At 36.1% G+C, this 72,089-nt stretch overlaps 4 protein-coding genes across 4 annotated transcripts in view; 2 read left to right on the forward strand and 2 right to left on the reverse strand.

Moving 5' to 3' along the window:
• Positions 1-338: 338 nt before the first annotated feature.
• LOC133034095 (uncharacterized) lies at positions 339-3,347 on the forward strand. The gene is made up of 4 exons (XM_061109115.1): positions 339-593; positions 1,096-1,197; positions 1,286-1,457; positions 3,150-3,347. Exons 1-4 carry the CDS (start codon positions 430-432, stop codon positions 3,345-3,347), a joined length of 636 nt encoding a protein of 211 aa, XP_060965098.1. The 5' UTR covers positions 339-429.
• A 5,728-nt stretch (positions 3,348-9,075) lies between these two features.
• LOC115721020 (cysteine-rich receptor-like protein kinase 25) lies at positions 9,076-9,861 on the reverse strand. Its single transcript, XM_030650247.2, has one exon. It carries the CDS (start codon positions 9,859-9,861, stop codon positions 9,076-9,078), a length of 786 nt encoding a protein of 261 aa, XP_030506107.2.
• Positions 9,862-26,234: 16,373 nt separating this feature from the next.
• On the reverse strand, positions 26,235-51,539 carry LOC115721019 (cysteine-rich receptor-like protein kinase 44). The gene is given in 8 exon segments (XM_030650245.2): positions 26,235-27,288; positions 27,291-27,389; positions 27,783-27,933; positions 40,722-40,959; positions 41,061-41,271; positions 41,382-41,521; positions 50,234-50,374; positions 50,615-51,539. Coding segments are annotated over 8 exon segments (2,067 nt in total). The 5' UTR covers positions 51,438-51,539; the 3' UTR covers positions 26,235-27,024.
• Positions 51,540-71,105: 19,566 nt separating this feature from the next.
• LOC115721139 (outer envelope protein 39, chloroplastic) overlaps positions 71,106-72,089 on the forward strand; it is a 5,455-nt gene continuing 4,471 nt past the window's right edge. The window contains exons 1-4 of the mRNA XM_030650391.2: positions 71,106-71,501; positions 71,636-71,702; positions 71,805-71,843; positions 72,011-72,089. The exon at positions 72,011-72,089 is cut by the window's right edge and continues 66 nt beyond it. Of these exons, the coding sequence (XP_030506251.1) occupies positions 71,468-71,501; positions 71,636-71,702; positions 71,805-71,843; positions 72,011-72,089 (219 nt within the window). The 5' untranslated portion in view covers positions 71,106-71,467. The remainder of the gene's footprint in view (positions 71,502-71,635; positions 71,703-71,804; positions 71,844-72,010) is intronic.

Genomic DNA, 72,089 nt, shown 5'->3' on the forward strand with positions numbered 1-72,089 from the left:
CGTGTTTGGTAGAATGCAAAGAAAGAAAAGAGTTGAGGTCGATGTCGATAGTGGACATGTCGCTGAAATCAAAAGATTAAAAGCTGAAATTGAAAGGCTAAAAGCACAAAAAAATGCACAAACAGAAGAGCTTCAAGCCTTAGACAATGAATATAGAAATGAACAGCGACATGAAGACCAAGAACCGACCGACATCTATGAAGAACAAGAACAACCCTTGGCAAATGAAGACCAAGAACTGACCGACATCTATGAAGAACAAGAACAACCCTTGGAAAATGAAGACCAAGAACCGAGTGGCAACTATGAATACCAAGAACCAATGGACTATGAGGAAAAGAGAAGATAGTGGAACATCTTGATTCCACTAAATCTTATGAGAAATTCATTGCAGAGGTACTTGACAAGACTCATATTTCTCTTCAGGCCATGTTCTTGGAATATATGAGAGTAAAAGGTAAAAATGAGTTTGTGAGGGTTCCTGTCAACCCATCCTTATTCTACCGAGTTCACATCTACATAACTTCCGCAGATGTCATACAAGTGGCCACCCAAGATGAACTTACGGGTTCAGCTATGTTATTTGGACTAAGGTATCTCATTAACTTTGATTAATATATCATATAGTCATATATTATGTTAGTGGAGTTTGAATATCTTAGATATTCATCCGTAGTGAAGTAGGTTCTGGGTTTGATTGACTGTGTGGAGATATAAGGAAAAACTCTGCCCATTTGTTGTATTGCTATGCACTTAAAAAAAATTTCGGGAATGTTATGGAAATAAGGGAAACTCTGCCCATTTTTTTTAGGACTCTATTTGATTTTTTTTTCTTTTTTAAACAGATGCATTTGGGAAAATTTAAATCAAAGACAAAAAGAGTTATACAAGTTTTATGATGTCGAGCTTCTTAGTTATAACAATGAGCAGGACAAGGTGGTAGCCATCAATCAATTATCAATTTGGTTAAACACTATGACTCATGTAGGACAATATTATTTTATACCATGGAACATAGGGTAAGAATCACACATCTATTTCACTTTCCCTATAATATTTATTTTTATATTAATATAACATTGTTACTTTTTTCAGCAAGCATTGGATGTTGATTATAGCAATGACATCGGGAAGAGTTGTATTCTTAAACCCGCTTAAATCTAAAATCCCGTCAGACATTGCTCAGATGATAAAGGCGTAAGTTTAGAACTTTAAGTTATTCATTCTAATATAATCATCAATTAATAAATTCTAAATGCTTAACTTATAATTTTTTTAATAACAGTGCATATGCAAATATTAGTTCAAATGCTATTGTATTTGGCAAAAATGGACCGGAGATATGGACCTTTGCTTGTCCAAAGCAACCATACAATTACGAATGTGGTTCCTATGTACTAACTTACATTCGTGATATGCTTCAACATTCAAATCCTATTACAGCCATAAAAACAAAAGTAAGTATATACTCATGTTTACTATAAATACAAACATAAAAAAGTACTATATTCTTAGTTAGTTTTATTTTTTTTAATTTGACAATGCCATGTTTCTCTATCCCAATATTCTGAGGACGATCATCTCTTACCGCTTCGACAACAGTGGTTAAGTCAATTGCTTCCCTTGATATATAAAAATTAACTAGTAGTCTTTTATTGTATTTTTTTTAGACAATGTGTAGTATTTAATTTAGAGATTTATGCATAATATGTAAAGTGTTATTTAGAATTGAACTTACAAATTATTATTGTTGTTATTAAAAATGATATTAATCATTTATTTTTAATTAAGTTTTTTTTAAACATACTCTATATAATTATAAAAATAAAAATTATATTTATTATTATTGAAAAAAATAAATGAAATGACATGTAATAAAATTAAAAGAAAAAAATAAAAAACCTATACATTTCAAATTAAAGGTTACTTTTTATAAAAAAAAAAAAAAAAAAGGGATAAAATGAACCCTTTTATCCCAATTTTTTCATAAAAAGTGGGATAAAAGGGTACATTTTATCCCACTTTTTTGTACCCTTTTATCCCACTTTTCTCTAAAAACCTGGATAAAAAGTACCCCTTTTATCCCGGTTTTTTAAATACCTTTTATCCTACTGGTATACCTCCCGGATTTCATATTAGCGAAAACAGGGATAAAAAGCCTTAAAAACCGGGATAAAAGCCTTTCCTTGTAGTAGTGTGGGATTCATTAATTAGGAAAGAAATGGCTCATCAGCTCGAAGAGTTTGACGAACATAATTAAGGGGGTATAATCCCAATTCGTATAGCACTAGCTTTGAATAATAAAGCTTGATTGACTAAAATGTGAGCCACAATATTGGCTTCTCTAAAAAAAAAAAAACAAACCCAACACCTTCGAATGAAGCAACAGTGAACAAATTTGGTGTAGTAAATCATCAATGTCCCAACAACTATCATCCTTTTCTTGAATCAGCAGAAATGCCCTTAAACAATCTATTTCTACACTAAATTTTCTAGCACTGTGTTGGATCCCAACTAATAATACTTCTCGAATACCCATAAGTTCAACTTCCAACACCTGTTTTTCTTGCTGCATATATTTGGGTGGTGCAAATAGGAGATCTCCATGATCCCCTCTCGATCGCCACATAACTCATAGCAAGACACCCATCTTTGCAATGTAGATATGCATCGACATTGATTTTAAGACAACCTTCTGTTGGCCAGTTCAGTGAACATTTTCTCTAGTAGCAACCACTTTATTCTTCCCATTGGAATCTTCTGTAAAAGCTTATCACACAAATCTACCATGTCCCCAGCTCGCGGGCAGACACCCCCCATGGATCAACACTTGTTCTAATGTTCCATACATTTCAAGCCACAATAAGAAAGAAATCAAATGTAGTAGTAGGCCATACCTCTCTCATTTCTTCCATGAAGGTTATCACGTCTGTACTACGTTTATCTTTGAATTGATGTCATAGCCCACACTACTTCCAATCTATCACACTATAGCGACAACCCCATAACACATGAAAAGCATCAGTTTTCTTTCCTTTAGAGCACTGGGTAGCAGTAGGATTTATGGACAAATCTCGTTTGGACAAAGTATGATTCATAGGGAGCCATTTATGACATGTTTTCCAAACAAAATGCTTAATTTTTGAAAGAATTTTCCGCTCCAAAGCGAGGTCCACCATGCTTCCATTCTTAATGAATCTGACTATGTTGATTCTTCCCTTATAGCCACTGTCGTCTTATATTTGCTTTTCACCGTATACTCACTATTTTTGCTAAAGTGCCACGGTATTTATCTTCAAGAGTGGTGGAACAAAAGGCCCACAAATATCATTATTCGTAAGCTCTAATACATTTGCACATTTTTCTGACTTACTCTTTCTAACCTTGACAATCAACTTCCCTTTATACAATCAACACAGGTAATCAAATCATAGAAATCAAGATCCTAAAGTACACCATATTTCACCAATGTCTCCATTCTATCTCTAGAAGTATATCCTAAATGTTTAGCTAAAGCATGGAAGATTTCAAATCTAATCTTGCACGTTTAGAACCAACAACAACTTTAAGAGACGAAGAAGGACAAGAGGAAGAAGTAACAGGTACAACATCATGTAAATCAAGTTTATATAAGTTTCCACATAAAGCTCCATTTCCATCCAACTAAGAGTCACGATACAAAGTCAATTTTCTAGATCTAAAATAAAGACTATAACCTAGTCTATCAAAAATAGATATAGAAATCAAATTCCTCCTAATAGAGGATAAATAAGCAGTATCATGAAACTCCAAAAATGCATAGTATTCAATTTCAGTCTAACAATCCCAAAAACTTCAACTCTGACTTTAGTATCATCTCCCATGTATACATACTCCTCCAACCTACTCGGCCTTCTTCAACGTGTCACTGCCTGCAAGAAATTTGTAACATGAATTGTAGCTCCAGTATCCAACCACCAAGTGTTTGAGGACATCAATAATATTGGATTCTCAAGAAACCATCACAAGACAATTACCTTTCTTTTCTAAATGAGCTTTGTGCTTTCGACAATCAGCTTTCTTATGCCCGAAACATTGACAAAAGTTACATTTTTCTTTGAAAAACTCATTCTTGTGACCAGTTGAAGATGATCTTGCTTGTCCATTTCCCTTAGGATTGGTCACTAAAGTTGTTGGATGTGAACTCTCCCTGTGAGAATTGTTTGGATTTGTAACCATGGAGATACTTCTTATGCTCTTCCCTTTTTCATGTCCTTTTCTTCCTTGGCAAGAATAGCAGTCATCTCTTCAATGGTCTATTGCTCATTTTGAGCATTGTAGCTTGATCTAATCGAATCAAATTGAGAAGGAATGATTCCATCAAAAACCACACCATGTAATCTTCACCAAGATCCAATCCCATATCCTTAAGCTTTTGGTAAAATCCATGAGCTTGTCGATATGAGTTCTAATATCACTTGTATCAGCATAATTAGTGTGATGGAACAAAGTTAAGTACACATTTTTCTCATTTTTTGAGAACTTCTTGTGCTTTCCTTAATGGAAGCAAGAAAATCCTTTGCATTTTCATTCTGAGGAATACTATCATGAATGGATTCATCCATGTGATACCTCATAAGCATCAAACAACAATAATTTGGATGCTCCCAATCCTCACAGGACTTCTTGTCCTTTTCAGTGGCATCATCAGCGGGTTTAGGTGGTGCATCCATTCTCAAGGCCAAGTCCACTCTCATAAGAGTCAAATTTAGCATGAGAGTTTCATCCTACTGCTTGTGGTTAGTTCCATTTAGCGTCAACATGGTAGAAGTTCTTGGAACACTTAAAGTTGAATGAGAAAAAGAGCAATAACCATTCAATGCATGTTATAACAAATCATGCCATTTGTGCTCTTTTTTCATAAATGAATGATCAAAAAAATAACAAATGATCATCATGTATGCTAGAGTTCTTAGACAAAACAACAAAATAGAACTCATACACAGGTAAGAACAATCTATTAAATATTATAATCAAATACATTAATTTATTATCAAAAGGACAGATAAATTGTGATTCATAATATTTAATAAATTTTTTTCACCATATTAAGCATCTTTAGCGAGCAATTATTATCGATAGGATAACCAATTACTTATAAGGATCTTAATAAAATTTTGGAGAAAGATACAAAATTTAAATAAATTAATATTTAAATGTTTCTCAACACCAAATATTTTACATGCTTATTCTTACGGCAGGAAAGAAAATAGGCAATAATTGTTGTCAATAAATAATTAGATTTATGTATAAAAAATTGTATATAAATACAACTAAAAATAAAATTCATATGTTAATCTTGTGCATAATAGTACAAAAATGATAGAGTAGTAAAATTTGAGTGAAAAAATGGAAAAAAGGGTCCAAAGGGACCTATCACGCTCCCTTACGCGCGCATTGGCATTTTTTTTTTCAGGTCTAGAAAACGATATGTAATTTTTGTAAAATGACATGTTGTTTTACCAAAAACGACGAGACTGTCAGAGACGTGAATGACATGTCATTCGGGCGTACAATTCATCCCTCACCTTGATGTTGGGTTGTCTGCCCTAAATAAAACTCACTTCAATATAATCGGATTTACTAATTAATAAAAGATCAGAAATAATTTTATGTTGCATGGTTCACATGATTTATTTCATGATTATACTTAATGTATAAATTCTATTAAGTCTAGTACATATATATTTTTTCATAATTATATTGTGTCAGTACAATGAAATATAATCATAATTATATGTTCAAAAGTTTAATTTCTTGATTTGTTAGTTCACTAGATTTAAACTGACATGATAATCGGCGATAAGGTATATTTACACCTTAGATAAGTGTTATGTCCTTTCTAGGGCATTGACAAAGTTTACCAGTATCTGATGTATGGAGTATACATTAGATGGGACCGATATTTTTCTTGGATAAGATATCATAAACTTACTACTATATCTTTCTAAGTTAATATCACTGGTTGATCTTAAATCTATAGATCTTAATCCTGATATGGTTAGGTCCGACTTAGTTGTTCATGGAAGCTAACTAATGGTGGCGCAAGGCAGAATTAATAAGTTAGGGAATTTACTTGGTAAATTCTAGATCTACTTATTGGAAGCTCGGTTATATAGGCCCATGGTCCCCTAACTAGTTGAGTTAATACTACTTGCAGACTCAGTTAATTGATTTTAATTAATCAATAATAATTCTAAAATTAGACTATGTCTTATTTATAAATTTTCACTAAGCAAGTACTTAATTGTGAAGAAAAGAGGTTTTGGGGTCTATTTATTATTAAGAGACTTTGTATGGTCTGATTAATAAATAATATAAATAGCAATTTTATTAGATAATTAATTTATAATTATTAAATAAATAGTTTTGGCATTTATAAGATTGAAATTAGAAATATGGTATTATTGAAAGAAGAATGACTGGTTGAAATAAAGTGACAAAATTGTAACTAGAGAATGGTCCCTTTTAGTGGCCAGCCTTAAATGTGTTTTTTGCCCAATATTTTATTCTTTTTTTAATTCATATAGTTCAACCTTAAGCCCTAGTTGAAACACTATAAAAGGAACATAATGCTCTCATCTCATCCAACTATTGCCTTCAACTAAACTTAAACCTAGTTTTCATTCTCAGACAACTAGTAGATGAGAGAGTTCTTTATATAGTGATTTCGTCTCTTTCATTGTTCTTCATAGTCGACCCGTAGGTATAGAGTGTCATGCCCACACATAGCAAGTTAAGTACTCAATCATAGTGGGTAAGACGGTGGTAACCAAACCCAAAGGAGAGAAAGAGATCCAAGCTCATATCTAATATTACTCTGCGATAGAAAGGAACAAGGGTTAGAGATCTAAGCGGAAGGAGTCATTATATTTTGCTGCAATCAATGTACGGTTTTCTAAACTCTTATGTGTTTAATTTCATTGTTTTAGAGATATTCATATTTAGGATGTTAATTCAAGATACTTGTTAGTAAATCTAGATCCTGATAAAATATTCTCCACTTAAAAACTAGGCACGCGGATCAACGAACCGGGTTGACAGGACCCGAAATAAATTTTTAGTCCTCTATCAATTTTTAACATCCATTCCATTTATATTTTACAAAAAACATTACCCAAAAGCATAAATCCAAAAATGGGTTTCCTCCATTGATGAACACCTCTAAACTTGGTATTCTCCAATAGAAAATATAAAAAAGACCATCCAAAAATAGATATAAACTCATCTAAAACAATATATTTAATATTTATTCATTATGAACACATTAATCTGTAAAAAAATATACCAAACTTTCAAATTATTGTTTGGGTAAAAAAATTATTTTCATCAAAAAGTTAAGTCCTAAAATCAAATTTACTAGCTCTTAATAACAATTTTTAAAGTATATAACAAGATATGAGCATTAAACACAACATCATTAATTTATTATCATCAACAATGCTCATAAATATAACGAAGATCTAATATTTTATTTAGGGCATAAATGAGCAATAAAACATGCCTCCTAACGGATGTTGTTCATATGAGCCATTTGATACTTCTAATCTTTCAATGTGATGAGTGCCAAAAAAAAAAAAGTTCAATGGTGAATCTTGAAGAGAGGCCAATGTGGAGCAATTCCCTTATGTCAATTTCGTTGCTATTAGTTAAACCCTCTTATATCAAATATACATCACACCCCTTTAACCCTAATGAGTGAGACTTATATAGTTTAATTAATGATAGACTATAATTTAATGGCCAATTATAATTACAAAGGTGCTTTCATGTGCTTTTAATACAATCTAGTGTAAAATATCTCATTATGATTATGAGCAAATATTAGACGCATGGTTAATAATTATGCCTATAATTATATGAGTTCACAACAATAATTCTAACATTTACCCAATAGAACAACACATAAAACTCATCAATATTTATTTAACAAAACATAGATCTTGTGGGTTGGATGAGAAAGGAAGGTCATATATGGAAGGTACATTTTATAAATAAATAATTACCGATTGTTGGAGAATATTGTCCCACATGGATTAAATGTGAAAGTATTGAGGCATATATAAGAACATGGGCTACTCCACTCATTGCCAATTGGTTTTGAGATGGAACCCCGTGATTCTCAACATGGTATCAGAGCCATATCCCTAGCGGGCTTTCGATCCACACCTATCAAAGAGTTAGCCAGCCGCAAGCGAGCAAAATGGAACTCCCAGCCGCAAAACAAAAAAAATAAGCGAGCAAATGGAACTCCCAGCTACAAAAGGGGAGATATTGGAGAATATTGTCCCACATGGATTAAATGTGAAAGTATTGAGTCATATATAAGAACATGGGCTACTCCACTCATTGCCAATTGGTTTTGAGATGGAACCCCATGATTCTCAACATGGTATCAGAGCCATATCCCTAGCGGGCTTTCGATCCACACCTATCAAAGAGTTAGCCAGCCGCAAGCGAGCAAAATGGTACTTCCAGCCGTGAACAAGAATAAGCGAGCAAATGGAACTCCCAGCCGCAAAATAAAAAAATAAGCGAGCAAATGGCACTACTTATGATAAGGTGATTCAAGATTGGTGAGCAAAAATAGCCACCATCTTGAGGGGGGATATTGGAGAATATTGTCCCACATGGATTAAATGTGAAAGTATTGAGCCATATATAAGAACATGGGCTACTCCACTCATTGCCAATTGGTTTTGAGTTGGAACCCCATGATTCTCAACACCCATCAATAAACAGTCTCACTAAAAGGAAAAGGCAAAGTCTCAAAAAATTAGCACAATAACTTATGGGTTGACTGAGAAACTAGAGGTATAGATCGATATTCATGGCTGAACAAGACATTGTAAAATCCAATACTAAATTAAAAGATTATTTTGACGTTGACGAAAGATAAAAAAATGGAATAGCTTTCAAAAAAAATGAAGATAAAAAGTCTAATTGATCTGATCAAATAATCTTAAACAAACAAGTGGATATAAAGATGATTATGAGACCAAGAAACACAACAAATAGAACAAAAACATATCTAAATTATATATTGTGAGCATGAGCTGTAGAATTATAGAAGAGGTATTCCTCATATCTAAATTTACAACTGGGTCCAAGTAATTGTCCTCCTATTTTACCATCACAACAACCCGGAATATACCCAAATGCATCTTCCAAACAATAATCACAATCCTCCTTAGACAGGTCAGGTGTACACTCCACAAGTCCATATATGGTTCTAAATCTTGGAGCTGTAGCATTTGCTGCAGCAAATTTTCTAAGAGAACCACCATCACCACCACCACCAGCACTTCTTTTAAGATCATCTAATAATCTCCTAATAACTCTGAAATATTCCTCTACAATATCAGAAGGAACATTTTCAGTGTTGTGATAAACTACGTTTGGCCTAGTTTCCATTAGGCCAAACAAGGGGCGGTTAGCATAGCGCAGCATACAAAAGTCGTACCATAAGAGTGCCTCCTTTCGATTTGGGCAGCGCTTTGGGAGGACACTAGTAGAGTCGCGAAGACAGCTTCGGCAGATGCCCGGGGTTGTGTCGCCGCGGCATAGTGCGATTGCGTAAACTTGGTTGGGTGAGTTGCCGTAGGAGAGATTGTAAAAGCCGTAATTGTTGTTGTTTTGTGGGGTGGCAAGTGTTGAGAGTAGGTAATTGAGGTTGTTATGGTAGGTAGTATTGAGAGTGAAGTTACCTTTGTCATCAACACAAATTGTGCTCTGAGCTGTGGCTTGTTGAGTGAGGAGTATCGAGATTATTGAACAAAGGATGGGAAATGCTAGTAGTGATGTTGTAGTACTCGTCGCCATTGATTGGCGTTGTTGTGTTGATGGGATATAGCTAGATATGTGGTCTAGTTAATATTGTCATATTATAATAATGAAGTGTATATTTATACATATATGGGCTTAAACCACTATACATAATTGTAAAGTACAATTTTTTTCTGAAGAAAAAAACCTAAATAAATAAATAATGGGTTTTTATATTTTTTTTTTGTATAGTTTTTCTTTTTCCAAAAAAATTACTTTATAGAAAAATTGAAGAATAAGTTGAAAAATATAAGAAAATCAAGTAAGGGTAACTAAGTACCTTTATGGTAACCAGAGTGTAACTAGTTAATATGGGGGGTGACTTACGTTGTTTTCTATTTTTTTTAAAACTTTTTTCTAAAAAATTTGTATAAAATACTTTTTTGAGAAAAATTATAATTTTGTAAATTTATACTTTAAAAATTATAAAAATGAAAATTCTTTTTTTAAAACTAAAAAAACTTGTTTAGTCTAACTTTATTTAAGAAAATATATAAAGAAATTTAAAAACTATGATTTTTTTTTAGTTTTAAAATGAGTTTATTTATTTTTTAAAATTTAAAATCAATTAACGATTCTCATGTAGGCATGTCAAAAAGATCCATTTAGTTAGAGCACATTAGAGCTACGATCCGATGGATCATTTACTGATCTGAAACATTCAGATACTAATTAGATATCAAATCAGATCCGCTCCACCCTGCCTAATTTTTTCCAAATCGGATATGATCCGATCCGATTTCAATATACTAAGAAAAAACACTTAATGCAAGACTCGGATCCCAGACCTACACTATATCTGCGCGGGATCCAAACTCAGACTCGAGACTCGAGACCAGACCCAAGCCCGAGATTTGAGCCTGAACCAGGACCTTGACCTGAACCCAAGACAGGACCTAGACTCGAACCTAGGTTCCAGGACACAGACCCGAACTCGAGACTAGACCCAAACTCGGACACTCGGACCTAGACCCAAACCTAAACTCACGACCAGATTTGGGTCCCTAACTTGGGACCAGGACCCAGGACCGAACCCAAATTCCAAGACCCGAAACCGAACTTGGGACTCGACCCAAACCCGAACTCAGCCTTGGATCTAGACCCGAACTTGAACCTAAGACTCGGGACCCAAACCTGGACCAAGACTCGAGACTCAATCCGGACCCAAACCTTACTCGAGACTCAGACTTAGGACTCGGACCTAGACCTGGGAGTCAAATCGAGACCGAAGACACAAACCCGAACACAGTCCCGGGACCCGGACCAAAACCCGAAGCAAGGACCAGACCCGTACCCAGACTAGAACACGAGACTTGGGACCAGGACCCGGACCCCGAACCCAAGACCCAAGACTTGTATCGGACCCGGGACCCAAACCCGAGACCTGAACTTGGGACCAGACTCGAACCCAAAGCCAGAACCCGGACCAGACCCGGACCTAAACTCAAACCCTGACTCAGAAACAGGACCTAGGATCCAGACCTGGACTGTGACTCGAGACTTAAGACCCTAGCCCAGGACCTAGACCCAGACCCAAACTCGAGACTCAGACTTGAGACCTAAGACTCGAACCCAAGACTCGGGACCCAAACCCGAACCATGGACCCAAACCCAGACCCAGGACCCGTACTCAGGATTCGGGTCTCGGTTCTATTCTAGGACCCTCACCGAACCCAGGAACCGAGACCTAGACCTGGGACCCAAAATCGGGACACGGACTCGGACCCAGAACTCGTGACCTGGACCTAGACTCGGGACCCGGAATGAACCCTAGACCCGGATTCAAAACTGAGACACGAACTCAAACCTGGAATTTGGGACTCGAACTCAGACTCGAACCCAAACTCGGCACCCGAACCTTGACCTAGACTTGAGACCTGAGACCCGATTCTGGACTCGAGTAGTCGTGGGTCTCGGGTCTAGGGTCCTAGACTGGAACTAGGACCCGGATCCAGAATCTGGACCCAATCTATTTATACAAGTCAATATCAAACATAATATTGTATTAAATAATACTAATACAAAATTAAAATGGATATAAAATTATAAGTTTAGATATAAAATTAAAATTTTTTTAAAAAATCTGGTCGTATCAGATCCGATCCGAGTATCTGATCTAGCGGAACAGGGCGGAACAGATCCTTGCATGATCTGGATCAGATCAGATCATAGCCGGATCAAATTTGACCCAATTTATTTACGCTCCTACTGCCATGTGAGCACTCTATTAACTTTATTTTATTCTGATTTTTTTTTTATTTTGGATAAAATGGCTAAAAGTGCACAAGTATTATTGTGGGGAATATTTTTGTTAAGCAAAATATGTCAAGAACAAAAGTCTACAAATGCTATACTTGTGAGGTAAAATAATTTTTGTCCTTAAAAAATTATTAAGAGTACTAGTTATATTCAAAACTTACTATGAAGTAGTATATAGTTCTTGATATCATTTAATGTTACCTTTGTAAATTGTAGTGGTAAACAACTATTAGTAGTATTATACAACATATTTTAATTTAGAATTGGAAAACACTATTGCCTCTAATTATTATCGATCAATTGAGTTGGTCAAACAATCTAGAACAACCAGCACCTTAGCAATATTGTCAAATAATAATCGGACAAAGTTTTCGGCTAACCAATAATTGGACAAAGTCTTGCCTCTACTTTCTTTTATGGACTGCCGAGTGGTGTTTTTTCTTTCTTAGTGTTTGAAATATATGCAGATAAATGCACAAGTGGTCCTTCTACTAGTATTATCTTTATGTAGTGCCACGCTTTTCTTTTTAGTGTGATAAGATTTTTATGTCTTGAGTAGTATTATATATGGTCAATCACCTATTTTGTTATCTTAATTAATTTTGTATTTGAAAATATACATTAAAATATTTTTTTGTATGGTAATATTTGTTATAGTTGTAATTTTAAAAAAATTCTTAATAATTTATAGTATCGATAATAAATTTCTTAATATTATAATTTATTGTATTCAAATAAACTCAAACTTATTTTGAGTACTATAGACTATTCAGAATTTTGTAAAAATTTACCGGCATAATATAATTGCAAAAATTTACAGTGCCTAAAATTTAAACCTATTTTGGAGACGGTAAACTATTTAGAATACCACTATGAAAAAAATATTTTGACATGTGTTTGTTTTCGACCTCCAAAGTTGACTAAGAGTTTATAATTGCCACTCCTCTTATTTTCATTATACACAGTCAGTTTGCCTCTTATCATCTTGAGATCAACTTTTTATGAAGTTTTTTAGAGGATGCACTGATACACTTATTTATATTTTTACAGTCATGATAATATTTTACTTTATTTTTTTTATGATCGTGTATGTTGTAGTTATCTAAGACATCCTACAAAATTTTAAAAAATTCAAAAAAATTTACTATGTAGAATGTAGTGTTCAACTTCAAACAGTTTATTTCACATGTGTATAAAATAAAAAAGGCATGTGTGCAATAGATTATTTGAACCTTGTTTTTGATGTATTAAATTTTTCTAAATTTTTCACAATTTTTCTCATGTTTTAAATAACTACGTTGTACATTATCATATAAAAAAGTTAAGATTATATTAAAACTATCTAAATATTAAGAGCATAAATAAGTGCTAAAGATAAAAAAAAAAAAAAAAAAAAGAGTTATACACATTATATAAAAGGTGTGGGATTATAAACAAAACTTTTTCTTGCTGTTCTTTCTCTCTCCCCGACATCTCTTTCTTTCTTTTACTTTCTCTCTCATAAAAGCCACCATAACCACCATCACCCAAGCTTAGATCCACCACCCTCTAGGCTACCATTTTCGAAATGTGCTAGAGTTGCACGATCACCAACCCGCAAGGACCTCACACCCCAAGTTTGGTAGCAATTGAAGCTAAGACATGCTTGTACGAAAGCATTTTTTGGCGATTCTAGTGCTTGTTTGGGCTAACGCATTGTACATCCGTGATCTACTCATTAAGAGAGTCATTTTGATATATACTAAGCTTCTTTATGGCGATATTTTAGGTACACCAATTTCTACCACCACCAATCATCATTCTGCACTGCTTAGGTAAGATTTTAAAACTTTAAACTTCAAATATAGTCATTGTGGTATTTTTTAGACATAAGTCTAATAGTCATGACATGTGGCACTCTCGGATTGGACAGCTTCAAATGTTAGTTTTGTTAGTTGGTTTAGGAGGGAAAGTTCTCTTCATGCACCACACCTATATAAACTCTAAACCAAGACAATTCTAAGGGACACCAATTGAGACACAAAATCAGAGAGTGAGAGAGAATTGAGACTGAGTGATTGAGAGGATTAGGAGCTTGACTCCTTCTGTAATTGATCCTCTCTGTTGTGATCAAATCACTTGTAATCATTCCTGATTAATCAATAAAGAAGTATGCTGATTGTTTCCCGAGGATGTAGGTAGTATTGCATTACACTGATCTATGTTCGAACCTCGTAAAAGAAAGGTGCCATTTTATCTGTTTAAAGTCCTTTAATTGTTGTTTGCTTAAAGTTCTTACTGGTTTGAATTCTTTGCTGGTTTTTGGATTGCATTTTCGATTTCTGGTTTATGTTGATGTGTTCTTTGTTGTGTGTTCTTGAATAAGGTGAATTGTGGATTCACCACAAATGGTATCAGAGCAAGGTTAAGGAAAGAATTGACATTCAAGAATCGGTTCAAGACTCAAAGAACACAACCTGAAAATGTCATCAGCAAGATTCGAAGTTGACAAGTTCACAGGGACAAACGACTTCAGCTTATGGAGAATCAAGATGAAAGCTTTGCTTGTTCATCAGGGAATCTCAGAAGCTATCGAACCTAATCAACTTGAAGAACTAACAGATGTAAAGATCAAAAGAGACACAGAATCAAAAGCTCACAGTGCCATTTTACTAAGTCTTCGGAGATGAAGTCCGAGAGAAGTATCAGTATGAAACTACCGCTTCGGGTCTGATGTGGATTAAACTTGCTTCCATCTACTTGAAGAAATCCCTAGCCAACAAATTGTATCTAAAGAAAAAGCTCTATGCAATGAGAATGGATGAAAGCAAAGAATTAAGATGTCACCTTGATGAATTCAATAGAATAGTTCTTGATTTGAACAACATAGGTGTTAAGATCGAGGAAGAGGATCAAGCAATTATTCTGCTGAGTTCTCTACCTAAAACCTATGAGCACTTTGTAGACACTATTCTTTATGGAAAAGATACATTGACAATGTCAGAGGTAAAGGCTGCACTCAACTCAAAAGAAATTCAAAAGAAAACTGATGACAGGGGAGATTCGAATGGTGACAGTCTGTACATTGGAAGAGGAAGACCTGACAAGAGAGAATTCAAGAATAAGTTTAGAAGCAGCAGTCAATCCAAGAACAAATCCAAATTCAAGACTGGGAAATTCTGTTACTATTGCAAGAAAGAAGGACACTTTCGAGATGAATGTAGGGCATTGAAAGCAAAGAATTCTAGAGGTAAAAGTAAAGAGAGAGGTGAAACTAATGTTGCAGAGGATGGATACGAATCAGCAGATGTATTGGTAGTGTCTAGCAAGGAATCAGGCAGAGAATGGATATTAGATTCTGGGTGCTCATTTCACATGACACCTCACAGAAATCTGTTCTGTGAATTCAAGGAGATACAAGGTGGAAATGTACTCCTAGGAAACAACAAAGCATCGGTATCAAAGGAATTGATCTCGTGTTGTTTACCATGCATGATGGCATCAAGAGGACAAAAAAAATGTCAGGTATGTCCCTGAACTTAAGAGAAACTTACTGTCTATTGGAGAATTAGCTGCTAGTGGATGTTCTATTAAGATTGATGAGTCTTTAAGAGTAATAAAAGGCTCACTTGTAGTCATGAAAGGTGATATCAGAAATGGTATCTATGTTCTTAATGGGAAGGCAGTGTTGGGAACAGCAAATGCTGCTGTTAATGACAGTACTGGGGACAAAACTAGAATGTGGCATTTGAGATTAGGGCATGTGAGTGAAAGAGGTCTAATTGAACTAGACAAACAAGGTCTGTTAAGGGATAAGTTGAATGGGAAATTGGAGTTCTGTGAAGAGTGTGTATTAGGAAAGAGTTGCAGGGTTAAGTTCCCTACTGGCATACACATCACCAAGGAACCACTCAACTATGTGCATTCAGATCTGTGGGGGCCATCAAGAACACAATCCCTTGGAGGTGCCAATTACTTCATGAGCATTATTGATGATTTTAGTAGGAAGGTTTGGGTTTTCATGTTGAGAAACAAGAGCCAAGCTTTGGAAACTTTCAGCAATTGGAGAAAGCTCATGGAAAACCAAACAGGTAGAAAACTAAAGGTTTTGAGGACAGACAATGGATCGGAATATCGTCGTATGAATTCAAGGATTATTGTGCCAAAACTGGAATCAAGAGACACAAATCAGTGATTAAGACACCTCAACAGAATGGCTTGGCTAAGAGAATGAACAGAACCATTCTAGAGAGGGTTAGGTGTATGCTGAAGGGTGCAGGATTGCAGAAACATTTTTGGGGTGAGGCAGTGAAGACTGCATGCTATTTAATCAACAGATGTCCCTCTGTTGCATTGAATTTCAAAACACCTCAAGAGATATGGACTGGAAACAAACCAAATTATGATCACTTAAAGGTTTTTGGTTGTCTTGCCTATGCTCATGTTAGACAAGACAAACTTGAACCTAGGGCCTTGAAATGTTTATTCCTAGGCTATCCAGATGGTGTGAAAGGATACAAGCTCTGGTGTTTGGAAGATGGTTATAAGAAGTGCATTATTAGTAGAGATGTAGTGTTCAAGGAGAATGAAATGGCTATGAGACCTGGACAGAATTCAATTTTGAATAGAAGGGTACAAGTTCAGGTGGATCAAGATGAACCAAGTCAAAACTGTGATACACCTGAAGCACCACTGACAGAAACTGGGGAAGCTCGAGTTGAATCTGATGATGACAATGTAAATCAAGAAAATCTAAGTGATTACTAACTTGCAAGGGACAGAGAAAGAAGGGAAGCAAAAGCCCCAGATAGATTTGGTTATGCAGATTACTCTGCTTCAGAATGTACTGCTTTTGCCTTTGCTGCTGCAGAAGAGATTGAAAACTCTGAGCCTCTCAGTTACACTGAAGCTATTCAGGGTAAGGCTAGAGAAAAATGGTTAATGGCTGTTAATGAAGAAATGAACTCTTTGATCAAGAACAAGACATGGATAGTGGTGAAAAGACCTAAAGGACAGAGAATCATAGGCTGCAAGTGGATTTTCAGAGAAAAAGAAAGTGACAATGGAACTGGCAAGGTCAGATACAAGGCAAGGCTTGTAGCAAAGGGATTCAGTCAAAAAGAAGGTATAGATTACAATGATATCTTCTCCCCTGTTGTCAAACAAACATCAATAAGAATCATGATGGCTCTGGCTGCTAAATTCGATTATGAGGTGGATCAGATGGATGTCAAGACTGCATTTTTGCATGGTATGCTAGATGAAGAAATTTACATGGCCATTCCAGAAGGGTTAGAAGTTGAAAACTCAGAAGACAAAGTGTGTCTACTCAAGAAATCCCTATACGGCCTGAAGCAAGCTCCAAGACAATGGAACTTAAGATTTGATGAGTTCATGATTCGAATTGGTTTCAACAAAAGCAAATACGATCCCTGTGTTTACTACAATGATCAAGTTTATCTACTTCTCTATGTAGATGATATCTTGATCATAGGTAAACTAAGGAGTGAAGTTGACAAAATCAAGATGAAACTGAGTAGTGAATTCGATATGAAAGATCTAGGGAGGGCAAACAAGATGCGGGAATTGACATTATCGAAAGAGACCAAATAATATATCATGCTATCTCAGAAAAGTTATCTTCAAAAGGTTCTAGACAAGTTCAGCATGGACAAGGCTAAACAGGTAACATCTCCCATTGCTCCTCATTTCAAACTTACACAAGCTCAATCACCTAAAACTGAAGTAGACAAAAGGTTCATGGATAACATTCCATATGCATCATGTGTTGGGAGTCTTATGTACTCTATGGTATGCACAAGACCAGATTTGGCCTATGCAATGAGTGTTGTAAGTAGGTTCATTGCCAATCCTGGCACTGAACACTGGGCAGCAGTCAAATGGACTCTCAGATATGTCAAGGGAACCTTGGACATTGGTTTAAAATTTCACAAAGACAACATTTCTCCCTGTGATGTCACTGGCTATGTCGATTCAGACTATGCAGGAAGCATAGACACCAGAAGAAGCCTCACTGGTTATTGTTTTACAGTTCTAGGTGGATGTGTTTGTTGGAAATCTAATCTACAAAAGGTGGTTGCACTATCTACAACTGAAGCTGAGTATATGGCAGCCACAAAAGCAATAAAGGAAGCAGTTTGGTTGAAAGGATTTGCACAAGAAATGAAGATTAATGCTACTGATATCACTGTCTACTGTGATAATCAGAGTGCTCTTCATTTGATGAAGAATCCAATGTTCCATGAAAGAAGTAAACACATTGACATTAGACTCCACTACATCAGAGAAATTATTGCAAGTGGTGAAGTGCAAGTGAAGAAGGTTAAGACAGATGACAACCCTGCAGATGTGATGACCAAGTGTGTAACTTTAGCAAAGTTTAGACATTGTCTAAACTTGCTCAACATCACAACACTGCAGTGACTGACCTCCTCGGAGGTACCAGGAAACATTGAGCATACATACTTTCAGACTTATGACTAAAAAGGTGGATAATTGTGGTATTTTTTAGACATAAGTCTAATAGTCATGACATGTGGCACTCTCGGATTGGACAGCTTCAAATGTTAGTTTTGTTAGTTGGTTTAGGAGGGAAAGTTCTCTTCATGCACCACACCTATATAAACTCTAAACCAAGACAATTCTAAGGGACACCAATTGAGACACAAAATCAGAGAGTGAGAGAGAATTGAGACTGAGTGATTGAGAGGATTAGGAGCTTGACTCCTTCTGTAATTGATCCTCTCTGTTGTGATCAAATCACTTGTAATCATTCCTGATTAATCAATAAAGAAGTATGCTGATTGTTTCCCGAGGATGTAGGCATAGATTACACTGATCTATGTTCGAACCTCGTAAAAGAAAGGTGCCATTTTATCTGTTTAAAGTCCTTTAATTGTTGTTTGCTTAAAGTTCTTACTGGTTTGAATTCTTTGCTGGTTTTTGGATTGCATTTTCGATTTCTGGTTTATGTTGATGTGTTCTTTGTTGTGTGTTCTTGAATGAGGTGAATTGTGGATTCACCACAGTCATGTTATATGTCGTTGGACTCAGTTTGAAGAGTACATTACAATGATGATAATTATTTATTCAATTGAAGAGTGTAGGAAAAAGTAATTTTTGAGTGACTAAGCTATTTTTAGAATTTAAGAATCAAGGGCTTAGGAGCGTCTCTTTTGGAGAAAGTTTGACGATCCTAAAGAGGTATGGACTTATCTTGATTATTAGACTTAATTTTATATGAAACTATATTATGTGGAGGGTCTCGCTCATATGAATTAGCCTGAACAGTCGAATGAGATACAACGTCTATAAGAGTTATAGAATAAGTAGCACTTACTTTTAGTGCAAGTGGGAGATTATTGTTGGGATTTATGCCCTAAAACAAGCAATTAATGGATAATATATTAGAGAATATGATTTTTATGTAGAACCTCCTTTTGGTTTGAGGTTTCCAACACCTCAAGTAAGACAAGAAAAATATTACTATTCATCTAGGTTGCAATGCTTTTTCTAACCGGTTTTACAACCTAAAAGTACAGTGTTATGTCAAAAAATACATTCAAATTTTATTTTATTAATTTGCTTTTGAAATTATGTACGTATTTTGGGATAAATATGTAAGTATATTTTATTGTTGAGTTGTATTTAGTGTTAGTAATGTTGTATCTCTAAACATAGAGTTTGTATCGTAGAATTGTGCATAGACCTTTACACTATTCACGATTGTTAGTTATGAAGGATGAATGTTGTTGTAGAAAAAGAGATGGATCTGCTGGAGAAAATGAAAGATTAATTGTTAGTTATGAAGGATGAATGTTGTTGTAGAAAAAGAGATGGATCTGCTGGAGAAAATGAAAACTTGATAATGTGATTCTCTGTTGTGGTTCATTTGGACTAATGCTGTAAAAAAAAAAAAAACTATTTGTAGAATTTTTTTTTTGGTATGAAAAATTAAAAATAAAATTAATTGAGTACTACGCAGCACAAGCTAAATTTATACATTGCTAAATAATTACACTCTAAAGAATCAAACTCAAGTTAATTGACATATAGTACTAGATATAGATATTATAAATGTTATTATGAGAAAATTATAACTGATGGTGCAGAATTAAACCAACTAAACTTTAAACAATCAAAGAATTAGCAATGATAAGATTAACAAATCACAAATAATAATCAGACAAAAAAGGAATGAACAAAGTATGAAATTCAAAAACAATTAAAGCAGTAAAATGATAAAATCAACACCAAGATATATATATTAATTCAAGTCCTATAGATTGATGTGCTCTATAGCTCTACTCCAGCTTTGGAACACCACCAAATCTTCTTTATTGATTGAGCAAGAACAAGTACATTACAGTCGAGATTAATTCTCTGATGAGTTCTCTCAAAGTGTTTCAACTCTCACACTCTTACCCAATAATCTTCTTCATTTACATAAGATTCTTCATACAAAATCCAAACCCAATCTCTCTCTTTTTATAGTACCTTTCTCTCTCTACCTCTCAATTTCTCTCTCTCTCTCTCTCTCTCTCTCTCTCTCTCTCTCTCTCTCTCTCTCTCTCTCTCTCTCTCTCTCTCTCTCTCTCTCTCTCTCTCTCTCTCTCTCACACACACACACACACACACACACACACACACACACACACACACACACACACACACACACACACCAAAACTCAATTTGATCATTGTTTTGAAATGATAAGTGTTGGTGGTATTTATAGGCTTAGGATTAAGATCCTAAAGTCGGTGGCTGTAAGAAGGGAGGTTGTTAAGTTAGTTAGGGAATGAAAAACTTAACAAACTCTCCTTTGAGTGAGATCATTCTCCGAGGAAGGTTTGAAAAGACGAAAAATGGTGAAATGAGCCTTCAGTTTCAAATTTATACCCAACTAGTAATCGCCGTTCAAACAAAAGAAATTTGATATGACGGGTGGGAACATTACAAAATGAGAACAGTTAGGGCATTAAATGTTCAATGATGTGCATCGAAGTCCTGAATTTCCAAAACTCAAAACATGCAATTTTTTAAAAGGGTTTAGTACAATTATACCCCTATGATCATTTAAAAAGTTCTTTCTAAACTAAAAAACACTTCTTAGGGGGCAATTCTTATGCCTAAAATTCAGCTACGTATTAGAAGCTGACACGTGTCCTACATAAGGAATATGAATCAACTTAGGAAATATAATAATGAAATTATATCATTAAATGCAGTTTAAGTAACTCGTTTCAATTTAATACAAGTTTGATAGAAATGTTCAAACTTGCTGACTACTTAGTCTTACGCGAGACAAGAATAAAAACTATTAAACTAAAATTAACGAGATTTATATCCACCTCGGGATTGAGTAATAAAATGTATGAGACAACATTCAACCGCCTCGCATTATACACAACACAGTGATCATCTCACATTACTAATAAAAATAAAGGGATACAGCAATTTACCATTAGTGTCTGAAGTACTTGTTGTTCATCTACTCATAACTGGTGATTTACTGTAATATCCTAAGATTAAAGAAAACAGATTAGCGAACCCTAACTAAGTTAAATATTTATTATTATGGAATTATATCATTATATAATTTATTATATGTGAATTAATATGATGAATGGCATGTTAAGACCCCATTGGTGAGCCAGGGGCATTTTTGTAATTTTTACCCGGGAAGGGTAAAACTGTGAATTTTATATTATGGCATACTTATGGACTACATTATTATATAGTATACATGTTTTGTCTTTTTGCAGGTATTTTCTTACAAGTTGGCGCGATATAGTCACAATCGAGTATTTCGGGCCGAATTGGGTTCGGGACTGGAATACATCTTGCAAATCACCATTTAGAAAAGTATTTTTGACATCGAGTTATCTCACACCCCAACCTTTGAACAAAGCTAGAGTGAATACAACTCTTATGGTGACTGGTTTAAATACAGGGCTGAAGGTTTCAGTGAAGTCAAAGTCTGCTTGCTAGTGAAACCTTTTTGCAACTAATTGAGCTTTGTGCTTGAGAACACTACCATCAAGGTTTTCCTTTCTCTTGTAGACCCATTTGCAGCCTATGGCTTATCGTCCTTCAAGGAGTCTAACTAAAACCCAAGTTATGTTTCTAGAAAAAGCTAGAATCTCATCACTCATAGCATTATTCAAATGCTCTTATTGAAGTGCTTCCTTGAGTGATGTTGGTTGTCTTGAAGCCAAGAATGCTTTTGGTTTAAACACTCCTAACTTAGATTGTGTTGTCATCTGGTGCAATTGTTTTTTCCAGGAGCATTAAGACATCTAGCAATAAGAGGCAATGCAACAGGGGAAGAGCATGCTGGGAAAGGCCTGGGATCTGGTGTGACTGACACTCTCTGTGGTGGAGCAATGTTTGTAGTAGGTGGATTTGGTTGACCAGCTTCATCACATTGAGTTGGTGAATCATTTGGTGGAACAGTAGAGAAAGTGTTTCCATTGTTAGCAATAGCATTAACAATATCATCACCATTTGCTCCTGAGGTTTCACCTATATCAAAAGTTGAAGGCAAGTCTGGAAACCAACTGTTAGTAGCGAAATTGCAAGGATCAAAATTAGGTGCAAGGTTATCAGATAAATCATTTTGGTCAATTTGAACAATTGTAGCTGCAGCATTAGGGATATCAGCATTTGAGTTCATGTCTGGTTGAACTAAATCAGTCATTGTGTAAGGTTGTCTCAAGTGAGAACAAACAGGTATCAATGCTGAAATAGAAGATGGAATCTCTTTGGTTCACTTGTTAACATTGTGGTCAGACAACTGTTCATATGGGAAGGAAAATTCATCAAACACCACATCTCGAGAGATGTATAATCTACCTTTGGAATCTAAACACTTTTAACCTTTATGATTGAGACTGTAACCCATGAAAGTACATGGAGCAGACCTAAACTCTAGCTTGGGTTTGTTGTAAGGTCTGATATTTGGGTAGCATTTACAGCCAAATGTTCTAAAGGTTGTGTAATCTTGTTTTGTGTTGAATAAAATTTTCAAAGGTGATTTATTTTGCAACAAGCGAGTAAGAAGTTTGTTGTGGATATAAACAGCAGCCCTAAATGCCTCATCCCAAAATTTGAGAGGTAATGACACTTGAGCAAGGAGAGCTAGGCCATTTTCAACTATGTGCCTATATTTTCTTTCAGCCAAGCCATTTTGTTGGTGAGTTGTGGGACAAGGATGTCTATGGTGAATCCCATTGTCAGGTAAGAAGTTGGTAAAGGACCTATATTCACTCCTTCAATCTGTTTGCAAAGTTTTAATAGATTTCCGAAGTTGCAATTCAGCCTCAGCTTTGAAATGCTAAAAGGTTTTGAGAGCATCAGACTTATTGTTTAACAGATACAACCAAGTGAATCTTGAATAAACATCCACAAAGTGGATGCAATATTTGTATCCATTAAAGGATGATGTGTGTGATGGCCCCTATCAATCAGAAACTACCAATTTCAAACAGAGCTCAGATAGATGACCTAGCCTATTATGCCAAAAAGTGGAACTATTTTGAACATTTGTATTACATTTAAAACATTTTGACACACAGAGGTATTATTTAGAGTAGCAACATAAGTACACTTAGGCTTGGATTTATTGTTGGCACTCCTGCTGGTTTGAAGCTGGTTTTGCTGTGAGCATTTGTTGCTCATAATGGGGTCAGGGCTCGATTAAATAGTGCCAATTTATGATGGATCAAAAGTATATAGGCCATTCTTGTGCATCTCTATCAGCAAAGTAGTATGACTCACTTCCTCCTTAACATAACACAAATCAGCATGAAATTCAAAATAAACATTGTTATCTTTGGCAAATTTAGCAAATTGATAAGGTTTTTTTAATTTCAGGCACATGGAGTAAATTATTTAGGACAAGGGAGTGAGATGCATGCTGAGGAATAAAGAAAGATTGACCAATATGCTTTATTGACAAACATGTACCATCTCCCACATACATTTGATCCTGACCATCATAGTCATAGCAATTAGCAAGATTCTGAGCTTGAGGAGTGCAATGATTGGTATATTCTGAATTTAGATACTAATTAGCATCACTTGAGCTGCTATTATTAGCAAGATTAGCATGTGGTTGCTGTGATTGCTGAGATCCACCACTGTTGGTGCTTGTTCATGCTTGAGAGCCTGAGAAGGACTTATCAAAACAATAAAAGCAATCGTGTGTTGTGTGACCAAAATGTAAACACAATTGACATTGCACTTTCTTATTCATGTTCATCCCTGACCTACCACCTCGATTAGGGTAAAAGTTACCTCTACCACCAGAGTTTAGTCCAGGTGTGAAACCATAGTCATTTCCACGATTGAAGCTTCTATTGCCAAATTGATTGCCAAGCTGACCAGCTCCATGGTTGGATTGGAAATTTCCATGTCCAAACTGTTGTTGCTTAAATTTTCTCTAAGCAAGATTAGGTTCAATCATGGAATCTTGATCATCAGTGACCATATTAGCAGTCAGATCCACCTCCTTACCTAATTTCTCTATTCTGGATTTAGAAGCCAAAAGTAGAGCCTTGATTTCTCCTACAGAGTATTGCTCAACTCGAGTATTAGATGAGATCACAAAGGTGTCATACTCGCTTGGAAGACCCTTGGAGATTGCAGCAACATGATCACGGTTACTTAAGGTTTCTCCCACAGATGCAAGAAGATCGAAATTCTGCTTTACTTTTAGCAGGTAATCATTGAGGCTCGGAATTCCTTTCTTGAGATTCTGAAGCTTCGTGCAAAATTCTAGAATCTTAAAAGAAACTTGTAAGGTGATGATGTGCTTTTCCAAAGTTGTCCAGATCTATTGTGTAGAGTTGCATCCCACCATTCTTGTGAGAAGACTTTCTATCATAGATGACAGTAACCATGAGATAGAAGGTGATCTTGAACTTCCCAGTCGATGAAAGCTTAGTTCACTCTATTTTGAGTTTGATCTTCATCAGTCGAAAATTCAGCTAGTGGTGGTTCTTTGATGTACCTCACGAGTCGATTCCCTTTAATGGCAGGAAGGACTTACTGTTTCCACAATAAGAAGTTGTGAACACTGAGGCGAATCGAGATGCTCTGATTGAAATACATTGGTTCTTGAGAGAATTGAGCTCTGGTCTGAGTAGCTTGAGTGTTATTGAAGGTTGAACCATTGTTGGAGATTCTTGCAGTACCAATAGTAGCCATGTTAGCATTGAATGGAGGAAAATGCTCTAATACCATCTTGAAGTTACGAGCAATTGACAAAGAACAAAATAGGAAACAAGGAAGAAGAAGAAAGAGTTGAGAAAGAAACAGAGGGAAAGAAATGGAGAAGAAAGAAAGATCTCATTGAATGAAATTGAGTACACAGTATATATACATCATGAGAGCAATACCAACTAATTGACTAACAACAACAATAAACTAACCTCCAAATAAAAAAAAAAACAACAATAAACTAACCAACAACTGTTACAATAAACTAACTAACTAATTAACTGTTAGTTGCCTTAACAATGAGGTTCTTGTTAGAGTAGCTGACAAAGTTTGAGTCATCTTTGCCATGCTTCTTCTGGAAACCAAATCAGGAAAATAAAGAAATAGAGCAAAGAAGCAAAACTAAAAATATGAGAATAATAAAATATATTACAAATGTGACATATTTTAATCATAATCATAAAAATATAAATAATTGTAAAAGTCTATAGCCCAACTGCATTAAAAGATATCCTATAAAAGGGTAATGCCCTAAATTATGAAAAACTTACAAAAATACTGACTTTTGGACTAATCTTTATAAAAATATTGCCACACGGAAAAAATTACTTTTATAGTGTCTTGGCCAATTTTTTTCTTTTATACTGTAAATACCAAAAAAAGAAAAATGAGGCCTCCATCTTCCACAGCCACGGACAGAACCACCACCGGAACGCCATAACAATCAGAAAATAACCATTAATTCCAGTGAGATTGAGAAAAAAAAAAGTGAAATCGACATCAAATAAATAATTATGGCAAAACAACTGTAAAATAACATTAAAATAAATCAAACGAAAGAAAGGAAAACATGATTAAAAAAACTAAAAAATCTTCTGCATAGCCTCAATACCCAATGCAATAGCAGTTATATTTGCAAGCTCAATCTTAAAAAAATTAGAACAAAAAAACTACTAAAACAACACAAAAATAAATGTAAAATAATAAGCAGATATAACCACTTAGAAAAAAATAAAAGAACCACACACCTCAAATTTTTTTTTCTAATGAGCTCGTGTAATGTATTTTTAGGAGAACCAAATAATAAAAAATAATCACAAAATAACCATAGAGTAGGAAGAAGAAATGTATTTTATAGCCTCCATCTTCCACACTCACGGATAGAACCAACACAGTACCACGAGAACACCGAGAAAAAATCATTAATTCCAGCAAGATAGAGCAAAAACAGTGAAATCGACGTTAAAAAATAAATTATGGAATACAACCATAAAAAAATACTGAAACAAACAAAAAAAAAACTAAAAAATAAATACAGTATACTGCAATATAAAACTTATAAAAATACATAGTAAAAAGTAAAAAAATACCATCTTGCAGTATTTTTACAAAAAATAATAAAAGTCAGTATACCATGTAAATTTTCCTATACTTTGTGTAATTTCTTAAAAAAAATCACTTTAAAATACAATAAAGAAAAACAAAATAAGTAATATCTTTTATAAATATAAATAAATATAAGAAATATCAACACTTTAACAATTGATTTGTATTAACATCTGTGTACTAACCATACACTTACTAACATGAAAATAATAAAGAAATTGAACAACACATCACACCAATGATATTTTTCATAAGTAGAAATCTAAGCTTCTACCAACAACAATGTCATTAGATTATCGAGGGTAGAGTTCAGTAATTGAAATTTCATTAATGGATATATTATTAGGGTTAGGTTTTGATTGATCTGATGATGATTCAATTTCTCTTGAACTGAAGTCAAATGGAAACGACATTTCTGGTCCAACGATGTTGCCATTGGTATGTATAAAGAAAGCTGGCTCTAAGGGCACTGAGAGAGAAAGAGAGTCACTATTTAACATGAGAACAACAGCATTCATAGTTGGTCTATCTGTCATATTTTCTTGAACACACAATAATATCCTATGTGAATACATCTCATTATTTCATATCTTGATCCACCTCTCACTAATGGATCTACTATATTTGAAACATTTCCTTCTCTCCAATTTCTCCATGTCTGTATATATATATAGCAACAATAAACAAAAGTTAAATTAATTCTAAATTTGAAAAATAAAAATAATTAATGATAGTATGGGGGCTTTGCTTTCTTAAAAGCTCTTTTTGAAAAATCTACTAAAGCTCACTTATGTTAAAAATGTTTTTCGAGCAGTCCAAAAGTAACTTTTAAAAGTCCTTAACCGTTTTTATATAAGCATTGCTATTAGGTACTAGTGGTGCCTAGCATCTTCTCGATATGTCGCATATACTTTCTAAAAGCTATTATATTAAATTATATGGGACCTGATACTTAGTTGGACCAATAGCGATATTGACATGTAGGAAGGTGTTAGATACCACTGGTGCCCTTTAATATTTCTCTATATATATATAGAGAGAGAGTACTTACATAGCTTAAAAGATCTTCAGAATACTCTTCTTGGCTGAAATAATTATTTTTCTTCCCAGTAATTATTTCTAAAAGTAACACACCAAAACTAAATACATCAGATTTGATTGAAAACCGTCCATGCATAGCGTATTCTGGAGCCATGTATCCACTACATAATATACAGCATATAAATAAATAATTAGTATAAATATATATTACTTGTTACTTTAATTAGGTGAGAATATTGATATTTAGAAATTGGATATACAGTACACAAAATGATAATAAGCTAAAACTAGAAGGAAACTAATTTTAGAGAAGATAGGATAGTTGGTCAAAAAGGATAACATAAGCATTTTAAAGGTCTTGAACAAGAAAAATAACTTTGAAAGAGTTTTTTTGTTTTTGATTTTTAAAAATACACATACAAATATCAAAAAGATTGAAACTAGGCTTTCTTTGAAGAAAGAAAACAAAGAGAGAAACAGAGTATGTTTCACAAAACAGAGACTTAAAAAAATGCAGAGAAAAGTCTTACAGCTTTATTGATGAGAAGATGTATTTATACACATCAATTACAATCAGTTTAGTCAAATAAAATTACAACAAGAAAGCTAACAGAAATAACTACCCTAACTAACTCTATCCAACTGACATTTTAGTTAGTTGGTTATCATCCCCCCTCAAACGGAAAGGGGAAGATACCACTTTGAGTTTGGCTTTAAGGTAGTGAAAACGATCCTTGGGCAGAGATTTCGTGAGAATATCAGCTAATTGATCAACCGAAGCCACATATCTAACTGAAAGTTCATTGTTGATAATCTGATCACGAACAAAGTGTTGATCGATTTCAATGTGCTTACACCTAGCATGAAACACAGGGTTGGCGGCAAGGGCAACAGCCCCTTGATTATCAACCCAAATTATGGGAGTGGCAGCAGTGTGAATTTGTAGCTCAGTAAAGAGAGAGTGCAACCATTTTAATTCAGCCGCTGTATTAGCAAGAGCACGAAACTCAGACTCGGTTGAAGAACGTGTAACAACATGTTGCTTCTTTGCTGACCAAAAGAGCAAATTAGGTCCAAGGAAGACAGCATAACTACCTGTAGATCTACGGTCATCAGGGCAACTTGCCCAATCAGCATTTGAGTAAGCTTCAATGGACAAGTAAGTAGCTGGTGAAAGGAATAAACCATGAGAAATTGTTCCCTTTAAGTACCGAAGCAACCTTTTACAAGCCTCCCAGTGCACAGTTGTAGGAGCATGAATGAACTGTGATAATTTGTTGATAATAATGGCTACATCAGGTCTTATAAGTGTCAAATACTGGAGGGCACCCAAAGTACTTCTATAGAGAGTTTTATCCTCAAAAGGAAGACCCTCTGTTAGAGACAATTTATGTGTACTGCTTGTTGGACTGGTGCACGGTTTTATCCCATCCAAATGAACTTTTACCAACAAATCTGAGATGTACTTGCTTTGAGACAAGTACATACCTGTTGTGTTTCTATGAATTTCTACCGCAAGAAAGTAGTGAACCTCACCCATGTCTTTTAGAGAGAACCGATTATTGAGCTTGTCAATAAATTGCTGAATAAGAATGGAATCGGGTCCAGTTAGTAGAATATCTTCTACATATACTAGCAATATGATTTGAGTGTCTCCTGTCCCATAGATAAACAAAGATGTATCCGATTTAGATTCTTTGAAACCCCAACTAAACAAGGTCATTTTCAATTTGTCATTCCAAGCCCTTGGTGCTTGTTTGAACCCATATATAGCTTTGTTCAGTTTACACACATGAGTAGGAAATTGAGGGTCTTCAAAACCTTTAGGCTGAGTCATATACACGGTTTCACTCAATTTACCATGAAGAAAAGCATGAGACCAGCAACATCATCTCCAAAGTCAGGCACAGTTTGAGCAATAAAAACCTGAGGATCATAGTCGAGAGACTATTCTGTGAGATAAACTTGTGGATGAGCAGTAGAAGACTTAGGAGTGACCCAATTACGAGTGAACCTATAGTGACAAGTCACAGAAGTATGCCCGAACCGCATGCAAACTTGGCGCAATGGTCTGTTATTGTTGAGAGGCCTGGGACCATTTGTTCGATTGGGAAATCTTGGCATATTGTCAGATCCTTGCCCTCTTCCAGCACCATTATAAGGTCTATATGTGCCATTTCTTGTGCCCATTGCAAGATTGGCAGCCATTTTTGATGAAAGATCCAAAATAGTTGAGTGCCTCTCCAATCTTGATTCATGAGACATTAATAGAGCTTGGACTTCTTCGAGAGAGAGATTCTCACTTTGAGAAGTGATGTTGGACACAACCGAATCAAACTCGGCACCAAGCCCATTAAGCAGATGCACAATAAGATCAAAGTCATTAACAGGGTGCCCAGCTATGGCCAAAGAATCACAAATAGCTTTGATTTTATCAACATAATCGGAGACGGTAAGATTACCTTTCTGCATATTTGTGAGTTGGCCTTTGAGTTGAAGAAGTCTTGCCTTCGACTAACTTGAAAATTTCTGTTCTAAGGCATTCCAGACAGAATTTGAGGTTTGATAACAAGCAACCGTTGCCAAAATTCCCTCTGTCATCGACGAACGGAGCCATGACAACAAGAGTTAATCTTTACGCCGCCATTGCAAGAACTGAGGATTGGTGCTGCCATTGACAAGTTGCTCAGGAAGAGCCTTGTTGCTGAGAAGAAGTTCATCAAGATCATGGCCAATAACTGTTGGAATGACTTGCGATTTCCAAGATAGAAAATTTGTACGATCAAGTTTCAAGGTGACTGAAACTGTGAGAGAGTTTGAAAATGGGTTCCATGGTTGTGCCGTCGAGGAGGACTGAGCTGGCACAACAGTAGGATCGGAGCCTCTAGCCTGAGACGAGTGGTCACCGGAGGAAGCCATTGACGCTAGTCAAGGGCTCTGATACCATGAAGAAAGAAAATAAAGAGAGAAACAGAGTATGTTTCATAAAACAGAGACTTAGAAAAATGCAAAAAAGTCTTACAGCTTTATTGATGAGAAGATGTATTTATACACATCAACTACAATTAGTTTAGTCAACTAAAATTACAACAAGAAAGCTAACAGAAATAACTACCCTAACTAACTCTATCCAACTGACATTTCAGTTAGTTGGTTATCATTCTTATTTAAGAATATCTTTTGAACTTTACTTAAGACAAAAATATAGCAACATTTGGGGCTTTGGGCCCCACGCACCAGCTGCCTCACCCTTAAGTCGAGCATGTCATTGTGTTTGCTTTCAGGATGTCTTAGTCCTGATATACTCAACATTAACTTTATCAAGTGTAGTGACGCATTTGTGATTCTAGCATTAAGTGTGACGTGACATCAAATCCTTGATGATGCGGTTGTTCTCATGTGGCAACGTCATTGGGAGAATGATTGGATAGTTGTGATTTTTTTTTTCCTAACTTTTAGGAGATATGACAAATTCTGTCAAGCAGAATATTTCCTTGTATTCCGTGTGTGTAATAAAAGGCATAGTGAGCCCGAAGAGAGAGAGAGAGAGAGAGAGAGAGAGAGAGAGAGAGAGAGAGAGAGAGAGAGAGAGAGAGAGAGAGAGAGAGAGAGAGAGAGAGAGAGAGAGAGAGAGAGAGAGAGAATAGGTTGAGAGAACAAGTTGGCAAAGGTCTTACGCTGAGAGGCAAGACTAAAAAAGAGAGACAAATCTAAAGGAAGAGGTAACTTGATCCAAATCAAATGGGCCAAAGAATATGAGGTGTTACCAATTTCATGAAGAGGGACATATCAGAGGGCTATGTCTTCAAATAAAGAAAGAAAATAGTGGGGAAAAAAGGAGCAGGAAAATGCCATTGTTGATGATGGTTACGAGAGAAATAATAGTTATGAAAGTGTTGGTGAGCTTGTAGTTGCTATAGACTAAACAGACAAACATTAGATCTTGGGCTCAGGTTGTTCATTTCATATGACTCCCAATAAAGATTGGTTGGAGTGTAATACTAGTAAAGTCTTGCTAGGAAACATCAAACCATGAAGTGTTAAAGGCAATGGTACATACACATGATGGTTCAGAAATAGTTTTGACAAATATAAGGTTCATTCTTGGACTAAAGAGAAATCTCATTTCACTAGGCATGCTTAATCACCATGGATACTCTTACAGAGGTGGTGATGGTAGTCTTAAGTGACCAAAGGTTCTTTGGTGGTAATGAATGGAGTTAAAAGCAATGGTCTTTATAAAATGCATGCTAGTATTGTTATTAGAATGGCTACAATTGTTGCTGAAATAGGTTGACAAAGGCTCAGTTATGGCATAAGATAATAGGCCATGTTAGTGATGCTTCCGAGAGCTTCAGAGACAAAAAAATGTTGTGTGGTGACAAGTTTGAGAAGCTTAGTTTCTATGAACACTGTGTTTTGGGCAAAGCTACTAAGGTGAATTTGAGTAACTCGAATTACATAACTAGGGATACTCTTAGTTATGTACACTCAGTTATTTGGGAGCCTTCTAGAAAATAAACACTTGGTAGAGGTAGATACTTTATCTCCATTATAGATGATTGTTGAAGAAAGGTCTGGGTATATGTTTCAAAATCTAAGGATGAAGCATTCAAAAAGTTCAAGGATTGGAAGAGGATGGTTGGAGAATCAACAAGAAGGTGAGGAAGTTAAGAACTTAAAATGGTTTAGAATACTTGACCAATAGATTTAATGCATATAGTTGAAGGCATGGTGAGGAATAATTCTGTGAAAGGCACACCACAGCAAAATGGATTAGTAGAAAGAATGAATAGAACCCTACTTAAAAGGGTTGATGTATGATGTTAAATGCACACACATGCCAAAATTTTTAGGTAACTGTGATTATAATAATATACCTTATCAATAGGTGTGCCTCAACAACCATAAGATTTAAGACCCCAAAAGAGATCTGGAAAGGTACCCCTACAACTTATGAAAATTTAAAAGTTCTTGTCTATGTTGGTTATGCTCATAAGAGAGATGATAAGTTGGATCCTAGAGCACAATAGTGCATGTTTCTAGGATATTATGATGGGGAAAAGAGTTTCAAACTCTAGTATAAAGAAGGTCAGACATCAAGGTGATGTCACGTTTAGAGAAGAAGAGTTTTATCTGGAACTTGAAGTTGAAAGTATCTTAGATTTGAACAAGAGTAGAGGTGATCAAGATACTATAAATTCAAGAATTGAGGTAAAACTAGCTAGAAATTCTGAGAATTAAGATAATCACCTTTAGCCTCATATTGGTGAGCATGAAGAAGAAGAAGAAGTTGTTGAAGAACTTGAGAACATGACAAATTATCAACTCATAAGAGATTGGGCTAAGATCCAAAGATGCACCTTCTCGGTATGGTTATGCATATTTGATATCATTTGCACTTCTAATAGCTGGGTCTATAGTTAAAAATGAGCCTTCCTCATTTGAATCAGCTGTTAGATGCAAAGAACAATTGAAATAGAAATATTCCATGAAGGAAGAGATGGATTCATTTTGAAAACAATAACACCTAGCGGTGTATTGATAAACCATCTAAACATAAGCTAGTAAGTTGCAAGTGAATCTTAAAATTGAAGACTAACAATGCTAGATATGGAAAGTCTGGGTATAAGACTAGGCTAGTAGCTTGGGGATCTACTCAACAAGCTAGAATTGACTATAATGAATAATTTTTACTTCCATTAAACTTTTACTAGCACTTGTTACATAGTTCAATATGGAACATGAACAAATGGATGTGAAAACTGTATTTCTCCATGTAAAGTTGGAGGAAGCGATCTACATGGCTTAGCCTTAGGGATTTATATAGCCAGAAAACAAAGTATCTTTACTACGAAAATCTCTGTATGGACTAAAGCAGTCACCAAGATAGGTACATTACATTTGATGAAGTTATGATGAAGAAAAACTACTTGAGAAGTTGTTATGAAAAATGTGTGTATGTCGAATGGGTTAAGGAAAAGATTTGTATTTTTGCTATTATATGTAGATTATATGTTGCTAGCATCAACTAGTATGAAAAAAATTGAAAAGGTGAAAGAACTCTTGAACAAAGAGTTTGAGATGATGGATCTAGGAGCAGTAAAGAAGATTCTAGGTATGGATATAAAGAGAAATAGAAGTATTGTAGACATGTTTATTTCTAAAACTTATTATATTCTTAAGGTACTTAACAATTTTAAAAAAGATAATACAAAGGTTGTACAGACACCTTTGGCCTACTCATTTAAAATTATCATCTACTCTATCACCTGCAACCGAGAAATAAAAATTTGAGATAGCTAATGTTCCCTATGTTAGTGCTATTGGTAGCTTGATGTATGACATGGTTAGTACAAGATCTGATGTGACATATGAAGCCAAATTAGTTAGAGATATATGTCAAATCCTAGGGAAGGTTGTTGGGAAGCTATCAAGTGGATATTCAGGTATATCAAGGGCGCGTTATATTTTAATTTATACTGTAAGCAAAGGAAAATGTTAGAGATGGAAGAGAAGCTTCTGGGGTATGTAGATTCTGATTTTGAGTGACTTAGATAAGACAAGGTCACTAACAAGTTATCTTTATTCTTTATTTGGTTGTACCATCATATGAAAAGCAATACTGCAACCAGTAATTGCTTTGCCAACAAGTGAGGTTGAACTAATTGCAGCAATTGAGGTTTCCAAGCAGGTTTTGTGGCTTCAAGGCATAATGGGAGAACTTGGGATAAATCAAAAGAAAGTGAAAGTACTCGGTGATAATCAGAATTCTATACACCTAACTAAAAATTATATTTTTCATAAAAAAAAAATAATACATAACGATATTAAGTATTACTTCATTAGGGACATTGTTGCTCAAAAGAAGGTGATAATAGAGAAGGTCCATACTGATGAGAATGTTGCTAATATCTTTACAAAGACAATCACTTCAAGCAAGTTTTATCATTGCCTTGAATTGATCAAAGTTAAGGCTGCAAACTTCATATAGTGATGGAGTTGGCTTGGTTTCCAATTGTAATAAGGATGTTGCATCTTAATCTTCAAATCAAAGTAGAAATTTTTGGAGAAGTTTTTATTCTATCATTAAGTTACTTTGTGACATGGCAGCATTGTCCATGTTGCACTTGATATGGGAGCAAATCATTGATGATGTGCTTGTTCTCGTGTGGCATCATCATTGGAAGAATGGTTGGAAATATATGATTTTCTATTCCTAACATTTACGAAATAAGATGAATTTTATTGAATATTCCTTTGTATTTTGTGTGAGTAAGAAAAGGTGCAGTGAGCTTGAATAAAGAGAGTAAGCAAGAGAGAAAATACTAAAAGACTCCACTGTAGTGAGTTGTGAGTGGTGAGATGAAAAACTTTGTAATATAATAGGAGATTTTGAATATATTGAACATAGTTTTGTATGTGTGGATCAAATAATTGTATTTGTAATCTCAAACTAGAATATTGGATTTGATGGCCAAGCCAAGTAGGATGTAGGAGATGAATTATGTGGTGGATTTGACTCATTTTTCCCCTGCCACATCAGCAAATACCTATCCTAGTGGCAAGAAGGCAGTTAATTCGGTTGGAGCTTCACCAGTTGGGAAAAGCTACTGCAACCTATAAAAAGGCAGTCACACCTACTTGTTTTCTTAAGGCTTTCCTATTTTGTTTTGTACATAGATTCATATAGAAAATAGTTTCAATTTTGAGGGATTGGAGGGTTGTAAAAGTCTTTCTCATGTATTTTATTGAGTGGACTCAAGTGAGATTCAATTTGTAATGTGTTGTTTTCTGTACTAAATTCTTTCAATGTACCTATGATTTTCAAATCATTCTCCATGTACAATCAATGATCATTTAAGGAATAAAGTGGCTGTGAGTTCTTTGCTTCTTTTTCTTTCAAGTGTTCATTAAGTTCTTATGTTGTTTGTTCAATATTTCTCTTGTTCCATCTCTGTTTTTCTGGTTTATGTTTCTTGCCTTTGATGTTGTTGTTTGAGTTCAATCTTGCCACTGTTGTTAATCAACAGTGAGAGAGAAAGGTGAGTTTAGATTCACCACAAATGGTATCAGAGCAAGGTGTCAAGAAGAGGTTTCAAGATCCGCACTCAAACCTCCAAGATTGATCTTCAAACATCAAGAAACAGATTGAGTTAAATGGCTACTGCAAGATTTGAGGTGGACAAGTTTAATGGAACAAATGACTTCAATTTATGGAGGATTAAGATGAAAGCCTTCCTAGTGCATCAAGGAATTCATGAAGCTCTTGATGAAGAAGCTATGAATCTGATTGAAGATACGAAGAGGAAACTGGAAATCGAACTCAAGGCACACAGTGCAATCCTGCTGAGTCTTCGGGATGAGGTACTTCGAGAAGTATCTGATGAGGAGAAGGCACTAGGATTGTGGAATAAACTTTCTTCAATTTACATGAAGAAATCATTGGCAAACAAGTTGTATTTGAAGAAGATATTGTATACTCTTAAGATGGATGAAACGAGAGAGTTGAGGAGGCATCTGAATGACTTTAACAAGATTATCTTGGATCTTAATAATCTTGGTGTCAAAATAGATGATGAGGATCAAGTAATAATTCTTCTTAGTTCCCTTCCCAAAATGTATGAACATTTTGTTGATACCATCTTGTATGGTAAGGACACTCTCACCATGACTGAAGTGAAGGCAGCACTAAACTCAAAAGAAATTCAAAAGAAGGGTGATGAGGGAGGAGATAGCAATGGGGAGGGGCTGTTGATTGTCAAAGGAAAATTTTCAAAGAATCACAAGGGAAATAAGAGCCATCACAAGCCAAACCAGTTCAAAACTGGTGCAAAGGGCTCTGCAGGGGGATCAAATTCGAGGGGCAACACTGGAAAGCAATGCTTCTATTGCAAGAAAGAAGGATATTTTAGAGATGAATGCCTAGCCTTGAAAGCTTAACTAAAAAGGGACAGTCAACAATCAAGAACCAGAAATCATGGTGAAGCAGATCTTGCACATGGTTGTGAGACATGTGATGTTCTGGTTGCATCAAGTTCCGATTCAGGTGGAGAATGGGTGCTTGACTCAGGTTGTTCATTCCACATGACACCAAACAAAGAATTGCTCAGCTCTTTCTCAGAAGAACACAGTGGAACAATGCTCCTAGGGAATAACAAGGCATGTGCGATTCAAGGAATTGGCACTGTCAGAATTGAAAACCATGCTGGAAAGTTGCAGACTCTACAACAAGTCAGGTTTGTTCCTGAACTCAAAAGAAACCTGCTATCGATTGGGATGTTTTACAAGTCTGGCTACTCTGTCAAGATTGAAGGAGGGGTGATGAAAATTGGCCATGGAACACAAGATCTCATTACAGGTAAACTAAATAATGGTCTTTACTTTTTAGATGGTAAAACCATTACTGGAAGTTCAGCACCTGCTGTACACAATCCTGCAACAAGCCAAATCAGACTTTGGCATCTGAGACTTGGACATGTGAGCCAAAGAGGACTTGAAGAGTTAAACAAACAAGGGTTGTTCAAGGAGAAACTACAAGAAAGGTTAGAATTCTGTGATGAATATGAACTTGGGAAGGCCTGCAGGGTAAAATTCAACAAAGGAGAACACTCAACAACAGAAAAACTAGCCTATGTACACTCAGACCTTTGGGGACCATCAAGAATTCCAACCATGGGAGGAGCACACTATTTCATGAGCATCATAGATGACTTCAGTAGAAAAGTATGGGTTTACTTGCTGAAAAATAAGAATCATGCCTTGGATACTTTCATTGAGTGGAGAAAGCTTCTAGAGAACCAAACAAGTAACAAGCTTAAGGTACTTAGGACAGATAATGGCCTAGAGTACTGCTCAGGAGAATTCAAGATGTTTTGTGCTCAAGAAGGTATTTTCAAGCACAAAACAGTGGTGAACACACCACAATAGAATGGCACTGCAGAAAGGATGAATAGGACTCTGCTAGAGAGGGTGAGATGCATGCTTGTAGGAGCTGGTTTGGAGAGACCATTTTGGGGAGAAGCTCTCAAAACAGCATGCTATCTAATAAACAGGTGTCCATCAGTGCCAAATAATTTTAAGACACCTCAAGAGGTGTGGACAGGGAAGCCACCAAAGTTTGAACATTTGAGGGTGTTTGGTTGCACAACCTATGTGCATATCAAACAAGATAAGCTAAAGCCAAGGGCTCTAAGATGCATGTTTCTGGGATATCCAGAGGGGGTCAAGGGCTACAAGTTGTGGTGCCTTGAACCAGGACACAAGAAATGTTTAATTAGTAGAGATGTTGTGTTTAAGGAAGAAGAGATGGCCATGAAAGTCAAAGTTATCTCTGGAACTGTTCAAACTACCCTGCAGAATGAGAGACAGTTTGAGGTGGGCAAATCACCTGATAACTCTACTCAAGAAGAAGACTCAGTTGAAGATGAGAGTAATCAGAGTGATCTAAGCAGCTACCAACTAGCAAGAGACAGAGAAAGAAGAGAAAGCAAACCTCCTAACAGGTTTGGCTATGCTAACTTCATTGCCTATGCTCTAACTGTAGCAGAGGAAATGGATAGCTCAGAACCTACTAGCTATCATGAAGCAGTGAATGGAAAGGATGGCAAAGCTTGGTCAAAAGCTATAGATGAAGAGAAGGCCTCCCTAGTAAAGAACAAGACCTGGATAATGGTTAGAAAACCAGAAGGGTGCAAACTGGTAGGCTGCAAGTGGATTTTTCAGGCACAAAGAGGGAATTCCTGGTATTGAAGTCACTAGATTCAAAGCAAGGTTGGTGGCGAAGGGATTTACACAAAAGGAAGGTGTGGATTTCAATGAGATATTCTCACCAGTGGTCAAACAAGTCTCAATCAGAGCTATAATGGCTAAAGCTGCTAAGTTCAGTCTAGAAGTTGACCAAATGGATGTAAGAACTGCTTTCTTACATGGGGAGCTTGAGGAGCAAGTGTACATGGAGGTTCCAGAAGGATTTGACAAGGAATATGCAGATCAAGTCTGTTTGCTCAAGAAATCACTCTATGGGCTCAAGCAGGCTCCAAGGCAGTGGAATCTCAGATTTGACTCCTACATGATCAAGATAGGATTCATCAAAAGTAAGTATGATCCCTGTGTCTATTTCAATGGTCATATTTACTTGTTGTTATATGTTGATGATATTCTAATAGTTGGGAAAGAAAGATCAAAGTTGAATGATCTTAAGGTAAAATTGAATGAAGAATTTGAAATGAAAGACCTTGGAAAAGCCAAAAGAATTCTAGGAATTGATATACACAGACCTACACTTAACTGTATTACACTATCTCAAAGCAATTACTTGCAGAAGGTCCTAGATAAATTTGGCATGGAAAAGTGCAAGCTAGTTGCTACCCCCCTTGCACAACATTTCAAACTCTCATCATCTCAGTCTCCAACAAATGAAACTGAGAGAATCAAGATGAACAGAATCCCATATGCCAGATGTGTTGGGAGCTTAATGTACTCAATGGTGTGCACTAGACCTGATCTAGCACATGCCATGAGTGTTGTGAGCAGGTATATCTCTGACCCTGGAACAGAACACTGGGAAGCTTTAAAGTGGGTCATGAGGTATGTGAAGGGCACACTAAACACTGGTATTGTGTTCAAATGTGAACACCAATATGAAGAAGAGGTTACTGGTTATGTAGACTCAGACTTTGCTACAAATATAGACACAAGAAGAAGCTGCACAAGGTTTGTATTCACTGTGTTGGGAAGCTGTGTAAGTTGGAAATCGAATTTGCAGAAAGTTGTTGCATTGTCATCCACAGAGGCTGAATATATGGCTGCAACAGAAGCTGCTAAGGAGGCCATGTGGTTGAAAGGATTGACAAGTGAATTGGGATTAAACTCTAAAGATATTGTTGTCCATTGTGACAACCAAAGTACTTTGCGTATCATGAAAAATCCTATGTTTCATGAGAGATCAAAACACATTGACATAAAGCTACATTTTATCAGAGATGTAGTTATGTCAAAGCAGGTCCAAGTAAAGAAAATTTGCACTCATGATAACCCTGCTGGCATTTTTACAAAGAGTGTTACTAGGGATAAATTCATTCATTGCTTGAACCTATTGAACATACTAGATTGCAAGGATATGATCAATTCAGCCAGCTCTGTCCAAGCAGTGAACAAGTGAATCAAATCAGGTGGATTTGTGGTGGATTTGACTCATTTGTCCCCCGCCACATCAGCAAATACCTATCCTAGTGGCAAGAAGGCAGTTAATTCGGTTGGAGCTTCACCAGTTGGGAAAAGCTACTGCAACCTATAAAAAGGCAGCCACACCTACTTGTTTTCTTAAGGCTTTCCTATTTTGTTTTGTACATAGATTCATACAGAAAATAGTTTCAATCTTGAGGGATTGGAGGGTTGTAAAAGTCTTTCTCATGTATTTTATTGAGTGGACTCAAGTGAGATTCAATTTGTAATGTGTTTTTTTCTGTACTGAATTCTTTCAATGTACCTATGATTTTCGAATCATTCTCCATGTACAATCAATGATCATTTAAGGAATAAAGTGGCTGTGAGTTCTTTGCTTCTTTTTCTTTCAAGTGTTCATTAAGTTCTTATGTTGTTTGTTCAATATTTCTCTTGTTCTATCTCTGTTTTTCTGGTTTATGTTTCTTGCCTTTGATGTTGTTGTTTGAGTTCAATCTTGCCACTGTTGTTAGTCAACAGTGAGAGAAAAAGGTGAGTTTGGATTCACCAAAAATTATCTTTGAACATGGATAAAATTCTCTACGTGTTATGCTCTCAATTTCCTACAAGTTTTGCTGCATTATTTCTTTATGCAATTTACATGATCTGTTTTAGTTGGTTCTTAGCTGATTGTTCATCTAACAAATTAGATTTATATTAGTTGTTCATGAAAATTATAAATATGTACTTTTATTAAAAAAAAAATATATAGATATGTACTTACTATGTTCCCACAATTCGACTTGTATTGTCTTGAGTTTGATCAATAACAAAAGGTCTTGCCATTCCAAAATCTGAAATCTTAGGGTGCATTTCTTCATCTAACAAGATGTTACTAGCTTTGAGATCTCGATGAATAATTCTCAAACGAGAATCTTCATGTAGGTAAAGAAGTCCTCGAACCACTCCTTCTATTATCTTGTAACGCTTATCCCAATCTAAATTTGATCGCTTCCTTGGATCTGCATATATTCATATGTGCGTACAAGTATATATATAAGAAAATTTATCAATCTTTGATTTCTCTTTCAAAACAAAATCATAACATTAAATGCAACCATACCAAATATGAAGTGATCAAGACTTGTATTTTGGACAAACTCATATAGAAGAAGCTTCTCACTTCCTTCCATGCTAAAACCAAGAAGCCTAACAAGATTGCGATGATGTAACTTGGCAACTAGTATTACCTCATTCTTGAATTCGTGATCACCTTGGGCTGATCCCTTAGACAATCTTTTCACTGCTATATCTCGTCCATCAGGAAGCCTACCCTGAAGCACATCACAAAAAATAAACAATCATATAATGAATGAAATAGACTTGAAAATTTATTTCTAACAAAAGATAAATTATTTCATACTTGAAATGTATATATTTTTACCTTATAAACTGCACCAAATCCACCTTGTCCAAGCTTATTTTCCTCAGAGAAATTATCTGTAGCAAGTTGAATAGACTCAAAACTGAATTGCAAAGATTCTGCACTTTCAATTTCTTCCACGGGTTCATATGTGAAATGATCTGATTGAACAACAATACAATACAAGTCAGAAAAGTACATTTATTTAAAGTCTAAACTATCATTTGTGGCAATAAAATTGACTAACTCTTCAAAATTAAATAGATTTCCTAATGGGAAAAATTGTGATAAATAGAGTAATTTACAATATTTAAATCAAATTATATAACTTTTTTTTATCAAATTTTTATATATTATATGTGGTGTAGCTCATAGAAATTTGAACTGAAAACATTTTGTTACTAACCAATTTCAAGCCAACTAACTTAATTGTCGCTTTGTTGAGTTATTTCTTGATGTATATATTTTTGAAGCTAATCGAGTCCACGATCAAGTCAAAGTATATTGAAAAATATTATCCTATATGGATTAAATGTAAAAAAAATATCAATTCATATATAAGAACATAGGTTACTCTGCTCATTACCAATTAGTTTTCAGATAGAATCTCATCATTCTTGTCATGGTATCAGAGCTATATCTTTAGTGGACTTTCGATTCACACTTATCAAGATATTAAAGTCAGTTGCACGATATCCGCATAGTGCAAAGACACTTGAAATCCAAACAAAATAAGCGAATAAATGGCACAACTTGTGATAAAGCAATTCAAGATTGGTGAGCAAAAAATAGCCACCATCTTGAGGAAGGAATATTGGACAACATTACCCACATGAATTAAATTTAAAAATATTGAGTCATATATAAGAACATGGGCTAATTCTAGTCAAAGCATTTTTTTTGGGAGGGAGTGGGAATTGGTTCATAACCTGAGGTTGAGTGTTAGTTCGACATTGCTCGATGTACTACTGTGAGTTTAATTGATTGAATAAAGGAAAGAGATAGTGATTCTAACACTAGATGTAGGAACAAGAATGAATTAGTCCAGTATCTAAACCAGTATAAATAATTTGTTGTGTGTGTTTCTTTGTTTTGGTGCTTGTTCTCTAACTCTATATTTTGTGTTCATCAATTTTGTTTGATTAGTTGTGCTAAGTATGTTAATTTTATTTAATTATATAATTAATTTTTACATTTTTTAAGATATTATTTACAGAAAATGCGATCTTTTGAAGTTTTAATGTTTCTTTTATGCTATATTCTTGTTATTTTGTTGTTAATTTTTTGTTATTTGTATATTATTTTTATGTTGTTTTCTTATTACTTTCATGTAATTTTCTTGTTGTTTTTTGGGTTATTTTGATAGAACACCGTAGAAATATAATTATAGATATATATTTGAACGTAATAGTGTAATTTTTTTTTTATATATATTTTGAATCTAATACAATCTACACAATAGCTCAAATCCATAGTAGTGCGAATTGGATCAAAAATTTTGAATTAGATACTTTTCAAATATTAAATTATTTAATATTTATTAAAATATACTTTTCACATGACCAAAATCTATTAAATATTCTTTTTAAATTCTCCAACAATAAAATAAAACACCTTATTGTTGTTCTATATTCCTAACTACAAATTAAAATAAACAAACAATAAAATCCAAAAAAAAAAATGAAAAAAAAAATTGTATATAGAAAGAAAAATTTGGTTAGTTTTAGATTATATTATCTTTTTTTTTTTTTTTTTTTTTTTGATAAATCAGAAGTTGTATTGCACCAATCAATATTTACAACCTAACGGCACCCCCTCGGGCCCAAGTTGTTTCAATCTATACACAATCAATTCTATACACCTTACAAATCATGAAACCAATCTCTATCCTTATCTTGGATTATATTATCTTTATATGTAGTAAATATATACATTTATATATTAAAATTTGAAAATATATGTACTATGTATTGATTTTTTAAATTACTAATATTTTTTTTCTTTAAAATATCAATAATATATTTATTATTGTTTAAATATACATATGTGGATTAGATTCGATCAGTTACGGATGTATATGAATAAATATTTGATCTGCAACTTTACTAATTTGAATGGATTAGATGGTGTGGATTGGATTGGATAATTTGTGAATACCTATTTACAAAATAGAAGATTTGGCAGAAACATATATATATATATATATTTATATAAATATATAGACCTTGCTTGTTTGAGACAAAAATGATGGTAAAAGACACCATGTGACTCTACTAAGGATGCACATTCGGGTCGGTGCACTAGGTTTGGATTTTTTAGGTTCGAGTTTGGGGTGTAGGAAAATGCTTACCAATCCCGACTGTTTTAGGTACTGGGTTTGAGTTTTGGGTACCATTTGAGATAGTGTATTGGGTGTGGAACCCAAAAATATTTTTTAAATAAATAAATAAATCAAATCAAGGTTTAAATATTTTACACACATATATATATTGTACATAGAATATATTGTATGAGTATACATATGTAGTATATATATAATTTTATATATAACTTTAAAAAGAATAAGTTGTTGCAAGGACAAGGAGATAGATACACGAAGAAGAAGAATGAAAAAGTTACAATGGGAGGAGTACATGAAGAAGAAGAAATTGTAGGGAGAGGGGTAGATGAAGAATAAAAAGATGATGAAGAAGGAGGAGGAGGAGAGGGTACGAGTGGCAGCTAGTCTTGTGGTTTGGGCTTAGGTTATGTTAGTTATGTTATATGTATGTATTAAAAAACGTTATGTACTGGGTTGGTGTCACCAGATATTTGATATTTGAAAAATGGAAATTTGATACCCACCTAAATCTCATTTGGGTGGCACTCGAACCCTATTTTCTTAAATGTTCCGAGTATTGCATAGGTGTACTGAGTTCACGTTAGGATCGAATAGGTGTACCAAGTACGCCCAATTTTGAGCCCAAATGTTCATCCTTAGGACCTTTAAGAAATGAGCAAGCAACCATTTTCCCTTTTAAAAGTGAAGCAATGGATAAGAAAAAGGATGTTAAGACCGAAATTTCACAAGGTGTAATTTCAAAGTTATCCCAATTGGAGTAGTCCCAAACCAAGAAGACACCACTTTACGAGGGTTTGAAGAGTCCAATCATGTGTTTGGAATCATTTAAAGTATTTCTAGTGGAGTTCGATGAACACGAGTAATGTTGGAAAGAGTGGGTGATTAGTTAGAACTTGTTAGTGGATTTAGACAATGTTACATTTAGAATTACATCGGGTCATAAACATAAAAGTTGTAGATCTCGTTCTCAACTTTCCAAAATATCTTGAATTGTCCAATTCTAAGTCATATTGAGAACGTTATGGTCAAAATACTTACTGATGAATTATTTACAAACACAGACCAGATGGTGGCGCAAGACCTGTGCCACCAGCTTTGCAAGACATGTGGGAAGAGTCTTGAAGACCTACGGGAAGGTGTCTAAAGGAGTGAAAACATCAGTGCTTGGAGGATTGCAAACATGGGTGTTTTGGGGGTACTTTTAGGGGTGTAAATGAGTGTATGGGCCTATTTAAGATGGACAGAAAATGCCTCAAATAACAAGTGTTTGATCAAATGACTGCCCACCATGGTGGCCACACCTGGTGATGCAAGGTAGGTTGCAGCGAACCCATACGCCACTAGCCTAGGGCCACCATCCCTACACCACCAATGTGAGAGGAGAAAATTTTAGGGACGGCCTCCCGAGGATCTTAGACACTGTCTCTTCATTCTCTATTGAAATATCCTAACTTTTTATGGAATGTCAGAAATGACAAGTCCCAAAGGAAACGAAGATGAGAACATGCAATAGCTCCCTCACCTTGGTGACAATACCTAGTGGCGCAAGGCTGGTGGCAGTAGACCCTTGCGCCACCAGCCTAGGGCCACCATCCCTGCCCCACCAAGGTGAGGGGACCTCAAAGGATCTTGGTCATGGGTTAAGCATGTTAGACAACACACTCTTTCGTCCCTTCAACAAATCTTGATAATCTGTTCCAAGAAAATACATAAGGTCAAAAGGAACCAAAAGCCAAACCCTCGTTGCCACCAAATATTTGGTGGCAGCATACCCCTGCGCCACCAGGTGTTTGGTCACTCGGGGTGTCTTCATACCATCCTTTCATACTATTTTCATCAGTCTATTTTGATTAACAATAATCCAAGGGAGAACCAAGCGGTATCCTCATTCAAGAGAGTAAGCCTAAACACTTAGTCATTTGTGAGGAAGAATGGACCGACAAGAGTAGGACAAGAAAATGGGCATGGAAAAGGTACGGAGAACCTTTGCATTAGGACCACCAAGTCGGGACCATCTTTTTCATGCCCAACCACAACACCTAACAAGTCTTGGAGACAAGGGCTAAACAAGTAGTGGGATCACCACCCACTTGTAGCACCTAACATACCCGACCAATAGTACGCTACAAGCACTACCCTGTGGCCACCCCTCTGACCTCTGAGACCAACAAACGTAGTAGGTACTAAGTTATCCCCTTGGGAACCACATGTAATGAGTCATCAGAGCTCACCTATAAATACTCAACCCCTCATTCAAAGGGGTTGGAAATTTGGCGTAACCCTAGCTTGCAAGTTATCAATATAACACTCTTATTTTCGCCAGTGTTGTTCTGCAACTTATCTTAAGTTTCAACAAGTTTACTTATTTCTTTTATTTTCCATCATTCACACATATAGTTTACAGCTACTAACATCATTAATGAGTTCCTACCATCAATATTTTGGCGCCTTCTGTGGGAAAAACAAAGTCAAAAGCTACCTTTTTCCTAAGTAATTCATTGTCGTTCCAAGATGCCGAGGCGTTCGACGTCTCCAAGACATCAGGATCCACTTGGATAACAACCACTTGTTCGCTTCCAAGAGAGACCATCTACCTCCATCCACCAGGTATGAGCAAGGTGGAAACAACTAAAACATGAAGGATCAAACTATGAAAAATCAAGTACCTTTGACCACTGGAAAAAAAAAACCAAACCAATGCTCAAAAAATCCCTTGACACCACATGACATGGTGACATCATCTATGGCTAACCCCATCAAAGGAACTATCCAACCACCTAGATGACTGTCTTTGGTATGATGCCCGGTGCTACCTGCTCCACAAGACTTAAGCACCTCAAGGCATGACCCTAAAAAAGAGAAGTGGACGTACCTGTTGAGCCCAAGCTCCTGGACTTACTATTATGAAGAGGAGATAAATGAGCTCCACCGGAAGAACCAAAGGTTGGAGACTACAGTGGCCGTCATACAAAAGGTGTTGAGTGGTATACTCAAAGGTAAAACCTAAGCCTCGCTCTCCAAGTACAAAAGAAAATGACAAGAGAGGAGTGAATCAATCATGCATGCTAGTGGAGGGAACTCCATGCTCTATACTAATGATATCTCTTGAGATAGGATTAGATAATACATGTCACGAGATAGGTGCCCTATGGGTCAGCAGAGACAACCAAAGAGCTGACACTCGCGTAGAAGGTCACATTGAGGGGAACACCTCGTGACCTAAAGAAGAAACTTCACTCAAAAGGTTTCATTCTAGGGGACAACTTGTGTAACGGCCCCACTTTAAGCCTCTATTGGGCCTTCCCCCACGGACTAATGGCTCTTATATACGAGTACATAACTCTGGCTACTTACTGGACTAATGAATGGCCCTACAAACAAACACGAGTCTTTTCAGCATGCTTTGTCCTCACTCGCACGCTTTGTGGGAAAACTTCTTAGGAGGTCACCCATCTTGAAATTACCCCAGGTCAAGCACGCTTGACTGTGGAGTTCTTTCATGATGGGCTACCAGAAAACAAGATGCACCTTATTGATATAGGTAGTACTAATCAATCCATTTAAGCCTTCTTCAACTGTGTAGTCCCTTACCTACACAGTCTCAGAATCATCACACTTAACCTTTCTTAGGCGATGTGGGAATGTATAGCTAACCTGGTGTTTCTCCTTACGGTTCACAAGACTACTGACTGTCACACCTCGCCTATGGCTCCCTCCTAAGAGGGAAGCAAATGAAAGGCCTTATCCCCTAACTTTGGTGTAAAATCAAACACAAATGGGAGAAGAGAAGTACATCACGCAGCCCGCGTGTAAACCATGAAGAGGATCAAAGCCCCACTTGCTAACCTCCAAGCGAGGATGAATGAGTTGGAAGTAAATTCAAGACCTACGCCGAAAGATAATTATCACAAAAGGAGACTTGGACGATGATGAGAAGTTTGATGAAGAATACTTTTTCTCAAAGGAGATTCAAGTAGAACCACTTCCACCCAACTTCAAGAAGCCATGAATGAAACCATATGATAGTACAACTAATCTAAAGTACCATCTTAGTGCTTTTAACAAGGTTTTATGTGACGTTTAAAACTTATGGGATTAGGCGGGTTATTTATCAATGAGCAAATTACCCCTGAAGTTTAATTAAGTATTCTATTTTTTTGTAAGGGAAAATTTGCCAAGTTTTAATAAAATAAGTTTTAAATGATTTCTTTTTCTATTATCCTTTTCTTTTTACTATTATTATTATGTTTATAGATATTAAGATAGAATTCTATAGAGTTTTTATAGACACAGAGCAAAACACAAACCCTTTCTCTCTCAACTTCTTTCTCTTTCTCGACTCAAGAAAAACCATAAGGAAACCACATCTTTTCTATCCAATTCTTGCAAAATAGTCAAATCTAGGAGTTGTGCAAGGTTAGGGTAAGATCTCTTTATCTTTTGTGATATTAATGACTTAAAGTTAGGGTTTTATAAGGAATTTTGGTGATTTTGGGTCAGGGGTATTTTGGTTTGTTTAGGAACTATTTCTAGGGTTTATTTAGCTTAGAATTAAGTTTGAGTGGTTGTTGTTTTGCTACTGGTTGTGCTGAAGCTTCAAGCTTCAAGCTTGAGTTTTTGAAACTCGAAGCTTGAGCTTTAGTGGTGATTTTGTGAATTTTATGTAATTCTATGTTCTAATTATTGGGTAAGTTTAATTTGAGTGCTTGAACTGTTCTGGAAGTGTTGAAATTAGTTGGAGCAGGTTTGGGACAAAATTGAGTTTAAAATTTTGCCTACTAGTGCAATCTAGTCGACCGGATGGGATCTGGGTACTTGGAACCTGTGAATCTGTTTACCCGAATAGGGTTTCAACGACAGGAATGAGGCCAATTTTAGGTGCCTCAATTTTTGTATTTTCTCGATGTTTAGGCTATCTCCACACTATTTATTGATAGGAAAACTTTTAATTTGAGTTTAGGTCCTAGAACGGGTTATAAGGAGTTATTTACTAATTTATCGCTTTTGGAATCATTTTTTTAATGTTAGTATACTTAATTGTTGAGAGATTTTACTAGAGCTATAAATATGAGCCATAGTTTTTGACATGACATGAAATCTGCACGAGCTTGATCAAGCATGAGCCCGATCAAACACAAAATGGTATGGGCTTAGACACGACACATTACAATCTACTAATTAACGCACCACGACATGATGCTATAAATAGGCACGACACGAAATGATGCTACAAATTGGCACCACATGACACAAAAAATATGTGCTTAAGTAAGACATGGCACGACAATCCCTAAAGGCACGACGCATATGCACAAATAAATTAGCACGAAAACACGACACGTTGAAAAATCTTATACTTTGATGGTGATGATGATGATGATGATGATGACGACGACGATGATGATGATGGTAAATATTTATCAATTATAAATAAATTAAAATGATAATAAAATATAAATATAATAACAAATAATATAATTCTATACTTAAAACTATTGAAAAATGTAAATCTAACACTAAATATATTAATTTATTTGTAAAGTCTTAGCGTATGACTTAACATTTGAGTATTTATTATTAAATATTCAAATTCTTATTATTTATTTTTATGATTTTTGTAAAATATTATTGAAAAATTATATATAAATGTATATATTTGCTAACTAATTATATAAATAATTGATGTTACAAAAAATATATATTTTTTAGTAATAATTCATAAATGTGAAAAAATTGTGGAAAAGTAAAGCACGAGTTTGAGCCAATATAAGAAAACGAGTTGACCTGATTAAGAAAAATAGTTCGACATGTGTAAATCACAGCACAACTCATACTTTGACCCGATGTTGAACACTAAATTGACTCCAGCTAAGACTAGGACCCTGACCCTTATAGCCCTCAGCTTGGACCCTGGACCTGGACCCAGTTCTAAACCACAGACCCCCGTCCCCCCGCCTAGACTCTATGCCAGATCCCAACCTCCAACTCGAACTTGAACCCCGACCCCAACCCAGACCCAAACCCAAACCCTAGTCCTGACCCAAACCTAAGCCCTCGACCCCAGCCAAGACTAGATGGGCCAAACCCTAAACCCCGGACACGAACACCACACCCCACCCCCCGTATCCCGGTCCGAACTCAGACCCCAGCTCAACCTCGACATAGACTTCGGACTCGAGGCCTCTGGCCCACTTTCTCTCACTTCACTTAAATAAAAATTAAAAAAAAAACAAAAATAATAAAGCAAATTACAAAACACATTTTTATTTTTATTTTGTTTTAAAATAAAGTAAACACATAGATATGAAACACATTTTTGTTTTTCAAGGACAAAAATTTTATTTTTATTTTTGAGATTTAAAAAATCAAAAAATAAAAATATTACCGAACACCCTAAATTTATCAAGAAAGAAAAATATTAACATGCTCTTAATAAGTCTAGTTAAATTAATTAATGGAAAGATAAGACATGGAATACATATAAATTTTAAAACATGTAGACCAATGTTGAATGATTTTATCAAAAACTTACTTTGAGCCAAATTTTTTGCCCTCCTCAATTTCAAACATACACATGTGGATATGAAGATGATTAGACCCACAAACCCCACGGCAGACACAACAATTATAATAACAATTGTTCTAGCTGATGTGTTACTCTTACTACCCCTTCCTGCAAAATTAAAAAATTGATCACATAAGTTTCATATGTAATCTCATAAACAAAATATATATATTTTACTTAACAAAAATCACTACAAGAAATGAAACTTTATCTTTTATATGCTGATAAAAGTTAAGTATTATTTTAGCAAACTAGAATTTATTTTTGCCAGCGCATTAACGAATTGTGCTAGCAAAAGTGATATTTGTTGGAGTGAACACCAAAATAAATCGTATATGAAAAGCATACCAGAATAAAATGGTGGAGAAGGAGATGGCGTTGGTTGTTGTGATGGGGGTAGGGATGGTGTTAGAATTTCAACCGCAGTAGAATTATAGAAAAGGTAATCCTCATATCTAAATCTACAATTGGTTCCCAATACTTGTCCACCTTTTTTCCCATCGCAACAACCAGGAATTTTTTCAAATGCAACCTCCAAACAATTGTTACAGTCCTCCTGGGACAGGTCAGGTGTACACTGCACAAGTCCATATATGGTTCTAAATCTTGGAGCTGTAGCATTTGCTGCAGTAAATTTTCGAAAAGAACCACCAGCCGCGGCTCGTCTCTTCAGATGTTCTAACAATCCATTAAGAATTTGAAAATATTCAACCACAATATCAGAAGGCACGTCTTCCGTATTATGATAAATTATGTTTGGCTTAGTTTCCATGACACCAAACAAAGAGCAGTTTGAGTAGCGCAACATACAATCGTCGTACCATAAGAGTGTCTCCTTTTGATTAGGGCAACGCTGTGGGAGAATATATGTAGAGTCATTAATACATTTCAGGCACACATCGGGCAAGGTGTCGCCGTTGCATAGTCCGATTGCGTAAACTTGGTTGGATGAGTTGCCGTAGGAGAGATTGTAAAAGCCGAAGCCGTTGTTGTTTTCGGGGTTAGGAAGGTTTGAGAGGAGGTGATTGAGGTTATCATGGTATGTAGAGTTGAGAGTGTAGTTACCTTTCTCTTTAACACATTCGACACTTTGAGTAGTTGCTTTTTGTGGTACGAGAATGAGTATTGAACAAAGGAGGAGAGGAAAAGCTAGTGGTGTCTTCTTAGCCATATAGATCGTAGGTAGATATAAATGGTGTATAGTTTATATTGTTTTATTATGTTTAATAAGGTGATTCAATGTCTAAATTAGATGAAGGTTGTTCCCAACTTAAGTTAAGTTTAATTCTAGCTCTTTACGTATGGTACACGATCGATCAAATGGCTAATATGGATGGACCACTTTTATTAGAGATATCAACGCGGGAGTCAGAGTCAGAGCCTATGATCGTGTATGGATATACCATGTTGAATAGCCAACGACTATTTATTATAATGGAACTTGTCAAAGAAGAATAATAATTACATAATGAAACGAAGTTGTCTTCGTCCATGGATCTCTACTTCATTTATGGATCGATTGCCCTTTTTTTCTTTCTCTTTTATATATGAACAAGTGAAATAATGCAGAACTTGTCCCATGCTATCTTTTTCGTTTTGAAAAATGCTAAAATGGCTATCCACGTGGATTGAAAAATAAGTATACAAGTCCACGATGAGTAATTCGCCCTTAAACTCTTTACCTTTTAATTTTTATACACTTAGTGTCGTTTGGTACCACTTTTATTTTTAATTTTTTAATCACAAAATGAAAGTAAAATTTTTATTTTTAAAAATTTTGTTTTCGGAAAACAAAAATGCGTTCTGTAACCACTTTTGTTTTTTAATTTTAAAAAACAAAAAACAAAAGTGTGTTCTGTAAAGTTCAATTTCATTTTTATTTTTTGATTTTATTTAAGTCGGGTTTAAGTCCGGGGTCGGATTTGGGTTCGAGTCAAATGACGAGTTTAGTGCCAGGGTCATGGGGGTGGATTTGGGTCCAGGTCCGCGTCCGATCGGACTCCAAAATATTGATTAAGAAGAAAAAATTATTTAAAAAAATATTGAAAGCGACTTTTTTTAAAAATTTTGATTCTCAATTAATAAATTGAAAAGTGAAAACAGATTTATAGAACATGGTTTTAAAAAATATTTTCACTTTTTCAATTTCAAAAACAAAAAAGTGTTACCAAACGCCACCTTAATTTTTTCTTTTTTTTTGTGGCAAAATACATTTAAGGATTACGACCTCTAGTCCAAAAGTCAATATTATTATGATAAGGCTAGAAAAACTATTTTAATTTACACAAGTGTTTTGCCAAGTGTTTGAACCTTAGAATTTGCCTGAGCACTCAACCAATCAAATTCTAACCCTTTGCATGACTGGATTTTCTTATATTTGTAGTGTTGGGATTCTAATATGTGTACATTGCCCGCTGATGGGGTAAATACAAATAATACATCAACTTCTGGCTCATCTAGTGAAGTCCGACCCATGAAGCATTGATCTTCTGCTAACGAGGACGCCACGTCAGGTTGATAGTTGTCAAATTGTATCCTATTTTTGTGGATAATAAAGGCACATTAATACTTGATTGAAAATTACTTTATCTCTATAGTCGGAAGATATGATTCTTGAACATGATCCTAGGAATCAAGTCCTGATGTTATGGGATTTGTTAATTAATGAATGTGATACGTAGCTGGATATTTGGATGCTTATGAACTAAAACCCTGGAAGCTTTGCTAAATGTTATCTAGATGCACAGAGTGCTAGAAATTTGTCTCGTATGGTTGAGTCATCCTTCCAGCATAAAAAAAGGCTTGACTTTTCTAATGAACCCAATTTATTATCTTGATTGGGCCTGCGATTGGGCCTAGAACAATTGAGCTAAAACCATCTTAGAATTACATGTTTCCTCCATCCGGAAACATTAATAACATTTATCCCCCAAGCCTTCAGAACTCAAGGGACATTGAAGGCTTGCATTCTACCTTCCTGATAACATGAGGGCATGTGTATATTAAAAATGAGGAAATCTTTTTGACTTCCAAACAAATCTATTTATGATCAACAACTTCTCGCTTTTTGAAATAAAGAAACACATGGCATTAATTTTGTGGCTCATGGGAATTACTTTCATTAATGGAGCGCGTGTAGTATGGATTTGTAAAATGACGGCTAATTATGTTAGCAAGTGTCCTGAGGAGAATATCATCATTGGAATACCTCGGTTCCAAGCAACGCATCAAATGCAAATTTGACGTCTCTTTCGTTGTAATGACCGCTTTAGTAATTTGGATTAATAAAGGAAATTAGCACTAATTTTTATTATTTTATTATTATTTATGAATTTATTTAATTGTGGACCCCAATATTTAGAAATAAATATTAGAGTTATAATTTCTCGATTCTGAAGATTTTATTAAACTCTAGGGGTATTATTTAGCTTATATGTGAAATATACAATTTTTGTAATTTTTGCTCGGCGACAACGGAAAATGCGATGGATGGCTAGATTGATCACATGGGTAAGTTTAGAACCTTATTTCTTAGTGGGAAATATTTTTGAGGAAATAAAATATCGGGATTGAGCGGGGTTATGGATTTTGACCATTTTACCCCTAGCTTTAGAAAAACCTTAGTATTGGGTTAGAGGGCATTTTAGTCATTTCTTTGGTGCGAGTTAGGTGGCTGCCTTATTATTTGACTCCTAGCCAAGTAATTTTTCAGCATGAATTAATTGGGAAAAAGCCCTTTTTCATTTGAGGAAAAATTAAGAAAAGATGAAAAATTGGAAAATAGAGTTATCTCTTGAACTCTCTCTCTCTCTCTCTCTTTCTTTCGGCTGGGACAAAGCAAGGGAAAGGACCAGTTTTTTACTTCCTTTTCTCTGGTATTTAGCTAGAAATTCAAGGAGGAATCAACAAAAGGTAACCCTAGATCATTGGTTTTGTATTTTTAAAGCTTTTTCTTTAGTTTGTGTATGTGAAATTGAGTTTCGGGGGCTGTTAGGGTTAGAGTTGTTTAGGGTTCGAATTTTAGGGTTCATTTGAGTTAATTTTAGTACCTAGCAGCTGGTATTGTTGATTTGTTTGAATTTTATGCAACTTTGAGCTTTGAGTTCAAAGCTTTGAGCTTTAATGGCAACTTGGGTGTTGATGGTTTGTTCTGTGATTTGTTGGTTGGAAAATGTTGTGTGTGCCCTTATTAGGTACTCTAGAAGGTTTCACTGCATTTGGTGGGGAATTGAGTAACAAATGAAGGGTTTTGGGAACTCTGGTGCAAACCGGCTAGCCGGCTTTGGCAGGGTTCCCCGAGCCTTTCATTTTCTCAATTTTTGTCTTTGCGGTGCCTCGGTTGGGTGTTTCCCCATTTCCAGAGCTAGAATAACCCATTGAGAGTATAACAGAACCTAGGGTTTTGGTTTTGGGTTTTCCGGGATTAGGGTTTTAATCATGTAACTTACCCGGTTTCAAAATGTGATTAGGGCATCCATCTAGCACGAGATTTTCGTTCAGGTCGGCTAGCACACTTGAATTCGGAAATCAGGTAAGAACTGAATATAATGTGTGATATGATTATCTGAATGTATGTATATGTGTATGCATATGCATTCTTGGATTGTTATTTGCGCTACCAACACTTGTATAGTTATATTACAGAGTGCATTGGTATAGTGAGTGTTGTTGTGAGTACGATACAGTGATACCAACACGAGTACGTGAAAGTGCTAAGGTGTGTGGTATATCACTCAATAGTACTCAGGGTACGAAATAAACCCTACCAACACTCGTACAGTGAGGTACGTTGTGTATGTGGTATAGTGGTTGTACCCTAGTATTGAACGTTCATACTCATCTGTTAAGCCCTGTAAATAGGTGTATGGGCGCCTATTTACAGGTCGGAAATTATGTGATATGTTATATGCATTTCTTACTGAGTCTGTTGACTCACAGTTCTGCTTCCATGTGTAGGTAAAGGAAAGGCGAAAGCTGAACAGGAGTGAACCTGAGCTCGGATGAGATTGTACATGTCAAAGCAGCACGACCTGGAGTGTTCGGTCTCGGGACATCTGGGAATTATATTTTGGTAGTCGCTGTGAGACCTGTAATTTGTGTATTTTGGAATAATAACTTTTAAAAGTTTGAAAACGGGATCTCGATACTTGTAAATATTATATTATATTATAAAGTTTATTAATTAATATTAAAGTTTTAATTTGACACAATTTTCGAGAAAAATTCTTTGATTAGCAAAGATTGCACTGTAATTGAAAAAGCACTGTAGCGTGCCTTAGTATTAGGGCGTTACAATTTTGGTATCAGAGCCGCCAGGTTTGTCTACCGAAGCTTGCTAAGACATGTACAATCTTCATCAGAGAAAGCTCGGTTCACGGTTCAGTAAGCCTGTACTTGTTTAGTATTTTAAATAATTGTGAATGTGAAAGCATGATAGGAAGCATATTAGATTTTAATTAATTATTTTAAAAGTGTGTTGCCTTTAAGCCCTTAAGAGCGGTGTTAAGTTTTGATCGCTGTCTAACCTGCCTGGCTTATGGATTCGCAGGCTAAGTCCTATAAAATGGATGCCCCGCGAAATACAAGAAGTCAGGGTGATATGGTTGAGACCGGAGGCGGTCAGAGAAATCCCGAAAATCCTCGTGGTCGCGGCCGTTGCCGTGGCAGAGCTCAGGGTGGTCGTCCTGTAAATCCACCACAAGCTCCTCCGGACTGGGAGCAAAGATTTGCGGAAATGCAAGATCAGATCCGCCAACAAGATGAAGAGATTCAGAGATTGAGGCAGCAGGGTCCTCCTGCCGTGCCTCCTCAAGTTGCTCAGGCCGTTGCAGTTCCAGCGGTGCCAGCAGAACAACCTGTTGTTGGCAACCGTATGGAGCCGTTGTATGAAAGATTTCGGAAGCAGGCACCTCTAGTGTTTCTGGGAGGTCCTGATGTAATGAAGGTTGAGCAGTGGCTCACAGTGATCGAGCGTATCCTCAATTTTATGGGAGTGGTTGGTAATGATCGGGTGACATGCGCCACTTTCCAGTTCCAGGAGGACGCCCTCGTGTGGTGGGAATTGATAACCCTCACCCGGGACGTCACAGTTATGACCTGGGAAGAGTTCAAGGAGTTGTTTAACTCTAAATATTATAATGAAGCTGTCTGCAGTGCAAAGCGGAAAGAGTTCACCGAATTGGTTCAAACCGAGGGAATGTCTGTTACTGAGTATACTACTAAGTTTGACCGTCTGGCCAAGCTCGTTGTGGGAATCGTGCCAACTGACTTCAGCAAGAAAGAAAAATATTTGGCTGGTTTGAGTGCGAAGATTAGGCACGATTTGGTGATTACTACCACTGAAGCAACTTCATATGCAGAAATGGTTGAAAAGGCTTTGAGAGCCGAGGGCGCAGTGAAATTTCTTCAGGAGCCCCGGGTGACTCCGAGTGTTGGTGGAATCCCCACTGTTCCTACTCCTGTCTATGGTAGGGATGGTGGTGACTCCACCACTGATCAGAAAAGGAAAGTTATCCCAGCTTCTAGTGTCCCAGGGCAAAGTAAGCGGTTCCGTGGGAACCAAGGTAGAGGTGGACGCCAGGGTTACTCTTACCCTGAGTGTCCACGGTTCAAGAAACATCATCCGGGAGAGTGTAACCAGAAGACATGCTTCCTGTGTGGCATGGTAGGGCATTTCAAGAAAGATTGCCCTCAGGCAAAGAAAGAGGAGCCAAAAGCTGAGGTGAAACCGGTTCCTGCTCGAGTGTTCGCTATCACCCAAGCCGATGTTGCAGCCAGTCCTTCTGTTGTGACAGGTCAGCTTCCCGTCAACAACTCATTGTTTACAGTATTATTTGATTCAGGAGCTACATGTTCATATGTAGCTACAAGAATAATTGATCTTTTGGGTAGGCCTTGTGATATTTTAGAAAGAGGGTTTGGAACCCTCATGCCTAGCGGAGAGTTGGTTATCTCTAATAGGCACATTAGGTCTATGCCGGTTAGTATCGAAGATAGGGAGTTGAGCGATGACCTTATAGAATTGAAGTTATCTGACTTTGACATTATACTTGGAATGGATTTTCTGTCCAAGTATTCGGCCAGTATAGACCGTAAGCAAAAAATGGTGACTTTTCAGCCAGAAGGTGAAGATCCATTTGTTTATGTTGGATCAGTCCAGGGGTCTCGGATCCCAGTAATTTATGTATTAAGGGCTAGAGATTTACTATGCAGTGGCTGTGTAGGATTTCTAGCAGTGGTAAATGACTCCAGCAGACCTGAAACATTTGGGCCTGAGGCAGTCAGGGTGGTGAAAGATTTTCTCGACGTGTTTCCCGAGGAGTTGTCGGGATTGCCGCCATAGCGAGAAATTGATTTCGTAATTGATCTGGCACCTGGAGTCGAGCCTGTTTCTAAAGCTCCATATAGGATGGCTCCAACAGAACTCAAGGAGCTTAAGTTACAACTTCAGGGAATGCTTGACATTGGGTTTATCAGACCCAGTGTATCGCCCTGGGGAGCTCCGGTTCTGTTTGTGAAAAAGAAAGATGGTTCCCTCAGAATGTGTATTGATTATCGGGAACTAAACAAGCTGACGATTAAGAACAAGTACCCTTTGCCCAGAATCGATGATCTGTTCGATCAGCTTCAGGGAAAGACAGTGTTTTCGAAGATTGATTTACGATCTGGTTATCATCAACTTAGAATTCGAGAGGAGGACATACCAAAGACTACTTTTAGAACCAGATATGGGCACTACGAGTTTCTGGTAATGTCATTCGGATTGACTAATGCTCCTGCGGCCTTTATGGATCTTATGAATAGGGTATTCAAGGATTTCCTCGATAATTGTGTCATAGTGTTTATCGATGACATTCTTGTGTACTCTCAGTCAGAAGAGGAGCACGAGCATCATCTTCGAATGGTATTGCAGCGACTTAGAGATCACAAGTTGTATGCAAAGTTCAAAAAGTGCGAATTCTGGTTGTCTGAGGTGTCTTTTCTGGGTCATATTGTTGGGAAAAATGGGATTATGGTTGATCCAAATAAGGTGGAATCAGTGAAGAATTGGCCGAGGCCCAAGTCTGTGACGGAGGTTCGAAGTTTTCTCGGTTTAGCAGAGTATTATCGACGTTTCGTCGAAGGATTTTCTAAAATTTCTATGCCCCTAACCGAATTGACCAAGAAAAATCAAAAATTTGTGTGGTCAGATTAGTGTAAAACAAGCTTTCAAGAGTTGAAGCAACGTTTGATAACAGCTCTGGTGTTAGCTTTGCCATCAGATCAAGAGAAGTTTGTGGTTTATTGTGATGCATCCAGACAAGGTCTGGGATGTGTTCTGATGCAAGCTGACAAAGTCATAGCTTATGCCTCTCGACAACTGAAAGATTATGAGTAGCGCTATCCAACTCATGATTTAGAACTTGCTGCTGTGGTTTTTGCTCTAAAGATATGGCGACATTATCTTTACGGTGAGAAGTGTGAAATTTATACTGATCATAAGAGTCTCAAATACTTTTTCACCCAGAAGGATTTGAATATGAGGCAGAGAAGGTGGTTGGAATTAGTTAAGGACTACGACTGTGAAATTCTGTATCACCCCGGGAAGGCCAATGTTGTGGCCAATGCTTTAAGCAGAAAAGGTCCCGGGCAGGTTTGTACCATGGTTTTGATAGCCCCTCAACTAGCCTCTGAATTGGTTAGTGCAGGGATTGAATTCGTAGTTGGGAAATTGCACAATTTGACACTTCAATCTGATCTATTAGAAAGAATCAGGAAGGCGCAATTGGAAGATTCCGAGCTAATTAAGGTTCGAGACGAAGTAATGGCTGGTCGGCCTAAAGACTTTTCAGTCTCGAACAGTGGAATGTTGTTATACAAAGCTCGAGTTTGTGTTCCTAGTGTTGATGAGCTTAAGAAAGAGATACTCGACGAAGTTCATACCACACCTTATTCATTGCATCCGGGAACCACCAAAATGTATCAGGATCTGAAACCCTACTTTTGGTGGTATGGGATGAAAAGAGATGTGGTGGACTACGTGTCCAAGTGTTTAACCTGCCAGCAAATTAAGGTTGAACATCAGAGGCCGGCAGGGTTACTGCAACCTTTAGTCCTTCCTGAATGGAAGTGGGAGGACATTGCAATGGATTTCGTAACTGTCTTGCCTAGAACTACGGGAATGTATGATTCAGTATGGGTCATAGTGGACAGATTCACAAAATCAGCTCACTTTCTACCAGTGAAAGTTACATATTCAGTGGATCAGTACGCTGACTTGTATGTGAAGGAGATAGTTCGTCTCCATGGAGCCCCTAAATCTATTGTGTCAGATAGGGATCCAAAGTTTACATCGAAATTGTGGGTGAGTCTTCAGAAGGCTATGGGTACCAAGTTAAAGTTTAGCACAGCCTTTCACCCTCAGACTGATGGCCAGTTGGAAAGAACCATTCAGATATTGGAAGACTTACTGCGAGCCTGTGTCATGGACTTTGAAGGTTCATGGAGTAAGTACTTGCCTTTAATTGAATTCTCCTACAACAATAGCTACCAGAGTACAATAGGGATGGCTCCCTATGAGATGTTATATGGTAGAAAATGTCGTTCTCCTATCCATTGGGACGAAACAGGAGAAAGGAAGTACTTGGGTCCAGAGTTAGTGCAGAGGACCAATGAGGCTATTGATAAGATCAAGGCTCGGATGCTTGCTGCTCAAAGCAGGCAGAAAAGTTATGCTGATCCGAAGCGCAGAGATGTCACATTTCAGGCAGGGGAACATGTTTTCCTGCGGGTTTCACCAATGAAGGGTATTAGGCGCTTCGGGAAGAAGGGTAAGTTGAGCCCTAGGTTCATTGGGCCATTTCAGATACTTGAGAAGGTCGGGCAGGTAGCATATCGACTAGCCTTACCACCAGCGTTATCGGCTGTTCATGACGTATTTCACATTTCTATGTTGAGGAAATACGTGTCAGACCCGACTCATATCTTGAGTTATGAAGCCCTTGAACTACAATCAGACTTATCCTATGAAGAGCAACATGTACATATTCTGGATAGAAAAGAAAAAGTTCTTCGGAACAAGACTATTGCTCTGGTTAAGGTGCTCTGGAGGAACAGCAAGGTGGAGGAAGCCACCTGGGAGTTGGAGTCTGATATGAGGACTCAACATCCAGAGCTATTCAGGTTAGATTTCGAGGACGAAATCCTTTTAACGGGGGGGTAATTGTAATGACCGCTTTAGTAATTTGGATTAATAAAGGCAATTAGCACTAATTTTTATTATTTTATTATTATTTATGAATTTATTTAATTGTGGACCCCAATATTTAGAAATAAATATTAGAGTTATAATTTCTCGATTCCGGAGATTTTATTAAACTCTAGGAGTATTATTTAGCTTATATGTGAAATATACAATTTTTGTAATTTTTGCTCGGCGACAACGGAAAATGCGATGGATGGCTAGATTGATCACATGGGTAAGTTTAGAACCTTATTTCTTAGTGGGAAATATTTTTGAGGAAATAAAATATCGGGATTGAGCGGGGTTATGGATTTTGACCATTTTACCCCTAGCTTTAGAAAAACCTTAGTATTGGGTTAAAGGGCATTTTAGTCATTTCTTTGGTGAGAGTTAGGTGGCTGCCTTATTATTTGATACCTAGCCAAGTAATTTTTCAGCATGAATTAATTGGGAAAAAGCCCTTTTTCATTTGAGGAAAAATTAAGAAAAGAAGAAAAATAGGAAAATAGAGTTATCTCTTGAACTCTCTCTCTCTCTCTTTCTTTCGGCTGGGACAAAGCAAGGGCAAGGACCAGTTTTTCCCTTCCTTTTCTCTGGGATTTAGCTAGAAATTCAAGGAGGAATCAACAAAAGGTAACCCTAGATCATTGGTTTTGTATTTTTAAAGCTTTTTCTTTAGTTTGTGTATGTGAAATTGAGTTTCAGGGGCTGTTAGGGTTAGAGTTGTTTAGGGTTCGAATTTTAGGGTTCATTTGAGTTAATTTTAGTTCCTAGCAGCTGGTATTGTTGATTGGTTTGAATTTTATGCAACTTTGAGCTTTGAGTTCAAAGCTTTGAGCTTTAATGGCAACTTGGGTGTTGATAGTTTGTTCTGTGATTTGTTGGTTGGAAAATGTTGTGTATGCCCTTATTAGGTACTCTGGAAGGTTTCATTGCATTTGGTGGGGAATTGAGCAACAAATGAAGGGTTTTGGGAACTCTGGTGCAAACCTGGCCAGGTTTTGCGGTCTCTACAAAACCGGCTAGCCGATTTTGGCAGGGTTCCCCGGGCCTTTCATTTTCTCAATTTTTGTCTTTGCGGTGCCTCGATTGGGTGTTTCCCCATTTCCAGAGCTAGAATAACCCATTGAGAGTATAACAGAACCTAGGGTTTTAGTTTTGGGTTTCCCGGGATTAGGGTTTTAATCATGTAACTTATCCGGTTTCAAAATCTGATTAGGGCATACATCTAGCACGAGATTTCCGTTCAGGTCGGCCAGCACACTTGAATTCAGAAATCAGGTAAGAACTAAATATAATGTGTGATATGATTATCTGAATGTATGTATATGTGTATGTATATGCATGCTTGGATTGTTATTTGCGCTACCAACACTTGTATAGTTATATTACAGAGTGCATTGGTATAGTGAGTGTTGTTGTGAGTACGATACAGTGATACTAACACGAGTACGGGAAAGTGCTAAGGTGTGTGGTATATCACTCAGTAGTACTCAGGGTACGAAATAAACCCTACCAACACTCGTACAGTGAGGTACGTTGTGTATGTGGTATAGTGGTTGTACCCTAGTATTGAACGTTCATACTCATCTGTTAAGCCCTGTAAATAGGTGTATGGGCGCCTATTTACAGGTCGGAAATTATGTGATATGTTATATGCATATCTTACTGAGTCTGTTGACTCACAGTTCTGCTTCCATGTGTAGGTAAAGGAAAGGCGAAAGCTGAACAGGAGTGAACCTGAGCTCGGATGAGATTGTACATGTCAAAGCAGCGCGACCTGGAATGTTCGGTCTCGGGACATCTGGGAATTATATTTTGGTAGTCGTTGTGCGACCTGTAATTTGTGTATTTTGGAATAATAACTTTTAAAAGTTTGAAAACGGGATCCCGATACTTGTAAATATTTTATTATATTATAAAGTTTATTAATTTATATAAAAGTTTTAATTTGACACGATTTTTGAGAAAAATTCTTTGATTAGCAAAGATTTCACTGTAATTGAAAAAGCACTGTAGCGTGCCTTAGTATTAGGGCGTTGCATTCGTACTGTTGGATGTAACTGTGTTTTCTTAGATACAATTTTAGCCATTGATCTGAGGTCACGCGAATCACTGTCTTTGTAGTATAAATAAAGTAAAAAATTTCCATTTAACACTTTTGCCCAAATTTTATTCTGAGTTGGAATTTTATTTTGGTGAATGAAACACTATTTCAATGAGTGTCTTCATCTTCTTCTTTCAGTCCGTGCACGAGAATACCCAGGACCACCGCCCCTAGTCGTACTCATTGAATCTTTGACTCCATTGGAACAACTTGATCTTCAAGCTGAGATCAAAGTGCTCATTAATAAAGCTTGTTCCCTTCAAACTAGGCATGTGCACCTTGACCAACCTTCCTCGGCAGAAGTTCTTTAAGATTGTCGTACGATATTTGAATTCACTCTCTAAATCCTCAGCCTTTCTCGAGTTCTTCTGTAATTCCCTAATATCTAGGGACGCCACGTGTGTAATTTTATAAACTAGTTTAGTACTAATAGATTTAATAATAAAATCTATGATAATATTAAAAACTTTACTAAGAGAAAATACTCAAAACGGATATCATAACGACACTAAAAGTAATCCCCATCCCATTTAATATTCAGGGACAAAAAGTAATTATCGTTCCCCATTTAGACAGGAAATCCCTGCCTCATTAGGAGTAGGTCCCTGCAAGGCCTATTCCCGTGGGAGAAATTTACCTGTAAAAGTTCCAATGGCCACTACGAATAACTTGTAATGAAGCCAAAAGAAAATTTACTAATTTTGACTCAACAGCTCCAATTTGATACCTCATCATTGTTTTCACCCATGCTACTCTCAAAAAAGCTTTCAACCCATGCTTCATATTACTGTTACAACTTGTTTTCTTTTCATATGTATAATTAGGAGGAAAATCAGAGGGAGAAATTAATTAGTTACCATGGAAACCTAACAGGTGCTTTCGTTTTTGAGAATTAGATCATCTCTAAGCCAAGCATTTCTTGATTTAGAGTTAAGAAGACCTAAGTCCTTAACAAAATCCCAGTAGAGCTGATAGATTGTAGCCACCACATGAGTGACCAAGACTATTGAAAACCATAAGGGATCATAGTGAGGCTACCTTGAATAAGTGTAACTAGCTCTAGCAACCACTATTGAAGACACATACTTGCCCATGTTAGCCAAATGTGTGGGATCACACTCGTCAAACCATCATCTTGCACACCCACATGCACAACTAATTAGTTATAATTGATCATTGTCTTCTTCGCATGAACAGGTTGCATCCATATATAAACATTTGCAAATTCAGCAATGCAAATGCATTGTATATGTGCATAATTAATTAGTTATAATAGTTTTAGTTTAGATTTGTAGTTACTAATTATCATATATTATTATATTTAGTTTTTGATTCTTAAATCTTCACAAATTGCTTTGAGTGCTTACACGAAATGAAGAGGAAGCATCTCCCATTGTCGATCTAGTTCTTCTTCCTCCACGTCAGTGTGTTTCATGTTTGTCTTCATCGGGCTCGTTGGTGAGTTAGTTGTCGCTCTGTTTGCTTCATTGTCGACCTCATCTCTCTCCTCATCGGTGGGTTGGTCCTCGTCTCTGTCTGGTTTAGTTTTATAGGACTGCTTTTTTCTTTTCATTTTTTTGAGTTCAGATTTGTAAAGAAGATGAAGGTGCTACGATTGGGAGAGAATGAATCGACTGGGTTTAAGTTTCCCTTTTTTTAATTTATTAAATTTATTTTAGGAATATTAATTTTAATTGATTAGAGATATATTATGAATATTAAGTTTTAAGTTTTTTATTTTTACAAAATATTTAACAAACAAAAAAATGGGATTTAATAAGGGCCTCACACGTGTACAATATTTCACACCTAATAGAAGTAGTGACAAAAAGGTGTAAAATACAATATTTTGTACTTTTTTTTTTTTTTGGAGAAAAAGGTAATATTTATTCAAACTAAATCCGCCAAAATAATGTCAAGCAGTAATGCCGAAGTATTACTAGCAATAATCTGACAACCTGACAAAGAATGAGAGTTGTGAGCAATGAAACGGGCAGCTCTATTCACAGATCTTGGAATAAAAAAAATATATAACATTAACAAGAGAGTTTAATAAGAGCTTGCAATCCTCGACAATTAAACCAAATGGAGATGGCATTTCAACTGAACCATTAAGTGCCTGGATTGAATTTATTCGTCTCCACAATAACATTGATCCAATGCTTAATCGTCGCCCAACTTAAGGCCTCCTTGATACACATAATTTTAGCAAGAACCGGTTGAGGAGAACCTATCCTATGCAGAGCGAAACCTTCAAGGATGTGACCATCACTGTCAAGGGCAAGAGCACCACCACCAAAAGCACCATCAACAACAAATAGCGCACCGTCTACATTTATTTTAATAAAATCAGTTGCTGGTTTATACCAAATCACAACACCATTGGCTAGGCCAAAGGGTACCCAAAGAGGATCAAAGCATCGTTCACGGGCATGTTTTCATTGCTGGAGCACTGACTTAGCAACATAGACGGTGGCAGCAGCAAAGTTGGACTTGAATTGCCATAACAAATTATTTCTCCCCTTCCAAACTGCCCAAGCAGTTGCAGCAGGATCTTCCACAACAGATACGGGTTGAGTGTCCACCAAACCAGCAAACCAACTTGAGAACTCAGCTGTACGGAGATTATGAGAAGCCACACCAGTGAGGTTCCAACAAGACATTGTGAAAGTGAAATTAACGAACACATAGGAGATGGATTTCTCAGCAACATCACAAAACACACAATTGATTTCCACTGGCAAATGTTTTTGTTTAAGTTGAGTGCGTGTGGGGAGGCAGCCTGTTAACGCCTTCCACAAGAAGTGGTGAATTTTGGGTGGAAGATTCAACTTCCATAGCTTGCTCCAACAAACTGAATTTGGTGTAGAAACAATATTTGTAAAAAGTTATACGCACTCTTAACAAAGTATAAACCCGTGTTCTCCAAAGACCAAAACCAGCAGTCCATTGCAACCGAATCACTAAGAGGAATACCAAGAATCAACTCTTGATCTCTCTCTATAAACAAGTCTTGAACAACCTCCACATCTCATTCTCTCCTCCCAATCTGCATCAGACTATCAACAATAGTAAAATTGTCAAGACTAGGTACAATTGTCAAGACTAGGTACAATTGTCATGACAAAAGGATGGGTATCATGTGAAAGCCAAGGATCACCCACAATACAAACTAAAATGCTAGCCCCTATACTAACACGCGCCCTAGCAGTAATCAAATCGTTAGTCTCATGAATGTTGCACCAAATAAAGCTCGAATTATTGCAAGATCAGTAGACAAGAAATTACCATGGGGAAAGTACCTAGCTTTATACACCGGTCTTACAAGGGAGTTATCACTTGTCAATAGCTTCCAACCTTGTTTACCAAGAAGAGAAAGATTATAATCATGTAGGTTATGAAAGCCAAGACCACCATTATTCTTGCTAACACAGAGGCGCTTCCAGCTCATCCAAGAAACCCCTCTAGAATTCTTTGAATTAGAATGCCACAAGTACTTAGCCATCAATTTTTTTTAACTCACCACAGGTTTCAAGGGGTAAAAAGAAGACGAACATGGCATAACTAGGAAGAGCTTGTGTCGCTGTCTTAATGAGCACCTCCTTACCCACTTGTGATAAAAATCTTCCTTCCCAACTATTGATATTTTTCTACATTTCTTCCTTAAGGAAATTCAAAATTATTGTCTTCTTCTGACCCATAATACAAGGGAGACCAAGATAGAGATTATTTTTATCCGCCTCAGTCATAGCAAGCAAGCCACAAACTCATTGCCTCGTTCCCAAAGAAGTATTTGAGCTAAAGAAGATGGAAGATTTCCCATAGTTAACTTTTTGTCCAGAAGCTTCCTCAAACAGCCCAAGTAAGCAAATTGCATTCGAAGCTTCACGCTCAGTAGCCCAACAATAGATATAACTATCATAGGCAAAAACCATGTGGGAAATAATGGGGCCTCGTTAGCCACTTTACAGCCTTTAATATCACCATTCAGCTCAAAATGTTTTATTAAAGAAGAGAAGCCTTCAACATAGAGTAAGAATAAATGCGGGGATAATGGATCTCCTTGTCTAATGCCCCTATGAGGGATAATTGGCCCCAACTCCTGACCATCATGAGTCACCTTATAGTGGACCGAGTAAACCGTAGCCAAAATTAGGTCAACCAAATGATTAGCAAAGCCCATCTTTAACATCATGGCATGAAGAAAACCCCATTCAATACGATCATAGGCCTTGCTAAGATCCAACTTGATGGCCATGAAACCCTCTTTCCCTTGCCTCTTCCTCTTAAGATAATGCATAACCTCGAAAGATACCATAATGTTATCAGAAATTAATCTTCCTAGTACGAAAGCACTTTAAGTGTCGGAGATAACCATAGGGAGAACAACCTTAAGACTGTTAGTGAGGACTTTTGAAATAACGTTATACAAAACATTACATAGTGAAATTGGTCTCAGATCACCCATATTAACAAGTCATTTCTTCTTCGGGATCAACACTATGTTTGTATTATTAAGCCCATCAGGAAGCGTACCAAATAAAAAGAAATTCTTTACTAGCTGAATCACATTGTTGCCAACAATACTCCAACACTTTTAATAGAATCTCGGGGGGACCAGGGGATTTATCAGGGTGCATTTGAAAAAGAACCTTCTAAACTTCCTCATCCGAGACAAGGGCCAATAAATTAGCATTATTCTCCTGAGAAATCTTGGGGTGAATACAATCCACAAAATGTTGCCAATGAGAAGAACTTGAGAAAAATAGATCATTAAAATGTTCAAACACAACCTTAGTCAGACCCAAATCCCAGTCAACCCAAACACCCGAGGAATTCTAAAGCTTAATTATAGTATTATTCTTCTTGCGAGAAGTAGCTTTGGCATAAAAAAACTTTACAATTTTGATTGCCTTCACAGAGCCATAATTGCTTAGAGCGCTGGCGCCAAAAGACTTCTTTTTGAGTGTAAATTTCAACCAAATTCTTCTTTGCTTTAGCATAATGTAAAGTAGAGTTTGTGTCACAAAGCGACTTATTCGCTCCTTAAAATTTCCAGTGTAATCACGATCCCAACTAAATAGCTTATCGCCACAAGCTTTTATTTTCACCATAATGTCACAATTAGCACACATTTCCCACATGTCTTGAACAACTTAGACGCAAAGAGGCTACCAGAGCCAAGCATTTTCAAAACGAAATTGCTTAACCTTGGAGACAAATTTTATGGCTGAAGGATTAGGAGAATTGGGCAATGGTCAAAAACTGACACCTCCAAGCTAAACAGTTAAGCAGAGTTAAAAATAGCCAACGAACTATCACTAACCAAAGCTCGATCCAATCGTAACTCAGTCCAGCTTGCACCGCCTTTACCTCTTTCCCATGTGTATGGATAACCTGTAAGAGGCAAATCATGTAGAGAACAATCCAACAAAGTCTGATTAAAACCATCAATCAGCCAACTAGGATATGGATCACCACCCTTTTTATCCCCATTACAAGTGATATTGTTTAAGTCACCAATTATACACTAAGGAAGAGGACAATCATCCTTTAAGTTGCGAAAATAGGTCTAGGTTTTGTGTCTAAAAGTTTTATTCGGTTCCCCATACAACCCAGTAAAGCGCCAACTCAAATAGCTTCCAATTTGAACAATGACATCAATATGGTTATGAGAGTAGCTCAACAAGTTAACCTTTTCCTTATGACGCCAAAATAAAGCCACACCACCGCTACGATCCTCTAGGCTCAACACCAAAAACGCCTTTGAAACCCAATTGAACCCATAACCGTTCCAACACCTCCTTCGTACTAATTGTTTCACAAAGAAAAATAAAATTGGGCTTCTTATAGACAGCAACGCCTAAAAGGAATTGTGAAGTCCATCGGTTCCCAAGCCCACAACAATTCCAGCTTAAAAGATTCATAATGTTTGGTGGGCCTAGATACCAGTACCCACCATGGACCCATTTTTTTAAAACTGAATCTCCATTTTGAAGAGCTGCCAAGTCTTCCATTTCACACTCACCATCACCAACCCCATCACAATGGGCCTCATACCCAACAAACTCAGATGGCCCATTAATAATCAGACCACTAACAGCCGCACCCAAAGTACACCTCCTTTTACTATCCAACACAATTAATTGTCCATCAATATGAACATTATCCATGTCAACAGGTGCCTTTTAAGATAAATCAGAATCAAATCCCCCAATATGATCCTCCACAATATTAGCACTAATAGGCTGACTCACCACACCAGCTGCCATATTAGTTTCCTTCCTTTTTTGGACAAGATTTGGATGACTAGCATTCGTGATTGTAGGGATTTCACCATTCAGTTGTTGGTCTAATGAATTGTCAACATTGAATGCTTCATCGTTCACCCCTGTTCTCAGCCACCTAGCCCCGATCAAGTAATTTTTCTGACAAGGTTGAGCTCGCATACCAGTCCTATATGGCTTCACCACTGATTCCAACGGGAGACCATAAGCCTTTGGATAAAATTTTTTGGAGTGTCCTATAATACCACAAATGAAGCAAAAAGTCGGGACGTATTCATATTTAAATGTAGCCCAGAACTAATCACTCTCGTTCTTTCGAATTTTCATTTTTCGTTTCAGCGGAGTAGTGATATCTACTGTCACACGAACATGTAGATAGTCCCTCCATAATCCTTGGAAATTTTTAGGGTCTGTTTCCACAAAGGAACCAATATAATTCTGTAAGTCCTTAAGCACCATATCCGACTTAAAATCAAACTGCAAACCATGAACTTGTACCCACATATCAAGATGATTGGTAATCATAGCTCGAGGATCAACACCTGGTACTAGTTTCGCAAAGACAAATTGGGTTTTGTTAAACGTCCACGGACTACCGTCATTGACAAGTTTCAAATCCAAATCATGGTAAAATTGGAAGATATAACGATTATGTTCAAGTTCTTTAACGTACATACCTTTAGTTGGCTGGAATAAGGAAGTCATTATATGTCTCATCACATCGAAATCAATTATCTGAGAGGGTAAAAATCGTCCCACAATACACAAACTTTCATCCTCCTCCCTATTTTGATTCTCGACAACATCATAAGACAAAACGAACTCATCTTTCCCTTTGATTTCTATCCCCTGATACTGTGCCTCAAGATCACTAACCTAACTGCTACTTGACGCCATACCAAACATACAAAACAAAACCACGAAACTCAAAAGAGAGGACTAACACACCATGTCAAAAGACAAGACTTATCTAACTACTCTTTACAATATTTTGTATTTAATCCATTAAAAAATATAATATTTAAGTATATAAAAATTAAAACAAATAGTATTTAATATTTGGATTAACCCATCAAAAAGAAAGATACCGTTTTTATTTTTATCATAGGTTGATTAGTTTGGTTCATATTTAAGTATAGTAACTCAAATTTATTTATATGTGATATATTTTAATGAAATAATAATATTAGTTTTATTTATTTTATTTGGAAGGCTTACAGGGGCTATTTGTTTACACTTAATGATATATCTGATCTGATTGGACCAGATTTAGACCCATTAAAACTATTTGTTTTTTATTTTTATAAATCACTTATTGGCACTTAAAGTATCTGACCGAATCAGATGTATAAGTATAGCTTAATAAAATTCAGACATCTATCTATTTTATTTCTCTAATATTTATATTTGTCTTATTACTTTCTCTTCTCTCTTTTACAACATCACCATCACGTCACTTTTGATATCTAATATATATATATATATAAAAATAAATAAAATTGTAATTTGTATCATAATATACTTATATATTGTACATATATTTTAAACATATTTACACTAAATTTTGACATGATTGATAATATGATGTATAATAATATAATATTATTTTTTTTTCAAAAGTAATTAGTTTTTACCTTATTTTTCTTATATTAATAATAATAATAATGTAGTGTCTCTAAAATTAAAAAGAAATTAATAATGTTTATTATAAGAGATATGATATTAATAATGTCAAATAATGAAAAATAATTAATATTTTAAAATTTTAAAATTAATAATTATTTGAATATTAAATATTTTCTTTTTTACAAATAAAATACAATTTAGTAAATTAGTTAATATCATAGAATTAAAAATACTAAAAAAATTAAGAAAATTACTCCATATATCAATTTATTTATTTTTAAATTTACAGTTGGATTGGTCTGATAGTTTCTAGAGTAGTTTCTACGTAGATTTTGATTGCGATTTAAGTTGTTCCTGCTAGAATTTCTATGTAGAATTTCGTAAAAATATAAAAAAAAAAAAAAAATTATTTTGAAGTGTCAAAATAAAAAAACCCCCACAAATTAATACATTCATGTGTAAAAAACAAACCGTATTTAGAGTTAGAATCTTAATTATTCGCATTCAGATTCAGAAGTTTGGATCTTAAAAAAATCAAATGTACCCTTAGATGAAATCTGTTGGTGCTGGTCGAGTTTGACGCATTTGGTTCTGATAAAATTTGATTAGAACAAATAATTACATAAATGTAGGATTAAGGAAGGAAGGAGCTTCCAAATATCCCATGACCACGTGCGGCTAGGGCGAATCGAATCCAAATCCAATGAAAAATTGTAAAGAAACACAAAACAAACAAAGGATAACAAACGTTGGAAGCTAAGCATAACTTGTTACTCTTAACTCCAAAACCACACCCAACCCAACCAAACCCACTTTGCTTCGGGGAACTTTAACTCCAAAACACACTCTTAAAAGTTAAAACTGAATCATTGCTCTTCATTCATTGCCTCGTTCTCACTTCTCACCCTTGATTTCCATTGATTTTTAATGGTTTATGATTCACTTTTCCTGGTAACGGGATGGGAGCTCAGAAGAGCATCCATGCTGGTAAAGGTCAGTTCTTTTTATTTTTTTAAGGAAAAAATAATTAATATTTTGAAAACCCATTTGAGAATTGTGCCATTATTGTTGTTGTTCTTGGTTATTTTGAGAGTAATGTGTGTTATTTGTGTTTAATTTTGCCACAGCCAAAATTGATGTTAATGTTGATTTCACTCACAAGCTTTGTGCTTCTTTGATGGTTCCTCCTTTCAGGTTTATTTTACATTTTTTTATTATTATTATTATTTCTTTTGTCAATTTATTGTTATTGTTATTTATTGGTATTGAGTCTTTTACTTTCTGTGTTTTTCATAGGAGTGGTAATGACAGCCCTTTATCTCTGATAATAGGAAGGTTAGCAATTTGCTTTGCTTTCTTATATTATACTATTTAAAATGTGGATTTGTTTGATTGTTTTAATCTGAAATGTAATGAATAAAACTAATGATTTGATAATCCCATTTTTGGATTTTATCAGTATTGTAATTGATTGGACCAAATGGGTGTTTTTCATTCTGCAGTCTTTGTGTAAAACATCCTAACTTATTTGGTGGAAGTGAGAAGCTTGATATATCATGGGATAAGGGGCTCTATGATTCC

The sequence above is a fragment of the Cannabis sativa genome, chromosome 2 (assembly GCF_029168945.1).
Source record: "Cannabis sativa cultivar Pink pepper isolate KNU-18-1 chromosome 2, ASM2916894v1, whole genome shotgun sequence".
NCBI classification, from domain to species: domain Eukaryota; kingdom Viridiplantae; phylum Streptophyta; class Magnoliopsida; order Rosales; family Cannabaceae; genus Cannabis; species Cannabis sativa.

What these genes read in the sequence shown, in the direction of transcription:
- LOC133034095 (XM_061109115.1), top strand. Translation starts at nt 430, where the DNA reads ATGTTCTTGGAATATATGAGAGTAAAAGGTAAAAATGAGTTTGTGAGG. An exon ending in GCTATGTTATTTGGACTAAG is followed by an intron (nt 594 to 1,095) that starts GTATCTCATTAA and finishes TACTTTTTTCAG; the next exon opens with CAAGCATTGGATGTTGATTA. An exon ending in TTACAGCCATAAAAACAAAA is followed by an intron (nt 1,458 to 3,149) that starts GTAAGTATATAC and finishes AATTTTTGAAAG; the next exon opens with AATTTTCCGCTCCAAAGCGA.
- LOC115721020 (XM_030650247.2), bottom strand. Translation starts at nt 9,861, where the DNA reads ATGGCGACGAGTACTACAACATCACTACTAGCATTTCCCATCCTTTGT.